Source organism: Coturnix japonica, chromosome 6 (assembly GCF_054131305.1).
Source record: "Coturnix japonica strain WE chromosome 6, WE-NBRP24, whole genome shotgun sequence".
Classification (NCBI taxonomy): domain Eukaryota; kingdom Metazoa; phylum Chordata; class Aves; order Galliformes; family Phasianidae; genus Coturnix; species Coturnix japonica.
The window spans coordinates 14,934,378-15,001,055 of NC_140668.1; the positions used below are offsets into that span (position 1 = coordinate 14,934,378).

At 43.8% G+C, this 66,678-nt stretch overlaps 4 protein-coding genes across 4 annotated transcripts; 1 reads left to right on the forward strand and 3 right to left on the reverse strand.

Moving 5' to 3' along the window:
* Positions 1-28,360: 28,360 nt before the first annotated feature.
* LOC146760342 (uncharacterized) lies at positions 28,361-36,238 on the reverse strand. Its single transcript, XM_085551534.1, has one exon. The coding sequence runs from the start codon at positions 35,592-35,594 to the stop codon at positions 33,762-33,764; it is 1,833 nt and encodes a 610-aa protein (XP_085407660.1). The 5' UTR covers positions 35,595-36,238; the 3' UTR covers positions 28,361-33,761.
* Positions 36,239-36,712: 474 nt separating this feature from the next.
* On the forward strand, positions 36,713-42,797 carry LOC146760343 (nuclear pore complex protein Nup153-like). Its single transcript, XM_085551416.1, has 6 exons — positions 36,713-36,767; positions 37,008-37,472; positions 38,999-39,367; positions 40,682-40,945; positions 41,498-41,657; positions 42,201-42,797. The coding sequence occupies exons 1-6, from the start codon at positions 36,713-36,715 to the stop codon at positions 42,283-42,285; spliced, it is 1,398 nt and encodes a 465-aa protein (XP_085407542.1). The 3' UTR covers positions 42,286-42,797.
* A 1,197-nt stretch (positions 42,798-43,994) lies between these two features.
* On the reverse strand, positions 43,995-47,155 carry LOC146760344 (uncharacterized). Its single transcript, XM_085551536.1, has 2 exons — positions 46,033-47,155; positions 43,995-44,673 (listed from the first exon to the last, which is right to left on the reverse strand). Exons 1-2 carry the CDS (start codon positions 46,873-46,875, stop codon positions 44,596-44,598), a joined length of 921 nt encoding a protein of 306 aa, XP_085407662.1. The 5' UTR covers positions 46,876-47,155; the 3' UTR covers positions 43,995-44,595.
* Positions 47,156-47,240: 85 nt separating this feature from the next.
* On the reverse strand, positions 47,241-50,344 carry LOC146760345 (uncharacterized). Its single transcript, XM_085551535.1, has one exon. The coding sequence runs from the start codon at positions 49,574-49,576 to the stop codon at positions 48,089-48,091; it is 1,488 nt and encodes a 495-aa protein (XP_085407661.1). The 5' UTR covers positions 49,577-50,344; the 3' UTR covers positions 47,241-48,088.
* Between the last annotated feature and the right edge of the window lie 16,334 nt (positions 50,345-66,678).

Sequence of the window (66,678 nt, forward strand, 5' to 3'; positions counted from 1 at the left end):
TGAGGCTTCTCTCTTTCAGCTAGCTTTGAAGGCTCAGGGGCAGCAATTCCTGGCTGAAGGTGAAAATTCTACTGCAAAAAGATGAACTGTCCCCTCGCTAGTGCTTGCTTGTATTTCTGTTCTATTTGGAGTATAATTTCATTTTGGGCCTTCTTCCTCCCGTGTCATATGAAAGTTCTATGCTTCTTTTTGGGTATTTTTTATTTAATTCCTGTCCAGAGGGGTATAAAATGCAAGATGAATTAAGCTCCTTGAAGATAGGAACATCTACCTCTTTTCATGTACCATTTTGGGTGAATGTATATAAAATGTCTAAGAAGATGTTTCATTGAGAAGTAATCTGAAACCTATGGACTGAGTGACAACAAGTTTGTTTTCTTTTGACATGAAGGACCACGTCAATTAATGTTTGAAATTTAAATGACCTTGTGAAGGAGAAAAATAAGTACTAGCACTGTCGAAGGACCTCATGGGACTGGTATCTAAACCTTTTTCTACTAAGCACGGTCCTTTTCAGTGGGGAAAAAAATATTAAGAATATTAAGGAGAATTAGAACTGGATTTTCTTTAAGGTCCTTTCCAACCTGAGCCATTCTATGACGCACTGCTTGCTCTCTTCTGAACTAGAAGAACTTTGCCCTTAAACTGATGCAAATGCAGTAGCTGACATAGAAGAACAAGAATGCTCTCTGAGAGTTTTTGTTATGAAATACGTCAAATTTGGGTACCTTACTAAAAATACATTGTGTTTTGATCTTATTGGCTGTTGGAGCGCTTGAATAGTTAAAGAAACATTGAAAACCAGGATATTTCTGTTGTGAGGTGACTGTCGTTTGAGTTTTCTTTCGTGATGAGCCTTCTTATTTTAAAGGAGCATGATCTTTGTACTTCTTGTTTATCACCTTAATTTTTTATGAATTCAGAATGCTTTAAGAGAACTTGCTATGTCTCTTTGTTTATCTTTTTGCTTTTGTCACTATTAGTTTTGAACACATGAATGTGTGATCAGCTTTAAGAAACTGTCCGGACACAGACCAGAAGAGGAAAAGCTGCCGCAAAGACATGCCATGGTTTTTAACCTCCCAGCAGTTAGCTTGCTCATTCTGACTATGCAATTTTTTAAAAGCCTGCATGAATCCTGGTGTAATCTGAGTCTGCCACACTGTGATTTATGACACCTTAATGCAGGAATTTAGATTTTTGCTTGTCTGCCATGAGGCACCAATTGTAGTAAAGAGTTAACGAGGGGACATGAGTAACTTGAGCACAGAATAATTTTGCTGCCATAGGTAGGATTTAAGCCTTACAAACCTGAACATTGTGTTATAAATATGGTAAACACTGCCTCTTGTGTATGCCATTTGACAAGGAAAAAGTAGGCAGTGTGTTTGGAACTTGCTCCCTATAAATGATAGGACACAGAGCATTCATGCATAATTTTCTGGGGTCTGCATGTGCAGGCTGGTACCAAGTTAATATGCCACATAGGTGCAAATACAAAACATGAAAAAACCACTCACAAGTTGTTCTTGAAGTTTCCATCAAATGCCCTTTGAGTTTATACTTTATTTCTAGGAGTCCCTTATATTTCTTTTTATTCAAGATGTTTGTCATGATGCATCGGATGCAGCACAGATGGGAAATGAGATTTTTATCTGGAAATGTGTATTATCTTTTACAGAAGCATAGAGTCCAGAACAACTCTGAAAAATGAGTTTATCTGTGCAGCTGCCTGGGAGAAGTCTTTCTTAGTTTCTATAGGTACCTTGTATGCTTAGTGGGAATGCATGACCAGCCACTCTTTCTCTGATCATGCAACCTAATATATTTAATTTCGTGGGTAAGGTTCAGAAAAAAGGTGGAAGGGATTTGTCAGGGAATACAGCCAGTACGTGTTTGAAATGTTTCTTTAAACTTGGCTCCTTTAACTATAAAGCTAGAAATTTAACTTGGCTTCCTGGGCAAACTTCAGTCGTCCTGATAAACATACACAAGGATGTTTGGATAACAAAAGAGAGAGCATTACCAAGGTGATGCTTAATTGAGCTAAATCCACATATAATCATTCCTATTATAGTGAAGTGCTGTTCCTCTTAGATGAAGTAAGCCACTTAGAAAATTCTGCAAATGTTTCATTGTGTTGCTGCTGCTTCTCTGACTTACACTAATGAGGATGAGGAAATGCTCTACTGAAATCCGTGGTGCTAAGCAACTGTTAAACATCATTTGACATGCCAATATTAAGACAGACTTATGTTTTCTTTGATTTTCTTTTAGTAAATTATTCATTATTATTATAAGTGATTGGGCAAAACTTCAAAAGGAAGAAAAAAGCAGCTAAGGATTGAAACAGGAGGAACTCACGTTGAACTGTTAATACGAAACGATCCCAGGAGGGCCAGACTCACCTCACTGCTGCTGATCTGCCTGGGACCTCACATGTTTGAATGGGGCTGTTAAGTTCATTTTCTGCAGTGTGTTTCTGAAACCTGACAGAAAGACCACAAGACCCTTTCAGGCCTGAGTTACAGGGACAGTGCTCTCATCTGCCACTGAATTAGGCACAAGGGAGGATCCCAATATGTTCTGACCCAAGCTACACCTGGTTGAAGTACTCTTAATGAAGTTCGTGTAGGGTGGGAATTTCAAGAGAGTACTGAGCAAGCAAGCAGAGAAGTGATGGTTATGTAGGGGCGTCTGCTGGCAGGGCTAAATTCCTGCCCATTTCCAGAGATGCATTGATAGGCAACTCTACCTCTTTGAGTCTTGTGAGATATTCTGGGAAATGTCTTTTTAATGGTAATAGCCACAAGTTATAAGGTGTGCCTTGAGACAGGATGGCTTTTATATATTCTTACCCACATTACAAATTGTGGTACGTACTTGTGGTATGAGCTGGTGTGTGTGTTAGTCTTGATAGAGTTTAGTCATTATTTCAGCGTCAGTGCTTTTTAATCATGCTTCCCCTGTCAAACATAGCAAATATTTCCATTCTTCACTCGGGTAGTTTTTTCTTTTTCCCTGTAGCCCTTCCAAACGAGACAAAGCAATAGCATTATTTTAGTTCATCTGTATGTTTGTGCATCTCTGCTCTTAGCAAAGAGCATGCTAAAATCGATGTCCATTGAGGAACTGTTGCTATTGCCCTTGCTGCCTGATACTCCACAGTAACTGTAAACTGAAGTCCACTGGAGAGTTTGGGGTTAGAAGAACGCTTAATATCAGAAGGGAACCCATATGGTAAATTGTCTTAAGACTAGTTGCTGGAGGATTTGTAGTTTCTAGCCAAAGCAAAGCAATAGTGGATATTTTGAAGAGAAAGAGCCCAAATTTCACTAAGATCAACAATGCTCAGGCTGGGATGTAGAGAGAGTAACTGTGGAGTTCTTCTGATTTGTTCCCTGACGTGTGTTCTAATCTGGGACAACTCATTTACTGAACCTCTAGCTTTGGGTTTTCCTGGCTGTAAAATGAAGATGTGAAGGTTCACAATGATTAAGATGAGAAATGTTATGCAAGTGCTGGAGGAGAAGGGAATGAGATGCTCCTTCTCAACACCAGTCCTTAGAGGAATGTCATTGTGGCATTGTCTGAAATATCTTCGTCTTCACTGTTTTACTCTTCTTGCACTTTCTCCTTTGGGTTAACCTTTTTATTAAGTCTCCAAACTGGCTCAAATTCTCTGTAGACTTAAAGTGAAATGCTAGTAGAGGGGTTTGGTTCTTTAATTCCATGGGGACTGAAACAGAGAGGAAGAGGCCTTAGGAGAGGGCCTAATCTGCAGTGTCAGAAAGGGCTAGAGAAGAAAGAGGAGTTCCAGAGAAAGCTGATGAATTGTGTATATGTGAGAACAGAATGTAAGATATATTTCATGGAACAGTTCTTGACAGAGGCGAGGTGGAAAAGCAGTCCATTGTGCACCTGATTACCTTGATGTATTCTGTGGCAGGCTGTTGTTGGATGGCTTTCTGGCTGGATGGCTTTCTGGATACTTGTCCTGGGGTGCTGCAATATAGCCATTCCTCTTCAGCCCCCAATCTCTTACTGTTATTTTAATATTTCTTTTAGATGTCTCTCATCTCCCATGAGTAACTAACCACAGGCTATCCTGAGCTCTTCTCTATCTGAGATTTAATATCTTTGATATTAGAGATTCTTTCCATTACAACTCTGTAGTGTTTTTTCTTTCTGTTTATTGACATACGTGCACTAAATAAAACAATGTTAAGCCCTGTTTTGTAAAAGTTCTTTGGAGCATTATTCCATATATTGGAATTTATAGTTCCCTATATAGATTGCCTTGAAACCTCAACAATAGATTTGAAGAACTTTCTGCACACAGTTTTACTATTAGTCTGGAAGCTATTTTATGTATATATTCTTTGTGCATGGGCTCCCTCTGGAGCTTTCTCTTATTAAAAAAAGAAAGAAAACCCTTTAAAACATATTTAGAGGGAGATTTTAATAAAAAGCATCAGAAGTGCTGCTATGTCATTGCAGGGTTCAGTAGAGCACTGTTTGATATCAGTGTTAGGTACATGAACAGAGTCTTACTGTATTATGCCATCTGAGGAGAGGGGCCCTTATAATTAACATCTAGTTGGTCTTGGAGAGAGCCTTGTGTGAAAACAATGCCTCACAGTGTAAGAGTAATTAATTACAGTACTCTGAAGATGCAAAGTGCCATGTAAATCCCAGACATTCATCATAGCGTTTAGACTCTAATGGCTAATAACAGATTTGATTTCGCTTTCAATGAATCATCATAATCAAAGAAAATTTTGCTTCTCTGAATATTTTCACTATTTTCCAGATGTGTTTTATTAGAGTGTGAGCACAGAGGGAGGAGAAACATTTTAATTTACTGAAATCAAACTCTGCCAGTATTGGTGCAGACACTTCCAGTGCTTTCCCCTTGGAAATTCTGGGAAATTTTTGGAAAGAATTTTATGTGTGAAACCTATTCGGTGATGCTGAAGCGTTTACCAGCATCTAGTGGCTGGCAACCCTGCCTGCAGTGGGGCGTTGGAAGTTGGTGATCCTTGATGTCCCTTCTAACACAAGGCATTTAATGATTCTGTGCTTTCATAGTTTTCCTTATCGAGGACAAAGTAAGCAGTAACATCTACATTGGTTTTCTCTGAAGGGAAGATAGTAAAAGTCGTATTTCCTTGAATTATGTTACTACTTTTTGAAGAGCTTATAGATAGTGTTATTCTGAGGAGCATTTTCTCTTTATTTTAATAAAATTGGATATAATTGTTCTGTGACCAGCTACATGTACTTTTTAAAAGATGCAGTCTGATTGACAACAGTAACAAAAAGACGTTATGTACTTGGATTTTTATCCTGTGATCTGCTTCCCAAGAGTCTTAAACTGAGCAGGGTTGTAGTTTGCTCATGTCTCAGTGCACTGTGACAGGTGCATCAGAAATTCTGTCACCCTTCTGGCCATTACTGTTTTTATCAGAGATTTTAGTACCTTATCAGATTTGAAGGAATTTCTACCGCATAGCGGCGCGACTGGGTTTCTGTTTCTTTTTTGAAGCTATTTCAGTGTTTTCTTGGTTTGTCTTCCTTGTGTTTAACATGAATGGAGTCTTGTACAATTAGCTTACAGACAGTGATGTGATAGAGATATTTCTTGCATGGTTGTAATGAATTTATGACTCTTCTTATAAAGGCATTCTGATAACAAACAATCTTTTTCCTGTGGAACACAGGGAAGGAGGCCAGGATGTTCAGCTTCAACAAAGATTCCCCAGTCATTGTTATATATATATTTTTTTACTCTATGGTGAACCAACTTTTATTTGCTAGTATTAGAAGCTCTTTTGCACTCCAACTTTTGGCAAGAATGACCCAGTGAGCACAAACACTGTTGCTGGGTACGTAGAATCTCTCAGTTTTGGCTGGTGCTCCAGACCCCTTCACATCTGGTCAATTTTTCTCTTGAAGTACATTGGTCTGATTAATTGTCTGGGGTGAGAATATCACAGGTGTCCATACTGTTCAGAGTTTCTTCTAAACGTGGAGGTCTACACAAAGTGCATGCTCCCTTACGCTGGTATTAATCATCCTTGCCTATGCATCTTATTTTTGCAGCATTCCTTCCTGTAATGGGAGGTTGTTAGTGGTTTTGCTGGTCTTGCTGCTTATTTTTATTTATTAGCCAATGCAGGACTAATAGTATATCGGTTTTAAAAAATAATAGAGCCATTATCTTTGAGACCACTATAAGTTGAGTTACTTCTTCCATTAATAATTCACATTTTTAGTCCATTTGCAAATTAAACATCACATTTTCATTTTTAACATCTACTGCTCTTTGGAAAAATTTAATTTCCTATCATTGTCTCATAATTAAGCTCACTGTGCATACTGTGTAACTTAAAGGACTCTAATAAGTAGGACATAGAACCAACTGTTTCAAATCTCTGCCCTTTAGAGTAGACACATTGAACATAAAAGTGGTTAAAAAAATGAAAAAGCAAGGGAAGCAGCAAAATCCAATGGGATTTTGTTGTTTCACTGAGCCATGTGCCTGGTACTGTGACTGTGGTCCTACTGAAAAAATGTTTCTTGACACTGTGGTAAAATGGGAGTTACCTTTCAGGCTGAAAACTTTTAATGAAGTTCTGTTGCAGTTTGGTTTGGCACACAGCACACGCAGGTGTTTTTGCTCCATTTTCTGTCTTCTGGATCCAGCCACTCTTTTCATGTAGCGAGAAACAACAGCAAGGGCTTCAGCCTGGCAGGGACTGCATGGGACTGATGCTTTGCAGATGGAAAGCAAAGTGCCTTACCCAGGCAAACACAGAGGCACGGCAAAAGTAGGACTGCAGGGAGGTGAAAGAACCAGCTATGGGTCCAACAACATTAGTAAGTTAATTTTCTGGACATCTGTTCAGATCCCATGAATTGTAAAAGGATACATTTTCCCCTGGTGATAGGACCCCACAGTTTGCTCCCTGAGATTTCCGCCTCTCTTTGCAGAGTGAATCTCAGGTGTTTTATGAGCAAATGAAAACCAAGATTTGCCTTGGTCCTGTGCTGTTAACAAGGCTGATTTTCCTCTGTCTGCTTGAGCTGCTGCTGATGCTGCACAAAGCCCAGCTGGTTTTGCAGGAATGGAAATGATATTCCATGAATGATATGAAAGGCATAGAAAGGCAAGAAAGAGGGAAAGTAATCGTGTGGGCTCAGCTGTTTACTATTTTCAGCGTACAGGAGACTTTTTCTGGTCTTCCTAAGTGAACCTGGTGAACTGAATGTATAATGTTAGCTCAGACCATGGTTCCTCAGTTTTCTGTGGTTTGCTAAGTAAGGACAGTGATTACAATTCTTCTTTTTCCTGTAGAAGATCACTGAAAACTAAATGAAAACCGTGCGCTTGTGCTGCACTTGCTGCTATGTCTTTTTCTTCCTCTCTCCCTCCTAACTACCTCCTGACCCAATTAACTGATGGAGAGGTAGAATAATAAAAAAGAATGAGTTCACATTAGTTTCTTGAGCAGAGGTGTCTCATTGAAGAAGATGGGTCTTGTGCGTGCTCCCACAAAGCAAAAATCCTTGGAAAATGCACACAGAGTGCAGAGCTGTGCTTTGGATCAAAACTTTGTAGAAACTAAGCTTCTTAGTTTTGGCTGCTGATGGCTCTGTTAGCTTGTCATTTTAAATGCATCAAGTTCCTCTTTGTGATGGCTGAATGAGTGTTATTCCATTCATTTGCTTTATGTGAGGACATTTTCCATACAGTTGATGCATGAATGGGTTTATGGTCCAATTTAAGATGAGTCTGGGGTTCTTCTGGAATGCTCTGCTCTACCTGTAAGGCTGGTGATTCATAAGGCAGGAGGGGTTTAACATCACAGACAAACACTGATTTATAAGAATATAAAGTGTTAAAACATTCTTTTTCCTCTTATAATTGTCAGTCCTAAGTCTCTTGTGGGGAAGACATATTTCACATTAAAAAAAAAGTAAATGCCACAGTTATACTGAAGACAAGAAGGATTCTTCCCCTCCCCACCCCAGTTTGATTAACCACAGCATTGTTTTTACTCTTGAACATTACTTGTTTCCTCTTCTATCTTGTACCAATAATATCCAGAGAGTGCTTGTACAAGCTTAGAGATTTTATTCCTTAATTTATACTCCAGGGGGTACATCTCCCAGAATCTTTCTAAGGAAAGGCCAGGGAAATGAAAATTGTTGGAGTTCTTATAGCCGCACCACTGAAGTATTTTAACCTTTTTATTGCTGTGTGGGTACATGCCTACAAATATTACCACTGACCTAAGTTTGTTCCGGGTTATAAAACTGCCTCCTGTTGATAAATGGGACTTGTCTTTCCAGAGACCAGGAGGCCAAGTATTTTAGGCCTCACATGATTATGATTTCCTCTTTTATTTCTGCTTATATGAGCTTAATCCAATACCCAGTTGAGGAGATAAGTCTTCCTGTTGACGCATGCAGCAATTGAAGGAAAAGATACAACAAAGCTGTTTGAAAGTTTCTGGTAGTTTATTTTTGTCAAAACAGAAGTGATTTGGTGGTTTCTTTACAGCTCTTCTCTCTGGCTGTAAATATGCCTGGAGAGGGAGCCTCAGTTCTAAACCAGGAAGAGCAGCCCTGAACCACTTACCCCATGCTGCTGATGAGTGTCTGAAGTGTACAGGACCCTTTTGTATTCTCTTTTTGCTACCACGTATAAGAAAGACCTTTTATTTTCATTCTTATACAAAGTGACATTAAGTTAGGTCTGCTTTCCCAACAATCCCACTGATGCATATCTTGGACTTTCTCCTTTGGGCTGCTTCTACAGCATGGTGTGATTGCAGTGGTACAGGGGTCATCCTAGGTGGCTGAACTTCCCTTCGTGCAGAGGGCCATCACTGAGCCCAGAGGAAACGTAACTTCCACAGGAGTCCTAGTCTGAAAGTGAGCAAGGACTTTAAAGTGGCCTTTAGGGGCGAATTTATGTCAGCCTCTGCACTCTAACTTGTGTTAAGCATGCCTTCTGTCATGGAAAAATCCAGGCTTGATTATTTTCATGGATGTATTTCTCAAGCGTATTTAACTCTATTCCTTTCCTCCTTCAGGACTCCAAATAATGTCTTGTGTAATTGCCATTGCGAGCAAATTTTTGGAAAGAATATTGCATTTGAGCTGTCAGCAATGCAATAATATAATAAGCAAATACAAGGTATGGAATAGGGTTGCATTCACAATATCTAAGTGCGTGTATACATAAATGTGAAAACTTGTATGCGTCATATATGTGGAGTGTACATAGGTATAAGTATCTATGTATGTACATGTAAGGAGATTCTTTTACTGCAAGTGGTATTGGTCAGCTGAAATCTGTGAAATAATAAAGTAATCCACATATTGCATGTTGAGAATGAAAGGGAGAAATGTGCATGAGAATACATTGAAAGATCATGTAGCTGTACAGTTAAAGTAAATGTCTCAAAGTTTCAAGAGAAAGTAGGAAAAATACTCTTTACAGCTGTGCACTTTGCAGTTGCTGATCTATGCAAACTGATAAGACTGATAAGCATTTTGGAAAACAGACCAATAGGAAGGGGAAGCTTGTAAAGTCACCTCCCCACACAAAGCAAACAAACAAAAGAAGATAATTCTAGGATGCAGAAATGGGAAGTAATTGCTTTGCTGAGTACCTGAGATACTGCCAAACTCTTCACCTGGTGTGGTTTACTCAGTTTTGGATATCACGCTAAAGAAAGATGTGAACAAACTATAGAGAGCTCACAGAAGAGAATAATCAAAGTGGGAAAGACACACCTGAATGAAGCAATTTCTCAGCATAGAGGGAAGGTGACAGGGTGGGATGTGGTAATGTTTTTCAAATATCCAAGGTGGCTATGTGAGGAAGGAAATAATCTATTTTCGGTATCCAGAGAGTTGTTTGCTAATATGAGTACCGTCATCAGATGCAGAATTGAACTAGGATTTCTTATTTATTTTGTGAATCAACATATGCATGGTCATGTATGCAGCCATTGCTGAATTTGATGGATTTTGTTGGCTCTGCACTACATGCATATGTTGCAGATATCAAAAAGAAAAGTGTATTTTACCAGAATCTATTTCCTTACATTTTCTTGGTGGCTTTTTCTTGTCTTGCTCCCACTCTTGATGCAAGTTCATAATAAAATTAGGCCAACTTGATTCGTTTTTACGCTTGTGGCCTTTTCTTTCTGTAAAGCTGAACTAGATCCACAAAGAGACATCACAGAATTTGGCATCTTTATCCCATCATGTGCTAGGCTGCCTAACTCTAGGTGCAGCATTTGGGAGCTGAGCAGAGGGGCAGGATCACCACCTTTCACTTGCTGGCAGCACTTGCCCTCATGTAGCCCAGGACACCATTCACCTTAGTGGCCAGGGCTCCCTGCTGGTTCTGCCTAGTGTCCAGCAGAACTCTGACTTACTGTCCAGATGGTTGGCACCATCTATGAAAGAGCCTGGTGATTTTTCTCCTCAGTTGCAGAAATTTGCTCTTCCCTTCACTGAGACCCACGGGGATCCTGCCTGAAATGTAACAGTGGCACAGCAGCAGGAAAAAGGGGAGAAAGCATTTGGGGTAGGGAGGCAATGACCACTATGCTGTTGGCAGCACCAACACGATTCTGCATCTCTGTTTCTGCTTGATTTCCATGGTGGAAGTGGACAGCAATGACAGGAGTCCATGGGAGCTGATTTGTGTCCCAGCTGCCACACAGCCCCAGTCTTGCCAGCTCCACCACTGTTGTATTGCTGCTGCTGGTGGGGTGGAGTCTTCCTTGGTGATGGCAGATCCTAGTAGTTACTGGCCTTCCTGTGGGAGGCTCACTGGGTCCCCCCCAGATGGGCTGATGCCACAGGGCCCTGCCGTAGGCTCTGCCAGTTCCTCACCAGATGATGCATGATCCACAATGAAGGTGGAATAGATGCAGCTCTTCTGCCATGGTTGGCACCTCATCCCTGTTGAAGCTGGTTGGGCTGCTGAACTGGGCAGAAAGTATATTACAGGTGTGCTTGCTACGGTGTTTCACTTCATTGAATAATACGAGATTAATTCTCATTTTTCCTGTGTTCCCTTGAACAGCCACAGGAGCCTCGTGCTATTTGGAGTTTTTTTAAAAGCAAATTGAGGTATCACATATGAAGCTGTTCTCCATTTTAAAAAAATCGGGGGATTCAAGTAAAAAAAGATCATGATGTAACTTAAATGTTTCAAAAATCAAGGGTATCACTCAAGGCTATGTGCTGCTATTGGATTGGAGTTTGATTCTTTAGTGTTCCATGTGTTTTCCTTCCTCTGATGAGTTCCTGCATTACTCACAGTGGGATGGTTTGGGATGGGGTCTGATTTTGTGATGTCATCACGCAGTGTCATCACATGCAATCATAATCGGTCCATCTTCTGCTTATTAGGGTCTTTGTCTCTTTTATTAGTAATATCAGGAGTGCTGATTTACGGTCCTAAATTTCAAAGATGAAATTTAACACCCTCTATCTATAAGGACAGAAATATGGAGAAAGCAGCATGGGCAGCATGGGTAGGAACAGCAACGCCAGCAGTCTTGTCAAAAACACAGAGACTTTTTGTTCTAAGTTTTAAGGGATGTTTATTAGGTATTATAAGCAGCAGGCCGAGAGGCAGATGTTGGGCTCCCGGCCCGCCGGAGCCGTGCTGTGACGGCATTGCGGTGCCGGCCTAGTGCCGCCGCCGGGGCCGCCTCTTGCAGGGCGGCGCAGAGTCCTGGGGGCTGCTGCGGGCCTTCCTCTTCGGGGGGCGCCGGGGCCCCCCAGACGAGCGGTCGCTGCCCTGGGAAGAGGGACCCGCTGTGGCCGCCTGCCCTGGCTCCGTGCTGGGCCCTGCGGTGCTGGTGGAGCGGCCTGGGCCCGAGGCAGGAGGCTCCTGATGGGAGGTGCTGGTGATGGTGCTGGCTGCAGGACTGTCCTCCCTCCCTCCAGCAGCACGGGTGTCCTGGTGGTCCAGCTGGTGGCGGATGGTGGGGCCGTACAGGGCTGCAGCGATGCCGATGAGCCTTCTGACGAAGGGCACCACGTCACCACTGGTGGTCATCTGCAGCGCCTGCACCAAGGCCTCCTGGTCCAGCCCGTGCTGGCACAGGAAGTTCACGGTGGTGCACTGTGCCACGTAGACTTCCCACCAGTCGTCGCTGGACACCTCATGGATCTCTCCCTGCAGCCATCGGAGCAGGGGTCCGAGGTCTTCCGGATGTTGCTGGAAGAAGGCAGCCCAGACCTCGGCTGGGAAGTTGTGCTCAGCTGGGATGAGCACCGGCTCTGCAGGCCCCTGCTCGTCCTGCAGGCCGTCACCTGAGTGCGCTGCGGGCTGCGGGACAGCACACTCCAGGTAATCCTCGTCCGACCTCACCGAGTATCGGATGGTGGCGACTTTGTGCCCGCATATGGCACAACTCGGCTTCTTCTGTGCCCACCAGACGGCACAGCCGTAGCACAGCTGGTGCTGGCAGGGGGTCACGTAAGCCACATCCTCCCGTACTTGCCCACAGATGGGGCAGGTCCAGTCGGATGTCGCATCCATGGCCTGGGCTGTTCGGTGGGCTGGGGAGAGCTGAGGTCGGGAAGCTGCTCCCCTCACAGGTGCTGCAGCAGGCAGAAAGACGGTGTCACCAACTGCAAAAGACAGAGAGAGGCCACGGTCACTCACTGTCCCAGTCTCTCATCAGCAAACCCTCCCGGTCCCTGTTCCCCTCCTGCCACTGCGGAGGCCATGTCCCCACGGGCATAGGCCGGCCTGGGGAGGGGCCCTCAAGAAGCACCCCCAGCTTCTGGCGTCAGGCATTGCCACGCTGCCCACCTGCGCTGCTGCACGCTCCTCTCCTAGATGTCCCAGACGCCTGCAACCAGCAGGGTCGGGGTACAGCTCAAGAGGCTCTGGGACGGCGGCTGAGTGCTGCGCAAGCAACACCCAGATCACGTTCCAGCTCCAAAACTCGCCCTGTCCACACTCCAGTCCTCGCACACTCGCTCGGTTGGAGGCCAGGCACGAACTGCTGGGCTGGGCTGCTGCGCCCGCATTGGAGCAGTGTGGGCCAAGCAGTCACAATCCATCGCACGGAGATGTCACAGACCAGGGCTTGGCCGTGTTGCTGGGCCTCGCCTTCACTGGGGGACATCACCACCCGTCCCACAGCGACGCCGTCATCCACTGCTTGCTCATCACTATGCGCCAGCCTCACGTGCTGCACGTTTTATTATTCAATAAAATTTCCTGCTTCCCTCTGTCTCTTGAAGTTGGTGATCTTGGAGATCTTTTTCGGCCTTCATGAATCTATGATTTTGTGTTACCCAAGATCACTCTGATTTAGATGCTGAGGGAAACCTTTGTTAATGAATTTTCACTGCCAGTGTATGGAATCTGTTTTAAGATTTTTATATCAAGTAGTTTGAAGAAGGTAAAATAAGAAACAATTTTCTATCCAAGTATTTAGTTGGACATATGCTGCTGGTGTAAAGGAAAGTTACATGGTTTTTTATTATGGAAGATTAAAAATATTTTTTTTTTCTGTTTTTTAGTAAAGTGATGTTTTTATTAGTAAGTATATAAATTTTATTCCTGTACATAACACTGTGCTTTAGCCATTTTCATAAGCCATCTTGGAGTAGATTTATCTTAGAGTAAAAAAGTTACTTCTTACATCCAGTGTCTTGTTTTTCTGTTTTGGAAGAGATACAAAACAGAAGTCAAATGCACATACATCAAGTTATTAGCACTCAGTGGAGAAAATGTAGTGCATTACCAACAACAGTTCAGCTCTAGCTGATCTCCAGACAAAGGTACTTTATGATTCTTACACCTTCACTTGTATGGAGAGCATATCTACTGTCACAGAATATCGCCCAATTGAATGCTGTACTGGCACTATGTAGAAAATGGCACCCACATAAGTGAATGGATGTTTTGTTACTGCTTTCAAAGTGCTACTGAGTATCAGACTTGCCTTGTGACTTGCATAAGGACTGTCCTATTTGAGTTGTGGCTGAATTGATGCTGTCTCCCAGCAAGTGGTTTTGAGGCTTCTCTCTTTCAGCTAGCTTTGAAGGCTCAGGGGCAGCAATTCCTGGCTGAAGGTGAAAATTCTACTGCAAAAAGATGAACTGTCCCCTCGCTAGTGCTTGCTTGTATTTCTGTTCTATTTGGAGTATAATTTCATTTTGGGCCTTCTTCCTCCCGTGTCATATGAAAGTTCTATGCTTCTTTTTGGGTATTTTTTATTTAATTCCTGTCCAGAGGGGTATAAAATGCAAGATGAATTAAGCTCCTTGAAGATAGGAACATCTACCTCTTTTCATGTACCATTTTGGGTGAATGTATATAAAATGTCTAAGAAGATGTTTCATTGAGAAGTAATCTGAAACCTATGGACTGAGTGACAACAAGTTTGTTTTCTTTTGACATGAAGGACCACGTCAATTAATGTTTGAAATTTAAATGACCTTGTGAAGGAGAAAAATAAGTACTAGCACTGTCGAAGGACCTCATGGGACTGGTATCTAAACCTTTTTCTACTAAGCACGGTCCTTTTCAGTGGGGAAAAAAATATTAAGAATATTAAGGAGAATTAGAACTGGATTTTCTTTAAGGTCCTTTCCAACCTGAGCCATTCTATGACGCACTGCTTGCTCTCTTCTGAACTAGAAGAACTTTGCCCTTAAACTGATGCAAATGCAGTAGCTGACATAGAAGAACAAGAATGCTCTCTGAGAGTTTTTGTTATGAAATACGTCAAATTTGGGTACCTTACTAAAAATACATTGTGTTTTGATCTTATTGGCTGTTGGAGCGCTTGAATAGTTAAAGAAACATTGAAAACCAGGATATTTCTGTTGTGAGGTGACTGTCGTTTGAGTTTTCTTTCGTGATGAGCCTTCTTATTTTAAAGGAGCATGATCTTTGTACTTCTTGTTTATCACCTTAATTTTTTATGAATTCAGAATGCTTTAAGAGAACTTGCTATGTCTCTTTGTTTATCTTTTTGCTTTTGTCACTATTAGTTTTGAACACATGAATGTGTGATCAGCTTTAAGAAACTGTCCGGACACAGACCAGAAGAGGAAAAGCTGCCGCAAAGACATGCCATGGTTTTTAACCTCCCAGCAGTTAGCTTGCTCATTCTGACTATGCAATTTTTTAAAAGCCTGCATGAATCCTGGTGTAATCTGAGTCTGCCACACTGTGATTTATGACACCTTAATGCAGGAATTTAGATTTTTGCTTGTCTGCCATGAGGCACCAATTGTAGTAAAGAGTTAACGAGGGGACATGAGTAACTTGAGCACAGAATAATTTTGCTGCCATAGGTAGGATTTAAGCCTTACAAACCTGAACATTGTGTTATAAATATGGTAAACACTGCCTCTTGTGTATGCCATTTGACAAGGAAAAAGTAGGCAGTGTGTTTGGAACTTGCTCCCTATAAATGATAGGACACAGAGCATTCATGCATAATTTTCTGGGGTCTGCATGTGCAGGCTGGTACCAAGTTAATATGCCACATAGGTGCAAATACAAAACATGAAAAAACCACTCACAAGTTGTTCTTGAAGTTTCCATCAAATGCCCTTTGAGTTTATACTTTATTTCTAGGAGTCCCTTATATTTCTTTTTATTCAAGATGTTTGTCATGATGCATCGGATGCAGCACAGATGGGAAATGAGATTTTTATCTGGAAATGTGTATTATCTTTTACAGAAGCATAGAGTCCAGAACAACTCTGAAAAATGAGTTTATCTGTGCAGCTGCCTGGGAGAAGTCTTTCTTAGTTTCTATAGGTACCTTGTATGCTTAGTGGGAATGCATGACCAGCCACTCTTTCTCTGATCATGCAACCTAATATATTTAATTTCGTGGGTAAGGTTCAGAAAAAAGGTGGAAGGGATTTGTCAGGGAATACAGCCAGTACGTGTTTGAAATGTTTCTTTAAACTTGGCTCCTTTAACTATAAAGCTAGAAATTTAACTTGGCTTCCTGGGCAAACTTCAGTCGTCCTGATAAACATACACAAGGATGTTTGGATAACAAAAGAGAGAGCATTACCAAGGTGATGCTTAATTGAGCTAAATCCACATATAATCATTCCTATTATAGTGAAGTGCTGTTCCTCTTAGATGAAGTAAGCCACTTAGAAAATTCTGCAAATGTTTCATTGTGTTGCTGCTGCTTCTCTGACTTACACTAATGAGGATGAGGAAATGCTCTACTGAAATCCGTGGTGCTAAGCAACTGTTAAACATCATTTGACATGCCAATATTAAGACAGACTTATGTTTTCGTTGATTTTCTTTTAGTAAATTATTCATTATTATTATAAGTGATTGGGCAAAACTTCAAAAGGAAGAAAAAAGCAGCTAAGGATTGAAACAGGAGGAACTCACGTTGAACTGTTAATACCCACAAGGAAAGTGTTTTGGAACAACAGTAACAAAAAAGGCATAGCCTTTGTCCCAAATCATTTTTCCTCTTGAGTCACTTATCTAAGGACTGTTTGACAGATTCTGGCTCCATTTAATAACAGTTTTATGCACTCTGCACTCTCATTTTCTGTGGCATAAGGAGAACCTGTTGCTATTCAGGTGCCTATTTGGCTAACATAGATAAGTTCACGGGAAATTGGTAGCAACCAGTACATCTGGGAAGAGAGAGATCAACTCAGTATGTTCATTCCGATGCTTTAACTTCTCTTGCTTTTTAAAATTAATTTAATTTATCAGAAGTTGGTAAAAGATTGAAGTAAGGGGAGGAAATGGCATAGGCTGTGGTTATTTCACGCTTGTATTTTGAGGTTGTTTTCTGGGCATGATCTGCATTTCTTGGTCTTGCTTCACTCTATGTAGTGGATGGAGATGGAGGGCTTAGCTCTGGTGTAAAGCCAGCTGTTTCTGCTAGGAATCATGATATTCATTCACAGGTTTTTCCTTCAGGTGATTTTTACTGAAATTAAATGGTCTGGGAGTTACTTGAGTAGCTTATGATGCTTTTCTACAAGCATAAGTGAAGTATTCCTGGTCTTTTAGAGCACAGCTTTTCTTTAAATTAAACCATTTTCTGTGTGCTTTTATATAACCATTTCTTTATCCTTCTTAAAAAAAAATAAAAATAAAAAAAGCAAGTTTATACAGGAGGGAATACAGGAAAGTAGAGAATGATATTTGGCATGTTTTCTGAAAAGGGTAGATTGGGTTCTTGGCATCTGTTTGTTCCATATTTCTGAATATTGGGTTGGCCACAGTTTTTCGCAGTCTTCTTTCTGAAAGCTTTGGTCAGCTTGAATTCTAGAACAGCTGGATCTTCTGTGAAAAGTAGGCGTCAAGAAGACTCTGAGGGTCCTGGATTAGCAATTTCTTTCCCCCAGGCTTTCAGTCGATTGTGGCTGACAGTGCTGTACTTAATACATTTTCTTTCCAGTTGTTTCTGACAAATGTAAAGAAATCAATTCTGATATTGCTTTAGAGGAGCACCTTGTTCTCTGGTTTCTTGCTGAAAGCTCACTAAGATCTTATTATTCAGAACTCAGCAATTCCTTAGAGGAATAACTGCTGTAATTTGGACTGGGAATTTAGGTAATGGAACAGTATTTATGTGAGTCCACTTACAGTGGAAAAGAAGGAGAAGAAAAATGTGAATAAAGGAAGGAGAAATATGTCAAGTATTAGTTCAGAAAAAATTAGCATTCAGTAGTTTTGTTCATATTTTATATTAGAATGGCAGATTGTTTAAAATTTAGTCCTAAAGTCCCACAGTAGTGCTAGTAGTTAGATAGACCTCATTTTATCTTTAGGATAGCAAGAAGAATTCCCTTTTTTTTTTTTTTTTTCTTTCCTCCAAAATATGAATTTAATATTGTGACTTGTTAGATATGAATCCGTTTTGCTTTCCTAAGGGCTTGTGCATCGCTGGAGATATTAAAGATGGAATAGCCTTATTCAGTCATCAACAAGGCCGTTACAGGTTTTATTCTCTGGACTATGGTTTCTAGTATTGTGCTCTCCTGGTTTGATATGCTCTCAACAATAAGGCTGCCTTATCTTTTCTCAGGAGGATGTTCTACTGCCTAATACGAATCACTATCAAGAAATACTTAAGATATCAAGTGTACTGTTTCTAAGAGATCTGATGCAGCAGTGTATGAAATTGCTCTGTATGGAACTCGTGCTGATCCATCGACACAGGGAAGCTCAGTCTGAGCTTCATGCTTCTGGAGTTCACAGGAAGGTTCTCATCAGAGGAAAAGGTTTCTTATTTTGCTGCATATATTCCACCTAAAATTAATTTTGAACAAAACTAATGATAATTCATCCACATTGGTGAAATATGAGGTCTGCTTCAAAAATAATGCTTCCTACTTTGTTGGCCTACAACATTAGAGGCAGATGGTGGTGGTACGGCAGTAGAGAATGAAAATTCCCACCAATATTCCATTGCATTTTGTTGCTGTGTGACAGATAGAAGCAGAAGGGCAGACTAACAAAGTGGTTTCTGGCATGGAAGTGCAGATGAAGCAAAAGTGTGTCATCCAGTGGTTTGGACAGGTTATGGAGGCTCTTAATTCTCCCTTATAGATGAGTTCCTTTACTTCATGTGTCTTACTTGTCTTAAAACTCTGTCCATTTTATTAACATAAAGCAAAATTTGCTATCTACTAACTAGAACTGAAGGCAGTTCAGCATGCGAAGTCACTCTGAAGCCAAAGAAGCATGGATTTTTACCTCCCCGATTGCTAAGCAGCAGATGTAATAAAGCTGAAATATTTGTATCACTTATACTGGAAGTATGCTCAGTTATGTCACTATTTTCAGCTCATCTCTGAAGTCAGTTATGTCTATGCCTGCAGAATACCAGGAAAGCTTGTTATGAGTATTATCTACTTCATTACCTACTTCATCCAAACCAACTAAACTAGTGAAGAAATTTCTCCTCTGTAGCACCTCCCCATGACATGCCTGTAATCTTCATAGATGTTTGCAGAATTTTTGCCATCTCACGTGGTTGGACGTTTGCTGAGGTGCCTTACTGCTGGCTTAAAGAGGAAAGCAACTGAGAGAAGGACCTTTGTGACAGCAAGAGCAGAGTAACTGGTAAAGCCCATTTAGAAATCTGCAGCTTTTCTTGGCCAAGGGCTCCCCAGGGAGCTCTCTGGAAGTAGTTCTGTCCATCTGCTGAAAGTAAGGATACGTGCTGCTGCTTAGCTTTGCGCCCAAGCCTTCTTGGTAAGCTAGTGCCAAGGTTTTATCAGTGTTCAGTTGTTACTGCATCACCTGCTGAATAGACTGCAAAATGTGACTGCATGAGCAGTGGGAAGAGCAAGGGGCATTTTATGTATGTGCACTAATGTGAAGGCAATATTAACTGCAGAACCTCCAATTTGCTTTGGTCAGAAGCTGCTAAGTTTGCTTTTTGTTGTGAGGAGCAAGATTGAAAAATAAGTAAATCAAGAAGTTTTCTACTGCTTTCATCAGTATGAGTGTGAATTTAGGCCACAGAATAAAACAGAGATTCTGAATTAATACTAGGGAGTACAGCATCTGAACCTTTACCTGAACAGGCTTTTCTACTGTACCAGCTCTAAATTTCCGTTGTTCCTAACACCAACCATACATGTAAATCTTTTGAGATGTGTCTCTTTTGAGAAAATGTATCGAGAGGTGACCTTCAGTGTGCTGCTCATTGTCACCTTCTAACCAAAGCCACTATGCTCAACTTAGTAGGCAGCTCTGCTCAAAGTGCTTGACTTATGTTTGAGATGCTCTGCACTGCTCCTTCCAATGTGTGAGATATTCTCAATAGCATTTAGACTGTCAGGAATTGACAGATGCATCTGTTTTGGCTGTTCCATGTTCATAGTCTCAGTCTGCACCAGCTGTTTTCTCCCAGTCCCATTCAGGCAAGAGGGCAGACTGAGTGCCACGTATATCCTTTCTTTGTGTGTTTGTGAGAATAAGTTGTCTACTCCTTCATAAAATGCGTCTGTGATGACAATCTCATATAAATGAGGGCAACCTCTTGAGACACTATCTCTTTTTACAACCATTGTTTCTCTTTATTGAGATACACAGAACTATTTTCATGAAATAGGATAGTTTCTAAGGCTTCTAATTGTATTATTTTTTGTTTTTCTCTGTCTGTTGCTTTATAAATCAGCAAATCTCTAATGTGTTTGACACTGGGTTTCAACAGCATAGGCAGGCATTCTGGTTTTCAATTTTCTGTTGAACACAGTGTCGGAGGGTGACAACCCACACTTAAATGGTATTGTTCCTTAATTAAATAGTACGGAATATGGATAGGAAACTGATTCCAAGGTCTTTCAAATAAGCAATTTATTTTGATACTGTTTTCCAATACCTATTTAAATGAAGGATAATGGTGACTAGTGGTTGCTTGTCTCCAGGTGCTCTTTAAATTCATCTCCATTAAACTCTGGTCCACTTTCAGACATACCTCTGGGCAGGTAGAACATGCAAGAAAAATGCATTTGATATAAGCAGTTGTTAATTCAATTGTGCTATCTTCTAGTGAGACTGTTTCAGAGAAATGCAAGTAGAAATCTAAGGGAAGTTTGTTTTAATACACGGAATGAAAATGGATTGGGAGTATGCCACTCCAGCCGTGCTCTATCATCTAAATTACTTTTGGTGACCTAATCCTTGCCAATAGCTGTTGATAGTAACCATAAATGCAAACTGACACGTGAAACCTGTTTTGTTCAACTTCAGGCAAAGGCTGCTGAATTTGCCTGTTCATCAAATTGTTATGCGCCTCATATGTTTTAAAGTACTTCTATTTTCTCTCTTCGATGGTGTGTGATGCCACAGTAAGTAGTTACTAGTTAATGCTGTTTAATTTCCACCCCTATGAAGGGAGACAGGTCATTTTTACACTTTCTGTATATGAGCATGTGGACGTTCAACCTTTGAACTAAACCTTCAGTTTAGTGTTACAAAAGCAACACTAATCCCCATTGCTGGGACATCCATCAAGAAGTCCATTTGTTTAACTGTTCCACACCATAGACATGAATCCTTTGGTTTCTATGTCTATTTTTGCCACAGCATCCTCGTGTTGTCCTCTGTGCTGCCTTGACTTTTTTTCTTTGGTAGCAGACTGCTTGATAGACTTCATCACAGCATATTTGAACTGAAGAGGTCAATTGCGTAGCCTGAGCTGAACTCTGTTCCTAGCATCAGTTGTCTTGAGTGGTGTAGCTCTGCAATCCATCTTTAGTTTAAAGCATCTGTCGTGGTTTTCAACTCCTTCTCCATAACTGAAGAACCAAGTTATAACATTCAGAACAGGGCAATACAGTGAAGCACTGACATGTTTTGGTAGTTTAAAGAAGCTCCAAGTTTATTGTAGTAAAACAGGGACAGGCAGTTTGCATTTGCTTCTGCAACTCTAATCTCATCAGAGTTAAGACAGCCAAGATAAACCTAAGGCAACTTCACACTTAACATATCTTTTTAATGCAGTCATGCTTAACGGTGCTGCTGCTGTATATTCCTAGGGTAACTATGGCCTGTTTCTCAGTGTGTGCTGAAGTGTTTCTGTTTTTAATATAAGGATCTGACTTGAAGAGGAGAAAAACATCCCTTTTCCAAGTTTTTCATGCTGAGAACTACAATTAAAAGTAATTGCTTCTATTTCCAAAGTAAAACATGACTTTTAAAAGCTGTAATATTCAGCAGTACCAGGAGGACGCTTATGTCATGTTGAGACAGTTTCGATATTTCACTTTATAGGTGCTCCCATCTGCCTCTCTTAAAGCAGTTCTTCCTGAGAGATGAATGAAGCAGGTTTCTCAAAAAGGCAATATAAAGGGAAGAGGAACACAAAATACCAGAAATAGAAAAATGAAATAAATATAAATGCCGCATCAATCTGAAGGCATTTATGCAAATTGCCTCATAAATATAAACAGTGTAGACTGCTGTGATAAGTAGAGGCATTTTAGGGCTGAGATGTTTTGTATACAACTCCGATGCTAATTGTAAACGAAAAAGATTATATTGATAAATGAACCTTGTCTTACTTCTTTTCTTCTTCTTCTTCTTCTTCTTCTTCTTCTTCTTCTTCTTCTTCTTTTTCTTCTTCTTCTTCTTCTTCTCCTTTTTTTTTTTTTTTCCCCTCATAAAATAGAGGTACAAATTGCATGTGTTAAATTTGTTTTACCTATAAGCCATTATAAATAAGAGAATCAAGAGAATGTCTGAACTTTGAGAGGAAACAGAACAACATAAAATGGGTTTAGAAACCTATCTTGATTGGGCAATGAATTGTGCTGAAACAGCTCAACATAGAAGGACATGATCAGAATATCCCAAATTTGGAAATTTAAGTTTTATGCCTGGGAAGGAGAATAGACTGAATTAAAACAAAATACAAGTTCAGATGACATTGGAAGGGGAGATATGGCTTTCTGCAGAGTTTGCGCCTGCCTGGGAAAATCTGCTGTGATCTGACACATCCAGAACAACTGGACAAGTATTGGTTTTGCTGGCTTCCTTAATGTGTTGTTCCCTGGAGTGCACACTGTGGACAGAGTAAAAGCCAGATGCTTGCCAAATACAACAGAAAGGAATTACAGAATTAGAACCCTTAGCAGCCTCTTAAAACGCTATGAAACTTGTGAGATTTACACATGGCATCACTGCTTTCCGGCTTAATGAATTGGCCAAGTCCATTTTCCACTGCCCTTTGGACCTCCTCTGTAGGTCATCTCCCTGCAGAGACAGGCCAGCCTTTTAGGAGACCCAAGCTTTCAAATAGAAAAGGTTTTTAAAGGCCATGCTCCTGTATCCATAGATGTAGGAAGTACTTTTAGCAGTAAGGATGGGGTAGGTTGGAGCATGTGTAGGAAGGCTGGGAAACCTGATGCCCTGACATCCTGCTCTCCATACATTTCCTGCAGGATTTGGGGCAAATTACTTTGCCTCTTTGCCTGGCAGTTACACAGTTGTGAAATGGGGACAGCTGTCCTCCTCTATTTCTCAGAGGACTTGTGAAAATAAAGGCATTAAAGATTGTGAAGCCATCTGTTGCTATGGTGATGAGGCTCATTTAGGCACTGAAGCACCAAGATTAGAAACTAATATGTTTCCTGCACAACTTATTTAGAAATATGGATAGGCGGCACTGACGTGTCGGGTCTGGCTCTGCCTCCAGTAACAGGGTTACTGATTTTCATTGGGAACAGAATCTGTAGATTGTAGCAGGCACTCTTTGCTAAGCCTTGGTATGTTAAATGCCTCAAATTGGGTCAGTTGCATAATGCCTCATGGTTGCTTGTTACACCAGGTAAAAACAACGTGCAGGATTTTAACACCTATTATGATGGCTAGATGCTTTTGCATTTCTTGTTAGGCATTCGGAGCTCAGGTGAACGCAGTGGGAATGTGAAAATTTTGCTGGGGAGGTACTGGAGGAAAGAGCAGAGAAAGGGTATAGGGAAATGGATTTTCTTACTTCAGCCCTGCCATAAAGAGCATGCTATGAATGAGTCAGAGGCTGGGGAGAAGGATCAGTGGGATACCTGTGATACTGCTGTTGGTGGGGAAGGATGATGAAACTTACTTCCATTGTTGCTTTGCCCTGCAAGTGTAAGTTTGATATCTTGAGGCTGACAGATTTTGCAAATCTTACCTGCCTGTCTTTTCCCAATGCTCTGCATCAGTACAGCTAGTGCCGTTTAGCTGTATTGAATAATTCAGGTTGGAAGGGACCTTTGGGTCCTCTGGTCCAATGCCTTGCTCAAAGGAGGGTACGCTTCAAAGCTAAACCAGGTTACTGGAATTCTTGTCTAATCAAGTTTTAAAAATCTCCAAGGATGAGTATTCCATACCCTTTATGGGCCCCAGTTTCAGTTCTGATCCACATTTTTCACTATTATTTAACTAGAATTTTCTTTGATGCTGCTTATCCCTGATGGGTCTTTATTGGACTCTGAGGAAAAACTGCAGTACCTTGAAGCCACGAGACTGTGCTTACAGGACATTTGCTTATTAGCAAATGCTGCATGACCAGAAATCTTCCTGCTTGCAAGGCCTGAGCTTCACCCCACGTGGGACAGCCCTCTGCCACACTGCTGCTCATTCTCAGCCTGAGTCCTTCCTGCATTATGCTGCTGTGCACCATCTGTGTTTGCCCTTGGAAATAAAAAGACTGGAAAACAAAAACCTACTTATGATGAGGAGCTTTAATAAGCACTTGATACAAATAGAGAAAGCATCTGGGGTCGGCTGTAAGATGTTTGCTTTTAAATGGCCTATCAAAGTATGAGATGCTTTCTCTAAATCTGATCTTGAGAGAAATCTGAGTTCTATATCCCATTTCCAGATGGCATAACTTAATATCATGGTGAATTATTTGGCACACTTTAAACAAATTCTTCTTCTCTCTGCACCTGAGACAGAAGCATCATCAAATTATGTCTGGAAAGTTTGGTGAATTATTGTTTCTTATACTTAAAAACATAATACAGCTTTTCAGACTTTTCTGGGACCTGGTTAGTATTCTCTCTTTTTAAACCTAACATGACTTTTCTCCTATGTGTTTGTGTTTGGGAGTTATTCTAGCACACCATTCTCAACCATCTGTTTTTGTTCAGTGTTTTGAATCTTCTTCCAGCTTCCCTATAGCTCAGAAGTCTCCAATGCAGAGGGAGAATAGGCTCCAGTAAAACACTAGAGTGGTTAAGTGGTTCCAGCATGACCAGCGTGAGTTTGCTCTGTTTTTAAACAATGTGAATATGAACTAAATGAAAATGCTCTGAAGGAGAAGGACAAGGCAGGAAAACTTCTTATTTTCTGTATCTTGCTGAGACATTGTAGTCAGAAGTAACAGGAAAATTGATCATTTTCTCACATCCAGGTGATGGCGCACATGGCCTCTATTAGCTGACAACAAATTTAGATTATGTTTATGTTGTAGCCAGCTTTGTCAGTGATTTTCTTTTGAAGTAGTAAATAATATTAATTGTGTAGAACAGAAGCATAAATACTCTTCTTTACCACTCTCTGCTGTTTAGAACATTATTTTGAGAAGGATTTGTATTTCCTACAGTTTTTAATATTAATTTGTTAAGTCATTCATGGCGTGTTCAAGTGATTAAGACTCAAGGTCTGCTTTCCTGTACCTCTAGGTCATTGCAATGAATTTCAGTTTTTATTTGCTTCTGTTGCCTGAAGTACAAGCCAACAATCACATGTAAATGCACTTCAGAAATTCCACCGGTGTTCCATGAACACTGGCTTATAAATTGAGTTGAGACAGAATAGGATGCAGCTGAAACATAAAAGTAAAAGGTTGCAGAACTGTATTCCTGCAGCTGGGACCATGCCTTGGGGGGCATTTATCAGTTCAGACAGCCTCCTGATTAGGACTCAAAGAAACACAGGAAAGCACAGTGAGGGTGGATGTAGGAATAGGGCATTGCAGAACATACAAGCCAAAATCAAACATCTGAGGAGTCAAAAAGTCAGATATGGAGTGGCCGAAAAACAATTGGAAGTCAGTCAAAGGATCCCAAAGCCATCACAACCAAAGCAAAATGTGGTCAGAAACAGGGATAAGGCAGGAATGAGTGGTGCTGACCCTTAGAGCAATCTCAGGATGAGGTGTAAGAGCCCCACGTAGCACAGTGGTGCTGTCCCCATGTCCTCCATGCCTGCCTGGGTGCTGCCACCATGCCTTAGGCTGACTGTGAACACTCTCCAACACCTCTGCAAGCTGTCCTGCTCAGTTGCATTTGCAAATTCTTAAACACTTTCTCCTTGGCAATGCCTCTGCAAGGAAACAAGTGACACTTAGGTCTCTTTCCTTTCACTGTCGGCCTTGTTCTTTGGCTTGTCAGGGTTATTATCATTAAGGGGTTGCAAAGCTCTCTTCAGCCTGTTAGCAATTAGCAGACTGTGGCCTGGGATTTCTGAGACAGAAGATGTGGCCTTGCAAAAGCAGTTACAGCTGAGAGTGGTGTCTTTGCTGTGCTCTCTTAATGCGTAATTGACTGCTCCAGGGCAGAGAGGGAATGAGCAGACAGAAGTATCGGGGAAAAGTGTATCGTTCTGCTTTTTCTTGATCTGATCCAAGCACTTGGTTGAATCTACAGTGAGCAAGGCATGCTTGTAATTGGCCTGACTTTTCTTTGCTGGGTTTTGTTATTCCCCGAACTATTTGGAGCTCTCCAAAGTTTTGGTGTTAAGTCTAAAGGAAGGATTTCTGTATGTTATACTCAAAATGGAGTAAAAGGTCTTCAGGGCCAAAAGCCTTTGGACCTTTGTGGTGCTACCATACTGGAAACCCAAATTAAACACTCTATCACCACTGCAAGCTTTGTCTCTGCCTTAGAAACTGGACTAGTATTTTGTGGACTAACCTTTGTGTCTGTGAAAGCAGACTTGCACTGTGGTTCAGACCTGGTAGAAGCGAAGTTCTGCTGATCTGGAAGAAATGGCTCTTTGTTCCTATTTTCTTCCACTGTTTGGATAGAGAATGTTTTATGAAAAATGACTGTGTTCCAGGTAGCTTTGTTGCAGCTGATAGCTATAGCACTGCCATGTAGCTGTATCATCTCAGTGACTGCAATAAAAGATTCAGTGGGCTTGATTCTGCTCTCCATCTGATGTGTTTATGCCAGCAGGCTTCTGTGGCTGTATTATTGTTTGTTTCTAACAGTGTCAGAACAAGAACAGAGCTTCTGGGGACAAATATAGGTAAATGGAATATTTCTTTGGAATTCAACTCATTCGTTGCTCTCCCTCACCTGTCTAAGAGCAGACTACCCTGACAAGGCTCTGAACCAACTTCCCATATTGGTCCTGTTCCAAGAAGGTCATCTGAAAAGTTGTACCACTTGGCAGCGATTTAAAAACAAATAATCAAACCTACTTGTCTCATTTCTTCAGAAGAGAGAGAAAGGGCACCAGTCTTAAAGAGAAATTTTTGAGCTGTGAATTCCAAGGAGACAGTGGCATCAACTACGGCCATGACAAAGTTGGAGGAGAATGCAGATTTAAGAATTACTCTATCCTTACTGAATAGTTGTTAGCTAAGGGTGGAGGAGAGTGGATTTTACATGGTCCCTTGGTTAGTGAGCTTGAGTGCATTATATACTGCTATTATGCATTAAATGCACCATGTACTAGACAAGATGTCTCAGTAGAGTTGAGGTCTCTAAAGTCAGATATAGTAGTGGCTGTCTTCAGCTCTGTCTTTAGTGTGAACATCTTTGCCAAAGGAGGGAACTTGTTTTAATTGACTTTTTTTTCTCTGCCAACATTTTGCTTTGGTAAAATAAGTGAAAAATCCTATTAGACAGGGGAAGGAAAAAAGAGAGGGACTTTTTGTCCCTCAGTGTGTTCTGAATATTTGAAGGATGTGATGTTTAGAAATCAGTGAAAGCTAGATAGGATTTAAATATTAAGGGGCAGGAATTTGCCTTCAGGTAAAGGATGATATTTGCATGACTCATGTTGTTAGGTGAACATTCCTGTGTATTGGTGACCTTTTACCTTGGTAGCAATGGGAAATATGTTAAGTAGGGGGCCCAGTTCTTCATCATGTTCCACCATAGGAAATGATTAGAGGGAACTCAAAAATAGTGTGTAGCATAACAAGATGCTGAACTAAATATTTTCACTGCTCAACTAAATCTCCCATTGCTTTTAATAACACACTATTTATTTTTTTTTCTTTCTTTCTTTTTCCCATGAATACCATACAAGAAGAGGAAATCTTGTAACAACTGCTATGGAAGCCATGAATTTCACTGCAATTTCATTTCTATAGTTTAAATTATATGAAAGAATATGCTGATTTATCTGCTTAACCACGTCTCTCCTCTGCCTGGTATTACAATTTTCAAGGTATCCAAAGAGTAGGAATGTTTTGGTGGAGGTTTGTATGGTTTCTATAATGCAGCGATACTTGAAACAAGTGTCAAGTATGTAAACAAAGTTTATTGAATTTATTCTTTGCTGTTTAAGTCTTGTACGGGCCAGGAGTCCAAAAGAGAATTAGAAAATGGTGTTCTGCATGTCTGCTAATGATGACTTAGGATTGCTGATACTTACTGAACTTGTAGTGAAAGGTTTTTTTTCCTGTTTTAAGGGGAAAAGATCTATTTTATCAAACTGTAGCCACAAATATTCAAGATTATTTTTCTGATTGGATGTTATCTGAGCTGCCTATGACTGTATCTTTAGTGTCAGTCTTTATGTTGGTCTTTTAGCTGATGCAATATAAAGAAATCATAAACAATGGAGTATGTTGTTGGAAGTAACCGCGGGAGACAAGTCTCATGCTATCATGGTCAACAAGCCTCGTTTATTAGGTGTTACAGCATCTCATTTATACAATCAGTAATAAGTTCATGCATATTGCAAAAGTTAAGCTCAGGATTGGTGAATTAGACATTACTTCATCTGACCTTTGTGGTTAGTCTTATAGATACTTTTTCTTTGCAGCTTTGTCTACACCTTGCTACACATCTTGCTTTTCCCTTAGGCCGTCCTTGCTTCTAGATACATATTTCATCTTTAGCTACATACCCTGTCTTTTCACATACTGATTTCCCCACAGCTGCTTAGCTCGTGACCGTCCCTAGGATAAACCGTCTTTGTCTTTAATCACATTCATTCTTTTACAATTTAACTAGAGGAATCTCTTCATGTCCTTTCTCATGAAGCCATTCTGCATAAACACTCTCCACATTTCCCCCGTTTTCTTTTTGGACGACCAAGGATACATTGTATTTTGAGTCAACCATTCTCATTAGTGCATTTTGCAAGCATTTAAAGAGGCAAGGAACTATTAATATGATAGCTATCAGTACCAGACCGATTGTAATCAAATGCTGTAGTAGAGAAGTAAGCCAGGGGCCTAAACCTAAACTTCTAAGCCAGTCATCAAGACCAAAACCAGATTGCACCTGCAAACGGTTAGTTAATGCGTGCAGCGTTTGTATCTGTTTATGTATAGACACGGAGTGGTCTGATAAGTTCATACAACACATGCCTTCGAACTCCTCACATCCGTGCCCCTGTGCTAGTAATAGAAAATCAATTGCTGCTCTATTCTGGAGTGTAGCATGCCTTACTGAATCCACATCCATCAGTAGTTGAGATAATGCCTCTGAGGTGGCATTCGTTTGTTTTGCTAGCCAGCAGCCTAAACCATTTAGCATGGCTAATGCTTTAGCAGCGGCAACATTAGCTGACAAAATAGAGGCAAATATTCTTCCTGTTGTAGACCAAAATTGTACCTTATCCTTACAGTCTGGGGTAAAGGCATGAGTCACCCTTTTCACTCTAGAATGCTGTCTGTGAATTTGGAGGATCATAGAAGTATTTGGAGTAAGCAGTGTTAAACGACCTAATGTGCATGGTCCTCCTATTATCTTAGAGGGGACTCCTGCCCAAGCCCGATCCCCACATATCAGAAACACTCCATAGGGCAATGTTATAGGGTTGTTAGATGAAACAGATATACTGGTGCTTGTATAGTTACACCATGCTGATTGATTTCTATATACAAGCAGGCTAGAATTTACACTTCTTGGTTTGATTTTTGATCTGTCAGGCCCAATTCGATAACTGCCGGTCCAATTAAAATATATGCACCAATCGGCTTTTACTGATCCCAAAATTTCTAATTCTTGTGGTTCTAGAGGGGCTACAGGAAAGTGTGGTATATATGCATCCCAATGGTCTGCGTAGCCCTTTGTACCTTTTGATTGGCAAGGCAGAACACCTTCTGGACATGGAGGAGTGTCCAAAGGTATGCCTACCAAGCAGGTAGAAAAAGGATTGCCAGGAGATGATAATGCTAAACATATGGCATCTTGACCCGTCTTGTTGGCTAACGTAACCCAGACGTTTTCCTTAGGCTGCGGAGGGGCCCAAAATGCACCACAGCATTGCAGCCAGACCAGAACTCCTAGGGCTGTTAGGCCCCAAGAGCTCTGACTGTACCGCCGCATTGATAGCTTATGATGCGAGACCTCCTAGCAGCTCGAGCTCTCTGAGCGAATCTCTTAAGCACCCAGCAAAGACGGGTCACTGATAAAATATCCTCCGGTTCTGAATCTAGCGGTTGGTCTTCTGCACACCAGGTTTTATCACACTCTCTGCACCACAGATAGTGTTGGTTAATGTAAAAGACTGATTGGTGGTACCAACCCAATTTTCCACAACCACCACAAAGAAGCAACGCTTGAGCCTGATGCTCACGCACACCACATCCCCAACACCTGTAATATCTATTAGATGGAATCAGTCCTCGTATGTTAACCAACGCATGTATCAGTTCCATATATGGACCATAGAAATTTTGAGTCACTGTTGACTGAACATGCCGAATGAAGGTCTGGAGTGGCTCCTCAATCAGCTGGAGACACTCTTCCAACTTTTCTGCAGTCACCGATCTGTAGTCAGTCATCCAGGTTCACTGTGCTCTCCGGGATGCGATGGCGTCACCGGCTTGGTCCAACGAGCAGGAATCCACTCAGAACCTGTAGGGGTTGAAACACAAAGGTAGCCTCGCCCTAAATAAAGCACTCTTGCAGGGCCTTTCCATTCCCCAGTTTTCAAGCATCTATACCTAACCCACATTTCTTCTTCAAGATGCTTCTCTGATTCTGGGCTCTGTAACTTATGTTTTTCGGCTGCAGGACAATCTGAGGATCCTATTATGCATAAATGATTCAATACAAACAGTGCCTTAGCAAGCCTTTCCTGCATGTCCTGAATTTCTGAGAATTTCTTGAGATAAGTTTTCAAGGTGCTATTTGCTCGTTCAACTATTGCCTGCCCTTGTGGATTGTGTGGAATGCCAGTAATATGTTTAACACCCCATTGTTGTAGAAAACGTTGAACCTTTTGACCTATGTAGGCAGGACCATTATCTGTTTTTAACTGTTTGCATACTCCCATGACTGCAAAACATGCTGTGAGGTGTCGGGTTACATGGATGCCCCTTTCCCCAGCCTGAGCTGTTGCCCAGATAAAATTGCTGTAGGTGTCAATGGTGACATGCACATATTTTAACCTTCCCAGACTGGGTTCATGGGTAACATCCATTTGCCATATTTCATTGACTGATAAACCTCTAGGATTAACTCCAATTCCCAGACCCATTCCATTGTTGTGATTTGCACAGACTGGGCAGCTTCTGACAATGGCAGAAGCATCTGTTTGAGAGATCTGAAATTGCCTCTGCAGTCCTCTGGCATTCTGATGGAAGGTAGCATGAGCTTCCCTTGCCAGAGTAAATTGTGACATTGGTACTGCAACTGATACCAGCCGATCTGCCCTCTGATTGCCTTCTCCTAAACCCGTGCTTAATTTATGACTCCTGATATGGATAATGGAGTAAGGCTCTGTTCTGTTCCTGAGGGCTCGCTTGAGTTGTAAAAATAACTCATATAATCGCTTGTTCTGAACCTCCTTAACAATTGCATCCTCAATTCTTGAGGCCACCCCTACTACATAGAGAGAATCTGAAACCACATTCAAAGGCTCAGTGATATTAGAAACAGCCCACACTACAGCAAGAAGTTCTAGTGTTTGTAAACTGTCTTCAGGGACTGCCTCCAGTGTGTGTTGCTGCCAAATTCCCTTCTTTTGCCAAACAATAGCTGCTTTGCGTGTCTTTTTCCCAGCGTCAGTGTAAACAGTTACAGCTTCCGAGATGGGTTTGTCCCTTCGCAAAGGCACGCCAATCCAGCTCCATTCACCGATCCATTGCAATGCTCGTGGAACAAGTGGACCTGTTTCTATTTTAGCTCCCAAGGCTAAAAGCGCTTCAGCTAGATCTGGCGAATTCAGCAAATACCAGTCTAGCGTTGCTTTTTCCATGGGAAGATAAACTGTCTGTGGTTCCAGACCGCTAATTTCCAATATACGCATGCGGCCTTTTTTGACCACTGCTGCCAGATTTTCAATTTTTGTGGTTATTGTTTTCCGTTTTTGAAGAGGTGGCGAAATCCACTCCAGGACCCTTTCCCCCGTTTTCTTTTTATGCTGAGTAACTGCACCAAGGAGATGCATATCGCTGCTCCAAATGGTAAGAGTCAATGGTACTGTAGGGTCCATGCGGGAAACGAACCCTTTGGTAATACAGTCTGAAATTTTTTGTAGCACCTCCTTTTGTTCTGGTATAAGAGTCACTGGGGTGCAAGGGTCCGTGCCTTTCAGCAGGGGCAGCAGTTTTTCTAGCAGCACATTTGGGAGACCTACTATTGGTTTTAGCCATTGTAAGTCTCCAAGGAGTTTTTGTGCATCATTAAGGGTAGAAATGTCTGTAGCAATGGTTAATTTTTGCGGTTTCACCTGCTTATTGGTGATTTGCCATCCCAGATATTTCCAGGGCGTGGATTTCTGTACCTTTTCAGGAGCTATAACTAAAGAGGAGGTTGCCAGCACTGCTTTGATATGTTCAATCTGAGAGTCTGTGAATGGATCCTTTTGAGCCAGAAGAATATCATCCATATAGTGATAAATAATAGTGTCCGGCATTTCTCGGCGTAACGGTTGCAGTGCTGCGTCGACATACAGCTGGCAAATGGTTGGGGAGTTACGCATTCCTTGTGGTAACACTGTCCATTCAAATCGCTTGTCGGGTTCTCCCCTATTTATCGCTGGCAGAGTAAAAGCAAAACGTTTTGTATCCTGGGGGTGTAAGGCAATTGTAAAGAAACAGTCTTTCAGGTCGATGATGAGGATGGGCCAATTCTCGGGAATCATAGAAGGGTTGGGTAATCCGGGTTGTAGCGCCCCCATGGGCTCCATCTGGTCGTTGACAGCCCTTAGGTCGTGCAATAGACGATATTTTCCAGATTTCTTTTTGATTACGAATATCGGAGTATTCCAAGGGCTAGTAGACAGTTTCAAATGCCCCTGGGCAAACTGCTCCTGCACAAGTTGATGTGCTTGCTGAAGACTTTCCCTTTTTAGTGGCCACTGCTTAACCATGACTGGAGTTTCTGTAGTCCATGTAAGTGGTAGTGGGAAAGTCCAAGCAATGGCCATTATACTAAAGGGTGTTCATTGGTAAGAACAAGACCCAGTTGAGCCAGCACGTCCCTGCCGATAAGGCAGGATACCGTAGGTGGAAGTAGTGTAAGTGAAAAAATTGCTGTGGCTCTCCTGCCATCTATTTCCACTGTGAGCATGGGGGTTCGGCTTGCCAGTGTCATTCCTCCGACCCCTGACACTGTGGTAGTTGAAGATTGAAGCGGCCAGTCAGACGGCCACTCCCCTGGGGTGATAATTGATGTATCCGCTCCTGTATCCAAAAGTCCTGTCAGAGTAATACTCTGATCACGGTAGTGCAAAGTGCACGATTTTTTCGGGCGCGTTGATAAATCAAGAGTAAGCAAAGTTAATTTCCCAGTTGAGCCAAATGCTCCCTGTTTTCTTGGCTCTTGTTTAAGGGGAGTCAGTCCTTTTGCTAACTGCGGCAGCGGCACTAATTGAGCTAGACGCTGCCCTTTAAGTATTTTTACAGGCGGGTAAGGGGTGTGTACCATGATCATAATTTCCCCTTGATAGTCCGCATCTATTACTCCAGGTAAAACAAACAGTCCCATCATGCTGACAGACGATCTACCCAATAACAGTCCTCCTACTGCTTGTTCATTAATCATGACAGGGCCAAATAGTCCAGTAGGAATCCGATAGGGCTGATTAGTCAAAATAGTAACATTTACTGAGGCTGCCAAGTCCAAGCCGAGGCTCCCGCTGGTGGCAGGTTGGGGTTGTTGCTGTTGGGGGTTGCCGATACTGCAGCTGCTACTTGTGTCCGAGCGCGGCTGCTGCTCGCGCTGCTTTTCGAGTTTCCCGACCTGCAGGCAGCAGCGTTGTGAGTGTTGGATCGACATTTGCTGCACCAAATCCCAGTGGCTTGGCAATCGCGACGAAAATGTCCAGTTTTTCCACAACGGAAACATTTCATACGGAGGCTGTTCTGCGAGCGTGGGTTTGTAGCGACTGCAGCTTGGAGGGGTGCAAGGGCTGCTAGAACCTGAGTATGTGAGGATTTTGATTGCTCCTGAAATGCTTTTGCCTGCTCCTGCAACCCCTCACTAATTTTCTGCAAAGCACTCACTAAGAATGCCTGGGTTCCAGTTGGAACCGAAGCAGCCTTTTCTAACAACTCAGGGATCGACCAATCTCCGGGCAATGTATTGACCAGGGATCGGGTTGAGGAATTACCATTTTGAAGCACACATTGTTTAATCAAAGCCCCTTGCATATATTCCGGAACACTAGCCTTCTTAATGGCATCCACAACTTTATCTATGAAATTACCTAGCGGCTCCTCACGTCCCTGTTTTATTCCCATGTAAATGGGCGTTCCTCCCGGAGCTTTTATACTATCCATAGCTTTCCTGGCTAAATTCATAGTTTCTCGCAAAACTTCAGGGTCAGAAATCGCCTGAGCCTCTATTCGAGTCCATGCCCCAAGACCCAACAATTGTTCCATTGTTACACCTGCTAAGGGGTCTCCTGGTCCTCTCTGAACTGCTGCAGACGCCACAGCTAACTGATGCCAATGAGCATTAAACAATATTAACTGATGAGGAGTATAAATCAATTTCGTGATACTTCTAATATCTGCTGGGAGAAGGATATGTGCACTAAAAAGATAATCTAGCATTTGCCTGGCCGGTTCACTAGTCACTCCATATGACCCTACAGTAGCTCGCAACTGTGATAACATCTTCCAGTCTAGAGATTGAATCTCAGCCTGAACTCCTCCCTGCGGCAAGGGAGCATAAACAACAGGAAATGCAAGATTCTCAGTCGCTGCCTGTACTAATTCATTATCACCATCCTCTATTCCGCGCCTTGCCAGCATAGACCACAACTTGCGTCTTTCCCTTGCAACAGTCCCCACAAAATCAGACCCAGCTCCAGAGATCGGACCCGACCCGCGCAGAACTGACAGCTCCGGAGCTACCGAAAGCTCAGAGCAGCCGGACGGCTGCGGCTGCGGCACAGACGGTGCCGAGACAGGGAGCGGCGCCGAGTCGGCTCCGGACGGCGGAGCTCCGGACAGCGAAGAGGGGGGGCTAGAGGAGACCTCTGCGGGCTCCGTTGCTAGGTCAGCCTGCACTTCGCGAGGGGGTGCAGAGGGCACTGCGGCTGCAGACGGCAGAGTAACGGAAGAAAAAACAGGGGGGTTTGGAACGCTAGTGCCCCATGGCAGCCCATAATCTTGATTCTGTTTTTGCGCAGCTTGAGCTTCCTGAGCTGCCCTTTTTTCCGCCTGACTCATCAACAACTCATTATGCACTGCTTTCCACAACTTACTTATCTTTTTTGCCGACTTATCATCATCTAAAACTAACTCCCACAACTTATCCCCATACCGCCGCCACTCCTCTAATGTATGCACTAAGTGGGGGTTTGCAAAAAAGCCATATGAGACCGCGTGGCTCAATAAAGCAGGGAGATCCTTTTCTAAGTCTATACCCTTAAACTGTCTCCGCCTAAGAAAAGCGGAAAATAAATCATATGCTGCTTGCCTGTCCATTTTTACTCACGTCGGTACCGTTGCAGCCCTCCAGGCTTCGGCAGCACGTGTCGGTCGAGCCCACCTGTGTGGTCACTCGAGACGCGGAGCTCCAATTTTAGCTCTTTCGTCGTCCGTCGGGCTGTGAAATCCGGACCCGAACCCAACGCAGTTCTTCACCCGTGGCACCCTTTTTTCCTTATCACGTCGGGGTCACCATTTGTTGGAAGTAACCGCGGGAGACAAGTCTCATGCTATCATGGTCAACAAGCCTCGTTTATTAGGTGTTACAGCATCTCATTTATACAATCAGTAATAAGTTCATGCATATTGCAAAAGTTAAGCTCAGGATTGGTGAATTAGACATTACTTCATCTGACCTTTGTGGTTAGTCTTATAGATACTTTTTCTTTGCAGCTTTGTCTACACCTTGCTACACATCTTGCTTTTCCCTTAGGCCGTCCTTGCTTCTAGATACATATTTCATCTTTAGCTACATACCCTGTCTTTTCACATACTGATTTCCCCACAGCTGCTTAGCTCGTGACCGTCCCTAGGATAAACCGTCTTTGTCTTTAATCACATTCATTCTTTTACAATTTAACTAGAGGAATCTCTTCATGTCCTTTCTCATGAAGCCATTCTGCATAAACACTCTCCACAGTATGTTTATGTAATTCAAATAAAATAGTGATGCAGATAAAAATAGCTAAGTTCCATTAACTTTTCAGACCATAATAGTGAAACACTTGTAAGTCGTAGGATACGCTTGAATGTCTGTAGTACCAATTTATCCCTCTGCTTAGTCATTCATTTCTATTTAGATCTTGGTGCTTCTGTGCAGCCTGTGATTAGATTGGCAGTTCTCATTTAAACCCTAACTCATTCAGTCTTGGTTATCAAATAGCTTAAAAGGCAAGAACAAACGCTGTTGTTTTTAAGATGTACTGATATATGATTTGCATCCTTACATGTGGTATAGGCTGGATTTACCAGAGTAAATGTTCTTTCATCTGTAGTTTTCTTTGTAGGTATTTTGTGTTTTGTTGTGTGGGTTCAGTACACAATACTTTAAATGTTATATTTGTTCCAAATTCGCTGTTGTAGCGAATCAGAGCGGAGCAGGATGAGAAAGTAGCATGTTTTGTAAAAGAGAAAAATTTTACTTTACAACTCTAGGAAGTGGAGGAACCGGTACTCCCAAAAATATCCCTACCCATCAGTACTGCATCTCTGGCACCATTCAACTTTAGTTTTCTGACTAGCAGTACTGTCTCATCGTCACCAAGCACTGTTTCAACATCAGTGATGAACAAGGTGAATCTATGTTGTATGCTATAAATGCTTTCCTGTATGAGTCTGTATCTGCTCTTTTGCAAGTTAACTTCTGTGGTGCTCATGAAATTAACTGGTGTTAGTTCATACTGAGTTGAGTAAGTCAGAGTTGTATTGCAGTTTGGAGAGAAAAATGCAGTTTTTTGATTGTCAGTCTTAGACTTGCAAATGTCTGGTTTGGTTTTGGAACTGTGGCAGAAAATGAAGTTGCATCAGCTTCTTTTGCATTTAAGAAATCAGATGAGAAAAAGGACGAAACTCCTGCATCAAAGAGAGGCTTCTCTTTTGGTAACGTGGAGTCGGCTCCTGCCTCGCAGTTTGTTTTGGGAAGGACAGAAGAGAAACAGGATTCTGTCAGTTCTGCTCCTCCGTTACTGTTTGGGAAGAAAGTTGAGAATGAAGAGTCAAAGGCACAACCTGTCTTTTCCGTTGGGCAGCCTGAATGTACCAAAGAAGAAAGCACAGCAAAACCTATGTTCAACTTCAGCTTTGTTAAACCATCGGAGAAAGAAACTGAGCAGGCAAAGCCAACTTTTTCATTTGGGGCCCAAGCCAATACTTCAGGTAAGCAGAATATCTTTTGTCTTCAGTTGTCTAAGTCCCTCAGATGGTACCTCTGAAGTCATAAGTTACAGAATCTGTAGGAGTTGCTGGGTTCATGTACTGGAGCTTTAGAAAAAGCTTAATTACTCTGTGCAGTGTGATTTGTGTTCCAGTTGTTGACGTATAGACAATTAGTAGAATTCCTGTTTTGATTTCAGTGAGTTTTAAGACTAGGTTTAGACAAAAAATATATACATATTGTCACACATTAAAGAACCTGTATTGCATCCCACATGAGCATGGATGGTTTGTATGGTTTCTGTGCTAGCAGCATAGTTGGTGGTACAGTCTTTAGCGTGGTGACAGAGGCCTCATGCGATGGTTTTCATAGTGAAAGGGGATGTGAGGAGGTGTCTCATTCATGTGTTCTTGCAGCTGTGCTGCTGCAATTTACTGCCATGAAGGTGTGGAAATTGCTTAATAGGTACTACACAGTTTTGTGCATCTTTAACCTTCTGAAAGAGCGGGCTGAAAGATTTTAGTAACAATTGCCATGTGGAAGAATTCTGATTCTGATTTCATGACTTATCAGCCATGGTTTGCAGAACAGCGTTCATTACTCACTTCTACTAACTTTGGAAGTTATAAGGGAAGGAACAGAGAGAATAAAAGCAACGCATGGGGTTATGGTTCTTATGATTGAGTTGAAGTTCTGGAGTTTGATTTAACCATGGAAATTTGATGAAACACCTTGTGTAAAAATGAGATTTTAACGAGCCTTCTTCAGCACAGTAGAGAGTCCCTTAAAAGTGGCATAGATGAAAAGGGTCCGTAACTTCTGGAAAAACAGCAGTGGGAAATCAAGAACAGGGTCAGGTGTAATAATGAGAGAGCAGAAGCTTAGGGAAAGCTGAAGAACTGCATACTTTAAAAGATAACTTTAAATGTAAAATTGCACTCAGTACTTTGTGACAGTTCTGTAACAGGGGGCTGTTCTCCGTGGCTCCCAAAAGCAGGTCTTGAAAGTACTGAATTACAGTGAGCTTAAGCCAAAAGAGTGAGGCTGCAGGATGATGGGCTTAGCCAGCTTTAGGGCTGTAGGCACAGGGCTGTAATTTCAGGAGAGGCTACAAAAGCAGCTGTACCACTGTGGGGTTTTTTTTTTTTGCTGTGTTATTTAGCAAACTACAGAAGTGTTGCAGGTAATGCATGTTGTTCTTCTCAGAGCATCTGAAGAATAGTTTTGTTTGAAAAGCTGAGATGTACTGGTTCATTCTGGTTCCAGTTGTTATAGCCAGTGCTTGGTGTCCGTAACTACTAAAGCCTAGAACTGTGGTGGTGTCATCATTCTTCACAATTCTCCCATTCCTTTAATTGCACATGGCAGCGTTCAGTGTATTAAACCTGGATTTTATGTAATCCACAGTAGCTGGATAATAGTTGAGACATCGTCCAGCATTTCTCCTTGTACAGTGGCTGGAACAGGGTCTCTCTGTTGCGCTTGGTTTGCCGTCTTGCAGTGTTTTATGTTCTGTTCTCCCTCTCAGATCAAGGAGCAGCAAAGCCATCCTTCAGCTTCTTGAGCTCTAGTTCCTCCAGCGCAGCCGTACCTGCCACTTCAGCCAACAGCAGCAGCCTGTTTGGCAGCGTCACTTCTTCCTCCAACCCTGCACCAGTTCCCACTCCCTTTGTGTTTGGGCAAGCCAGCAACACTGTGAGCAGCACCGCTTTTGGCAATTCTGCAGAATCTACAGCATCTCAGTCATTTGGCTTCTCTCAAGAAAACAAACCCACCACCACATCTTCCACCACTGGTGCAGCAGTTAATCCATTTGTCTTTGGTTCAGGAGCCAACAGTAGCAATGCAGCAAGTTCTGGCTTTACCTTTGGAGCCACGGCCACATCGAGTTCAACAGGTACATTTAAGCAGGTGCTTTTGTTTTTGCTCTTAGATCACAAAAGTGGAGCAGGGAAAGAGTGTTTCCTGGAGAACAGGTAGGGAAAATGCATGGAAATTGAGAAAAGTAGTGAATATTTACATCCAACAATATATAAACAGTGCTAATGCTTGGGGCTCAGGTCAAGTTTTGAGGCAGTCTGGGAAATACAGTTTAGGGATCAACTGGCTGTGGTGATATTTTGTGCATTGGATAATCCTTTACTGGCTTTCATTTGCATAGGAACTTGTCATTGTGAGAATGAATTTCCCTCTTCTCAGTATCAATCCAGTGCTGAAGTTTAAAAGTTAGTTTTAACTTGAATTTTTCTCTCCCATACCTAAAACTCTTCGAGCGTTGTAAATAACATCAAGATTTGTACTATCCACCCTTCACAAGTGTATATTACAAACACAGTATTGATATATGCAGCTGCTGCTTTGTAAAGCGTGACTTCTAATGAGCACGATAGCCAGTCCTTCATTTTCTTGGTCTTCATAATCTTCAAATCTTCATAAAAGTACTGGAATGCCTTTTAGTCCGTCTTAACTTCTGTTTTCCTTCCTGGAAAAACAATCAGCCATTCCAAGTTACATTGCAGCAGTTGGTATTTTTATGTTGCGTGACGTCTGCTTAAATTGCATTTAGATTAATAGCGCTATTTAGAAGGTCTCTTTTTGCTCAGCAGAAGTGTGTATGTTTGAAGTCACAGCTCAGTCCTGTATTTTTTTCTCATTATTTCTGCTTGCCATGCAGAACCAAAGCAGCTAATTGAATGAGCTTGTTTGCTATTATATGGAGAGACAGAATTATTCTGGTAGCTCAGTTAGGTCCCTGCAAGCCTGATGTGGTCTCCAGAAATTGATAATTGTAAACATTTGGATGAGGAAGGGGAGCAGTTGCTTATGAGAGGAAAGATTGGCGTTCTCCTCATTCTAATAGATCAGGAGCTGTGTTTTGAACGCTTAAAATAATACAAATAAGTGAGTGAGTGTTCTTTACCCGTGGTATAAATAAGTCTTAGTAATACAAATCAGCTTGTGCTCTTTGTGGGAGCCTGCTTCTAGAGCATGAATGGCTAACAGTAATTTGAGTCTAGACAACCCGTGTTTGAGGTGTGCGTTGTCTGACTCCTTTAAGTATGCTGTTTTTCATGTAACTTACAAGAAAAGGTAGGATTCCTATCATGAATGAGGTGCTGTTTGTTGTTTTACCTACTTGGCTTCAAACATAAAGCTCTGTAACAAACAAAACAACTCAGCACATACTGAAATTTCTCTTCTTTTCCTTTAGGGTCATCCTCTACATTTGTCTTTGGGTCTGGGTCTTCAGCGCCTGCTGCTGGACCAGCATTTGGTGCCAGTCAGCTACCAGCATTTGGCCAGAGCCAGGGCCCTGGCCAGCCAAATGCTCCCAGCTTTGGATCTTTGTCGACATCACTGTTTTCATCTGGCTCTCAGCCTGCGCCTCCTGCCTTCGGCTCTGTGACAAGCAGTACTGTGTTTGGACAGCAATTGAGCCAACAGCCAGGTTTTGGCTCTGGCGCCTCCAATGCTGGTGAGTGTTGACCATCCTTTTCGTTTCAGGTCTCAAAGAGAGCTTGGTTAGTCAGTGAGTTGGTTTCCATGAAGTGCAGCTGAAGTTTAGTGAATGAAATTACTTCTGCCTTTTGTACATACTCTACTGTAAGAATTGCCCTCCATAGAGGGAGTAGACACAGGGTTAAGTATTTTGCATCTGATTCCTTACTGCCGGAGAGGTACACTACCTTCACCAATAGGTTGTACATTGTTGTATATTGTGGTGCATGCAGCCATAGACTAATGGCAGTACAGGTAGCAGCAGACAGTTCCTTAGCAATTTGCCAGCAGTCTAAAAATCTCTTTATGATGCTCTACTGAAACAAATGACGTTGTCTAGGTGTTGTTCCTGTTGTAACTTAGCATTTCTGGTAAACCTCCCTCCCACCCCAAGCTGTGCCGCCTTGAGCAAGGTCTAAGCAATGTATGTTAGAGGTGGTGGGAGGAAGGAGGGGAGGACTTTCCTGGAAAGAACAAACTCAAATTTCAACTTTCTTATTCCCTTCTCCTTCTACCCCGTCTTTCTCAGGTCCCGTATTCCAGTTTGGGAGTAGTACTTCTAATTTCAACTTCACGAGTAACCCAGAAGTATTTACTTTTGGTGCAAATCCTCCTGCACCGGCAGCATCGGTACTACCTTCCGGCTCTTCAGGATTTTCATTCAGCCAACCTGCAACGTTTACAGTGGGGTAAGAGACCAAATCAGATTTTCACTTGAGCTTTTGGTACTATCTGTGGAGCGCAGGCAGCCTCTACTGATGTTAAATTGCGAGGTGCTCAGATGTACTTCGGAATTTATGTCTAAGGACAGCATCTCTCCTCGCTCTGTTAGTGTGACTGGCTAAGTAGGCAACGATGGCTTTATAGCAGCACAGCTCTCAGAAATATCATGCAGCCATGAGAAGTGTTCTTGAAAAATAAGATCTGAATTGAGCTGTTACGCTGCTGCTTACCTGCTGAATGAGAGAGATTTCATTGCTTTTGGTTTCTGGAACTCTCTTCCCATTCATCATACGTTGTCTGTTGCCAGCTGCTGAGCAGTGAGCAGCCAGATGATAAAACAGTTGTTCTGGAATATCTGCTCAGTGCTGCTACTGAACTGTCAGCTAACAGTAGGGAACGTCAGCTGGGTTTAGACCGTCGTGAGACAGGTTAGTTTTACCCTACTGATGATGTGTCGTTGCGCTAACTCTGCGTTGTCCTAACTCTGTGCTACCGGTTTCTATTCATAGGACTAATGGAAAAAATATTTTCTCTGCCTCCGGATCTTCAGTTCCCGGTCAGAAGATAAAGACTGCAATTAGACGTAAAAAGTAATCGGCAGATTGGTAAAGCAACTTTCAAAGCAGCTGCTGCCCTGCATTGTTCAGTTGTTGGGATCGTACCTCGTGCTGGGTTAGCTGAAGTCAGATCTGCCTAAAGTGTTGCAGAAAGGAACCAGGTCGAGACTCGAACTCGTGGGTACTCCAGGGTTGATTTTATTAACAAGCTCAGTGCTCAGGTGAAACATGCATACAGAGCTTGGGTCACTCCTAGTGAATGACCCTTAAGCTTTACAAACGTCCTATATTTATATGATTAGGTAAACATTACATCATTTATGTTATTCATTTCTCGTGATTAATCAATACATCTTCAGTCCTTCTTTCTCGTGTTTCATCCTAGGCCCAGGCTTCATGCTTCACGTGTTACTCTTCTTTTGAACTTGTCCAGAAATTCATTATCTTCTTTTATCCGAGCCATCCGGGCTAGACCAGTCCATTCCATCTGTCTTATGGTTAAACTATACATTTTAACTGATTAACTACTAAATAGCAATGTCAGCACTATTATTGTCTACCTCTGCTGTTTCATAACTTCACAATACTCTAACACCCCTACATGGGTCATGGTGCAGGGCTATACAGGGGATACTTGAGTAGCATATTGGTTGAGAAATTTACCATTTTTCCTAACAGTCCCCCCTTTTCTAATAGCTACTTTCCCAAGTATTCTACTGATATCCACCAAAAACTATCTTAGGTGGCGGTGGTGCCTTTACAGTTAAAGCAGACCCCATTCGCATACAGCATTGTATTAGTACATAAACAATAACAATCAGAACAATCACAACAATTATAATCAAGATAATTTTCTTAGCAATAGCAGAAAGATTTGGCAACCAGGATGTCAGCCAATGCCATGTTTCAGAAAAACCCCATCGAGTATCATCCTTCTGTATTTCTTGCATTGTCTTACTTACTTCCCATATTTTCCCAACATCAGTTAATAATTCTCCAGTTTGATCAACATACATACAGCAACTAGCATTCAATACAGTACACACTCCCCCTTGCGAAGCTAAAAGCATATCTAGTGCCATTCTATTTTGCAAAACTACTTTAGATAAGTTTGTAAGCTCGCCTTGTATAGTTAATAAGCCATAAGCCGTTGCATTAGCTAACTTCTCCACCTCCCCTGACACATTCAGTATTGCTTTTTCCAATTCACTAACACCTAAACCAGGTATAAACCAACGCACAAATGCATGGAATCCTGTTGGTCGTTCAATTAAAGGATTTAAAATAGTTCTTTTAGTACGTCCATAGAAAGACCTATGCCATAACGTTCCATTTATTTCTCTGGGAATGATCTCCATATCGGGTACAACTAGGCCTAAAGTGCATCTTCCTCGCCACTTTTTGGGTAAAATTTTGTACGCATGTTCTCCACACAGCCAATAGGCTCCTGGGAGACTCAAAATCAATTGATTTCTGTTTTTAATAGCAGTGAGATTATCACATCGTAAAGTCCAATTTCCCAAATAGGTTCCAGTAGAATCACGATTTTCAACACAATGAATGTAAGTATTGTTCTCCAATCGTGTATGAGCCAATGATAAAGCATGAGTGGTAAAATTACTTCTTAATATTGTTGTATTCCAAATATGACCAATAGTAGTATTAACATGAATAGGGATACCAATCAAATTTACTCCATGTGCTACTGATCTAGGTAAGGCTGAACAAATCCAACAATCACTGACATTTAGATTCTGGGCAAACGATTGCATTATTGATACATGAGAATTATCTGTCCAATAACGATAGTGGCCTAATTCATAAGAGACATGTGGCTGTAAAGACCTTCGGTGTCTCATCTGCTGAGTATGGCTACTTGTGTCATGCCAGGACATAGGTCCCCATTTTACCTCTTGCCAATGTGTATGAACTAATTTAAACCCGTCCCGAGGGTACGCAATGGAGAATTTATGACAGCACGAATTGTTGAAGCCGGGGAGCATACCCACACACCAGATTCCAGTACCACTGCTTGGTTCTCTAAAATTAATATTATGGTTAACCCATACCGCTCGGAGCCGAGGAGGAGGTACTCTGGGGTATGAAGGATAAGAAAATCGTGCTCTAATGCAAAAACTAAAATTAGCTCGAGTACTACCGGGGATATACCATCGAAATGTGCCAAAAGGGGTTCGGACATTGTTGAGTTGTAATAAGTCAGTATTTCTTTCTCCTTCTATGATGAATTCACGCTGAGTCGTAGAAACCTCTTTCGTTTTCAAAGTTACCTGATGTCCAGTCAAAATGTCCCGATAGGAGAATTCATACTGGTACCGATGTCCTGAAGCTATGCAGACGAGGAAGAAAAGGATGCAGAGACCTTTTTCACATGAGTATGATGGATCCATGCCTCTTTACCCTTGACCTTGATAGCATAAAGAGAAGTTAACAACACACAATAGGGCCCTTCCCATTTGGGCTCCATTTTATGTTTCCGTTTAAACACTTTCACCATTACCATATCTCCTGGAATAATATCATGTACTTTAACATCTCTTGGTAATCCTTGATAACAATAAGCATATTGCTGAATTCTCTTAAAAGAATCTTGTAAATACAACAAATATTGAGTAATATTCTCTTCCCCTTCCAAAAGTGCAGTTTTTGCTGAGACATATGTTCCTGGTACTGCCACTACTCTCCCAAATAAAACCTCAGCTGGACTAATTTTTAAAGGCTCCCTAGGGGATGTTCTCAAATCCCATAAGACTAAAGGTAATGCATCTGGCCATTTGAGTCCTGTTTGTGACATTACTTTGCCTAATCTATCTTTAATAGTCCTATTCATTCTCTCTACCTTTCCGGATGACTGTGGATGATACGGTGTATGTGCCGCCATAGTAATTCCCAGTGTCTTTGACAATTCGGCCATCATTGAGGAAACAAAATGTGTTCCCCTGTCTGAGTCTATTTCTTCTGGGACTCCGTACCTTGGAATTAAGTCTCGTAACAGAATTTTAATCACAGTTTTTGTATCATTCTTTCGTGTAGGAAATGCTTCCACCCAGCCAGACAAATGATCCACAATAACTAACATATATTTAAATCCCAATACTGGTGGCATTTCAGCAAAGTCAATTTGAAGTTTCTGAAAAGGATATTCAGCTGGAGGTCTCTTCCCTTCTTCCATCCTGGGTCTGGTTATCCCGTACTTTTGACATATTTCACATCCTGCAGCAATTCGTCTAGCTGCTGCATATACTCCCGGTGCTATCCACAAACGATCAATCTGATTTGCAATATTTCCTGGACCGCCATGGCTTCTATCATGATACCACCTTACTAAAGTTAGCAAATATTTATGTGGTAACATAGGTTTATCACCAATCATCCAAATCCCATCCTTTTGAACAGCTCCCATACGCATCCACACCTCCAGTTCCTCTTTATTCATTTCTGTATAAAGTGTCTTAGGGTCCGATAGCAGTGGTATAGTTTGTACAGTCATAATAGGAACACTATAATTAGGGTGCACAGCAGCTGCTCTAGCTGCCGCATCTGCAAGTTGGTTTCCTTTTGCTAACGCATGTTTTTTAGAGCTGTGTGCAGGTATGTAAACTACAGCAATCTCTCGTGGTTCTTGTATAGCCAGTAATAGGTCATTTATTAGCTCACCGTGAGCTATTGTTCTCCCTGCAGAGGTCAGAAAGCCTCGCTCTCTCCAGAGCATGCCGATAGCATGGCAAATTCCAAAAGCATACTTTGAGTCCGTGTATATATTTACCTTCTTGCCGCGTGCTAATCGTGCCGCTCTACAGAGCGCAATAAGTTCTGCTCCTTGTGCTCCCAACCCGCTTGGGAGAGATTCTGCTAGTAGAACAGTTGTCTCAGTTGTCACAGCAAATCCGGTGTATCGCTTTCCTGCAATGTAATAACTAGAACCGTCAGTAAACAAGTTTAACTCAGGCTCTGTTAATGGCTCATCCTTTAAGTCTTCCCTCGGTCGTGAGACTGAGTGAATCACCTGCACACAATCGTGTTTATTTTGTTCTCCAGTTGAATCAGGGAGTAAGGTGGCTGGATTCAAAGGTTTTGATCGCTCTAAGGTGATATTATCAGCTAGGAGCAAAATGACTTCGTAGCGGTGAGCGCGCTGTGGAGAAAGGGATTTTTCTGCATACCTTTTAAGCAAGATTTCTACTTCATGCGGAACCTTTACAACCAGGGGATGTCCCAAGACAATGGTCCGGACTTTCTCGGTGAGTTCTGCCGCTGCAGCCACAGCTCGAATGCAATAGGGAGTTCCCCTCACAACAGGATCTAATGACTGTGAGTAATAGGCGACAGGCCGCTCGTAAGGTCCAAATTTTTGAACTAAAACTCCTTTTGCAATTCCTCTTGATTCGGTAACATATAAGGTAAACGGCTTACCATAGTCGGGCAGTCCCAAAGCCGGTGCGGATACCAGCGCCTGTTTAATAGCCTGGAAAGCTTGCTGCATTTCATCAGTCCATGGTATCGGTTCGATGGCCTGGTCCTTAGTAGCTTCTTGTAAAGGTTTAACAATTTCACTATACCCTATAATCCATGGTCGGCAAAATCCAGCCTGTCCTAAAAATGCCCTCATCTGTTTCTTTGTGATTGGCCTAGGTACTGCTTGTACAGCATTAATTCGTTCTGGATCAATTTTCCTTACCCCTGAAGCTAATACATACCCTAAATACTTTACCTCAGGCTTACAAAACTGCAATTTGGAAAGGGAGACTTTATGTCCTTTTTCATACAATTTATTACATAAATACTTTGTGTCTTCTATGCAAGCTTCTTTTGTTGCACTAGCAATAAGTAAATCATCAACATATTGAACCAACACCGATTTTTGAGGTAAAATAACATCCTTTAAATCATTTTTCAAAATCTGTGAGAACAAAGTTGGTGAACTCGTAAACCCCTGAGGTAACCGAGTCCACGTTAACTGTTTCCCTTCCCATGTGAAAGCAAAGATCTCTTGGCTTTCCTCAGCAATAGGTATACTAAAGAAAGCTCCCGTCAGATCCATTACAGTATACCACCTGGACCATTCTGGTATTTCAGTTAATATTAGTGAAGGGTCAGGAACTACAGGGTGCAGGGCTTCAACATGTTCATTAATTGCTCTTAAATCTTGTACAAAACGATATTCAGGGTTCCCGTCCTCATCCTTTCTATTTTTAGAAACAGGCAGAATAGGAGTATTATATGGACTAATAATGGGTCTCAATATCCCTTCATCAATAAAATACTGAATTTGTTTCTTTAAACTAGGTAATGCTTCTGTCGCAATCGGGTACTGTTTAATTGAGGGCGGTGGTCCAGCTTTTGTCTTGATTACCACTGGTTTTGCAGATTTCAAAAATCCTATATCCTTACTACTATGACTCCACAAACCGGAGGGTATGTCTTTTAAGTCATCTGGAATTTCAATTTTCTGTTTCTGTTCTCTTTCTACAGCTAGTACATTCCCCAAAAAGTAAAGTTTCATCCCTTTTGAATTCAAATCTAATTTAGTGCCTAGTTCTCGGAGGACATCTCTTCCTAATAGGGATATTGGAGAAGTGGGTGAAATAACAAACTGTGCCCATGTCATCCGTCCTGACAAGGTTACAGGCAGTGGTTTACTCAAGTATTTCTCTTCTACCCCTAAAACTCCCTTGATAGTAACAGTTTCTAGTGATTTTTCAGGCAAATCAAAATTTAACAAACTTAAAGTTGCTCCTGTATCTACTAAGAATGTAACTTCTAGCCCATCTACTTCTGCGATTACATGACCTTCTGGACTCAGAGTAACAGCCATCCTCCTGTTATTGCGAGTGAGTTCGTCGCAAGCCTCCCACTCCTGAATCTATATGAGGCCCAGATGCGTCTGTCACCGGATAACCCTGGGGGGTTAGAAAAGGTCGAGGTCTGAGGGGGCATTCTCGCTGCATATGTCCAAAATCTCCACACCAATAACATACAATTTCTCCACCAATCTGGGGTGGAAATCCTCGTCTCCTTCCCCGATTTCCTCTACCTCTGCCTCTAGCATTTTGCCACCTATTCTGTTGAGCTGACTGAGTAATCGCAGCTGCCAAAAAAGCCATATCTTCTCGTTTTTCCTGCCTCTCACGTTTCCTCTCGGTCTCTCTCTCTCGTTCCTGTTGCTTTCGCTCCTCATCCTTCTCTTTTTGCATTTTCTCCTGTCTCTCCTGATCTCGCCCATTGTATACAAACGTAGCAACAGATAATATTTTTTGCAACCCCTCTGCCTGCCATCCCGGCATATGTTTCTTAAAATACTTATTAATATCGGGTGCAGCCTGATTTACAAACACACTAATTGCAAGCGGCTCTTGAAAAGTCTGCTCTGTCATACCCCCATACTTAAGTAAAACAGAACGAAGTCTATGCCAATAATCACTGGGATGTTCATCCAACCATTGCTGACATTCCTGTACTTTGGACCAATTAGTAACCCGCTCGACACACTGGCGTACAGCCTCTAGCAAACCCTGTGTAGCCGTTCTCCAAGCCTGAAGCTCATCCTGTCTAACAATATTCCATTTCGGATCAGCTATGGGCCATACAGGTCTTCCTGGATTAGTATTTGATAACTCTCTATCCTTAGCCATGATCTTCTCTCTCTCTTCTACAGTAAATAATTCCTGTAACAGAGTCTGTATGTCCTCCCAATTAGGTTTATAATCTCTGAAAATACTAGACAACATCTTAGCACATTTTTCCGCATCCTCCCATAAACGCGGCATTTTCTCTTGCCATAGCATCAAATCTCCCGGTTTCCAAGGCTGATGTACTGCTGCTGCTAATAGAGGTGGTACATCAGGGCCGGTATCAGGACCAACCCTCGGATTAGAATGAAATTCAATAGTCATCGGATACTGCCCCACTTCTTTATTATTTCCATCTTTTTCCCGATCAGAATTATACCCACCCTGATGTAATTCATCAAAATATGCTAATAATTCAGTTTTGCTAGTAGCCTTCCCCAACTTAATTTGATTTCTTTTATCAGCCCAATTTATCCACACATATAAATAATCCATTTGATAAGGATTTCTATCTTGGAGTATTCGCCGCATGGTAGCAAGACGTTTATCATCAAACGTCCCCTCAGGTGGCCATACTTCGTCGGGACCAGCCCCACGAACCCGGGTTAAGAATGGCCAGTCATCCTGACACAGAGTGATCACTCGCTTCTTTTTTAACCCCACAACACCTTCAATCTTACTCCAGTTACACAAAATTTCCTCTAAGGGTGAACCCTTAATTATAGACGGCGATCCCCCCATAACTATTCTCCAAATAGAAATCCAAGGTCCAGTGAGAATTGCAGCCACTCTGTAATGAGGAAAATAAACCTCAGAAAAATAGAACCCCAAACCCCCCAAAAATAAGAAGCCTCGGGGACTCGAACCCCAAAAATAGGACTCGAACCCTTAAAAGAGTGGATGCACTTCCCCCTGGATATAATAAAAAATTTAGGCACTTACCCCAATCAACGCCTAGAGTCCCATCTGGGGTGCCAAACTGTTGCAGAAAGGAACCAGGTCGAGACTCGAACTCGTGGGTACTCCAGGGTTGATTTTATTAACAAGCTCAGTGCTCAGGTGAAACATGCATACAGAGCTTGGGTCACTCCTAGTGAATGACCCTTAAGCTTTACAAACGTCCTATATTTATATGATTAGGTAAACATTACATCATTTATGTTATTCATTTCTCGTGATTAATCAATACATCTTCAGTCCTTCTTTCTCGTGTTTCATCCTAGGCCCAGGCTTCATGCTTCACGTGTTACTCTTCTTTTGAACTTGTCCAGAAATTCATTATCTTCTTTCATCCGAGCCATCCGGGCTAGACCAGTCCATTCCATCTGTCTTATGGTTAAACTATACATTTTAACTGATTAACTACTAAATAGCAATGTCAGCACTATTATTGTCTACCTCTGCTGTTTCATAACTTCACAATACTCTAACACCCCTACATGGGTCATGGTTCAGGGCTATACAGGGGATACTTGAGTAGCATATTGGTTGAGAAATTTACCATTTTTCCTAACATAAAGAAATATAAAACTTTGCTGCCCTTTCCTTCTCTCTCTGGTGTAGTTCATTTTGTAACAAGTAGAGTTGGCAACAGCGCCGTTCTCAAGCAAAACTATTTTAGAATCCAGCAAGTTACTTCTTTCACTGACTTGGCATGGTTCGGCTATAGAGATGAATATAGCCCGCACAGTGAATGGCTTGTACAATACCTCTTCATCTGCACCACTATGTGAGCTCATCCTGTGCAGCAGGAGAAGAACAGCTGGAAGCTGGAGGTGCTGCAGGCCCAGCTGGAGGGCGAGCGGCTCCACTGCCAGGAGCTGCAGCGCCGCTGGGCTGCCGAGAGATGTGAACTGCAGAAGGCGGCAGAGCGGGAGCGGCAGCTGCTGACCGACCAACTGCGCTGTGCCTGGGAGAAGCAGCAGGCCCAGGAAGAGCAGCAGCTGAAGGAGTGGGAGCAGCGGCAGCGGGTGACGGGGACCCGGCAGCTGCTGCTCTGGAAGGAGGCCGAGCTGCGCGCGACAAAGGAGCTGCTGCAGCGTGATTGCGATGCAGCCCTGCGCCAGGCTCGGGAGCTGCAGCAGCAGCTGGCCAAGGTGCTGAGGAACCCCCCCAGCAGCGAGGCGGCCCATGCCCAGCTGCAGGACGTCCTCAGCAAGCTGCGCTGGGAGACGAATGGTGAGCAGCCCGCCTGCATCCGCCACCTCCAGCATCAGCTGGAGCTGGAGAGGAGGCTCTTCACCTATTACATCGTGGGGAGCTGGGCAGACGTGCTCCGTAACGCAATGTCCTGCTCCCAAGAAAAGGAGGGAGCTCTGCACTGCCACCGTGCAGAGCAGGGCTCCAGTCGACTTGCCGTGAAGGATGCTCACGTCCAGGTAAGATGACACACTGAGAGAGTGGGGATTGTTCAGCCTGGGGAGGGGAGGCTCTGGAGAAACCACAGAGCGGCCCTCCAGTGCCTGAAGGAGAACTGGGGAAAGCTGGAGATGTACTGGTTGTAAGGGAGGGTAGTGATACAACAAAGGACAATGCCCTGAAAGTAGAAGAGGGGAGATCTGGATGAGATATAAGAAGACAGGACACCATGAGGGGGCAGAGGCGCTGGCACAGGCTGCCCAGAGAGGCTGTGGTTGCCACACGCCTGGCAATGCCCCAGCCCAGGCTGGACGCACCTTTGGGCAACCTGACCTAGTGGAAGTTGTCCCTGCCCTTGGCATGGGCTTGGAACGGGAGAGTCTTGAAGGCCCCTTCCTACACAAACCATTCTGTTATTCTATGATTTTCTGGTTCTAGGTGCCAGAGACAGCCAAGGAAGACCTGGGGATCCCGGGCAGCCGGCCCTCTCCCCGCCGGGGCCCGGCACAGCCCCCCACCTGCCCTGCGCAGCGGGAGGAAAAGAGGCAGGAGCTGAAGGCACTGCAGGCCCAGCTGGAGGGCGAGCGGCTCCGCTCCCAGGAGCTGCAGCGCCGCTGCGCTGCTGAGAGACGTGAGCGGCAGGAGGCGGCAGAGCGGGAGCGGCAGCTGCTGGCCGACAAACTGCGCTCCAAGTGGGAGCGGGTGCGGGTGTCAAAGCTGCAGCGCCTGCGGGAGCAGAACCTGAGGCAGTGGCAAACAGAGATCTGCCAACTGCTGCAGGAGAAGGAGGCCCAGCTGCACCAGATGCAGGAGCTGCTGCAGAAGCGGCGCAACGACACCATCCGCCAGGCATGGCAACTGTAGCGGCAGCTGGCGGAGGCGCTGCTGAGGAGCGACAGCAGCAGAGCAGACCACAGAATGCAGCAGGAAGTCCAGCGGCAGCTCTGCTGGAAGTCCCATGCAGAGCAGGCCGTGGAGAGCAAGCGCCTCCAGTGTGAGCTGCAGGAGCAGAGAAGACGCTTCCTGCAGTACATCCTGGAGCACGTGGAGGGGCAGCCACGCGTCTTCTTCAACAGGGCCAGGGCCTGCCATCGGGCTGTAGCAGAGGTGGGTGTTCAGGCTACAGAACAACAAGAGGCCTGCCCACCTGAGCGCAGGGAGCAGCAGGAGCAGAACACCCATCTGCTGAGTAAGCTGAAGGAGCTGCAGAGACGGTGCAGCCTCCTTGAAGAGAAGAGCAGAAGCTCTCAGCAGATATGGGAGGAGGTGGAGTGGCTCAAGGACAAGATGCGTACGCTCTGCCTCCGTACCCAGCAGCTGCTGGAAATAGTCTGGCAGCTCAAGGAGGCCTCTTCCGCATCCAAAGACACCACAGAGAAGGCAGAGGAGGTCAACCAGCTGCAGGGACAGCATGTGGAAAAGGAGGCTGCAGAGCAACAAGAGGCCTGCCCACCTGAGCACAGAGAGCAGCAGGAGCAGAACACCCACCTGCTGAGGAAGCTAAAGGAGCTGCATAGACAGTGCAGCCTCCTTGGAGAGAAGTGCTGCCTGCTGAGGAGCAGAAGCTCTCAGCAGATGTGGGAGGAGGTCGAGCGGCTCAAGGACAAGATGCGTACGCTCTGCCTCCGTACCCAGCAGCTGCTGGAAATAGTCCAGCACCTCAAGGAGGCCTCTTCCACATCCAAAGAGGCCACAGAGAAGGCAGAGGACATCAACCAGCTGCAGGGACAGCATCTGGAAAAGGAGAATGAGACGGCCAAGGAAGACCCGGGGTTCCCAGGCAGCACAAGCAGCAAGCTGCTGGAGCAGTGCAGCTACCTCCAACAAGCCCTGAGCAACCTGGAGAGTCACTGCCAGGCCCTGAAGGCCCAGAACCACCTGCTGAGAGACCTCCAGCAGGCTGACATCAAGCTTGGAGTGCTCAGCAAGAGTCTGGAGGAAAAATGCACACAGCTCCAGGAGATGGGGAAAAAGCTGAGGCCACACAGAAATCCCAAACAGGAATGCCCCAATCCCCAGGAAAAGCCGGGGGAGTCAAAAGAGTGGCCAGTGGCAGTCTGCATCTACATTTTCGCAGACCATCACCACCAAAACGAAGATTCTTAGCTCGTCACAGCTACAAAATCCTTATGAGGGCCCTAATGAGGACCCAGAAAACGAGCTTCCACTGACACCTGGACAATACGTTTACATCTGTGGAGACATGGATGAGGATGGCTGGTTTCTGGGAGAGCTGACGGACGGCACAAGAGGACTGGTCCCTTCCAATCTGGTGGAAGAAGTTTCAGACGATGACCTGGATATCACCGTGCCTCCAGGGCTTCGTGATCTCCTGCTGGATACCGATGATGAAGAGAGACCAGGCAGCAGGAGCAGGGGCAGAAAGCGATGGTCACCATCCAGAAATCTGTGTCCGTGTGTTGGCTCAGCCTGGGGGACGCCGAGATTCCTCTCCATAAGACAGCAACATCCCATCAAGATTCCACCTTTCTGGATGAAGGCTACCTCATGCTCCACTTGACGTTCAAGTGGAGTGTGGTCCATCAGCAGGAAGGCCTTAAAAATTCATCCCTTGTAAGACTGAGAATTTATTACACTGGACTGGAATAAAACAACAAAAAACAACAAAAACGCCAAAACAACTTTAAAAAATTTGTATATTGTATATTATTTATATATATTATATATTATAATATATGATTATATAATATATATATTATAATATACATAATATACATTATATACATAATATATATAATATAATAAACACAATAATAAATTATATAATATATATTATATATATTATAATATTAAAAAAATTCTAATAAAAATAACCAAACCCAAAAAGTGTGTCCAGTCTTCTTGTTTTTAGACAGTCTGCTTTTGTAAACGTACAAGGAAAGGTAGAGGCTGAGGAAAGCCTCCAAAGTCTTTCTCAAGCGCTCTACCTACAAGTATTAGAATCAAGAGAGAAAGGAATCATCACTGCTTGCCTCTGTTCTTTGGGACACCTGAAGTACCTTGGAAGGCCACACTTCCTGAGCCCTACAGACAGTCTGTCCCAAAGCAGCTGTTTGATCATTTCCATTGGGTGACAATGCATAGTGCTTGCATCGTCTGCAGGCACAGACTCAGATGCAAATCCACATCCTTAACTGTAGGTCCGTACATCCTTTATATACATGCTCTAGCTCCTACTTGAAATTTTCTGTCTGTCCCTATATGTCAGCAGGGCAATTAGCAAGTCTCCTTCACGTCTAGACACCAACTGCCCATACAAGTGCGTGTGATAATGCACGCGGCTGCCGCCAGCACTCTGTGTAAAGAGAAACTGTCAGAGAGCTGCACATCAGGGAGGGGTTCCTTGGTCTCAGCCTCTGCTTGCTTTTCTGGCTGGCTGTGAGGGACGCTCACAACCAGGTGAGACAGTGGAGATCTCTGGGAGATAGGACAGTTACATTCCTTGGAGCCAGATGTGAGTTCTTCATTCTTGAGAGTTGAATTCTCTTCTGGTGACACAGCCGGTGAGACACAGACAGAGGGACGCCAGTGGACTGTTTGTTCTTGCCCACTTGTGTGTATGCACATGGCTGTGAGCAAGGCTGTGCACATCTTCATGCACAAATGAGCGTGCACGGAGCCGTGGACAGTGCTGGGGTTGCACACATGTGAGTGTGCATGGGTGAGTCCATTAGTGCACGCATGTGGGAGGGTGTGCAAGGATGAGGTGGTACGTGTGTGTGTGTGTGTGCAAGGATGGGGTGGTACGTGTGTGTGTGTGTGTGTGTATGTGTGCAGGGATGGGGTGGTACGTGTGTGTGTGTGTGTGTGTGTGCAGGGATGGGGTGGTACATGTGTGTGTGTGTGTGTGTGAGTGCAGGGATGGGGTGGTATGTGTGTGTGTGTGTGTGTGTGCAGGGATGGGGTGGTACGTGTGTGTGTGTGTGTGTGTGTGTGTGTGTGTGTGCAGGGATGGGGTGGTACGTGTGTGTGTGTGTGTGTGTGTGTGTGTGTGTGCAGGGATGGGGTGGTACGTGTGTGTGTGTGTGTGTGTGTGTGTGTGCAGGGATGGGGTGGTACGTGTGTGTGTATGTGTGTGTGTGTGCAGGGATGGGGTGGTACGTGTGTGTGTGTGTGTGTGTGTGTGCAAGGAAGGGGTGGTACATGTGTGTGTGTGTGTGTGTGCAGGGATGGGGTGGTACGTGTGTGTGTGTGTGTGTGTGAGTGCAGGGAGAGAGTGGTATGTGTGTGTGTGTGTGTGTGTGTGTGTGAGTGCAGGGAGAGGGTGGTATGTGTGTGTGTGTGTGTGTGTGTGTGCGCGCAGGGATGGGTTGATACGTGTGTGTGTGTGTGTGTGTGCAGGGATGGGGTGATACATGTGTGTGTGTGTGTGTGCAGGGATGGGGTGGAATGTGTGTGTGTGTGTGTGCAAGGATGGGGTGGTACGTGTGTGTGTGTGAGTGCAGGGATGGGGTGGTACGTGTGTATGTGTGTGTGTGTGTGTGTGTGCAAGGATGGGGTGGTATGTGTGTGTGTGTGTGTGTGTGCAAGGATGGGGTGGTATGTGTGTGTGTGTGTGTGTGTATGTGTGCAGGGATGGGGTGGTACGTGTGTGTGTGTGTGTGTGTGTGCAGGGATGGGGTGGTACATGTGTGTGTGTGTGTGTGTGAGTGCAGGGATGGGGTGGTATGTGTGTGTGTGTGTGTGTGCAGGGATGGGGTGGTACGTGTGTGTGTGTGTGTGTGTGTGTGTGTGCAGGGATGGGGTGCTACGTGTGTGTGTATGTGTGTGTGTGTGCAGGGATGGGGTGGTACGTGTGTGTGTGTGTGTGTGTGTGCAAGGAAGGGGTGGTACTTGTGTGTGTGTGTGTGTGCAGGGATGGGGTGGTACGTGTGTGTGTGTGTGTGTGTGTGTGTGTGTGCAGGGATGGGGTGGAACGTGTGTGTGTGTGTGTGTGTGTGCAGGGATGGGGTGGTACGTGTGTGTGTGTGTGTGTGTGTGTGTGCAGGGATGGGGTGGTATGTGTGTGTGTGTGTGTGTGTGCAGGGATGTGGTGGTCCGTGTGTGTGTGTGTGTGTGTGTGTGCAAGGATGTGGTGGTACGTGTGTGTGTGTGTGTGTGTGTGTGTGCAGGGATGGGGTGGAACGTGTGTGTGTGTGTGTGTGAGTGCAGGGATGGGGTGGTATGTGTGTGTGTGTGTGTGTGTGTGTGTGTGTGTGTGTGCAGGGATGGGGTGGTACATGTGTGTGTGTGTGTGTGAGTGCAGGGATGGGGTGGTATGTGTGTGTGTGTGTGTGTGTGTGTGTGTGTGTGTGTGCAGGGATGGGGTGGAACGTGTGTGTGTGTGTGTGTGTGTGTGTGAGTGCAGGGATGGGGTGGAACGTGTGTGTGTGTGTGTGTGTGTGTGTGTGTGCAGGGATGAGGTGGTATGTGTGTGTGTGTGTGTGTGCAGGGATGGGGTGGAACGTGTGTGTGTGTGTGTGTGTGTGTGTGTGCAGGGATGGGGTGGAACGTGTGTGTGTGTGTGTGTGTGTGTGTGTGTGTGCAGGGATGGGGTGGTACGTGTGTGTGTGTGTGTGTGTGTGTGTGCAGGGATGGGGTGGTGGCCATTTGCACGAGCACAGAGGTGTGCAAAGCGGTGGGCGATTGCTCCGTTGAAGCAAGAAGCAAGCGTGACAGTGCTCCAGTTGTAAGGAAGTGCATTGCTGGAACAGGGCAGAGCTGAGCCTGCAACTGCAGCCTCCTTTGCACAGCCCAGCTCTCAGAGGGTGAGACAGTTGTGCTTCCTGAGCAGCTCAGGGACGTTGTGGACAGAAGCAGCCGAGTCCAAAGTTCCTGGTGTGAAGTGCTCCGAACATCGGGCTCTCTGGGCGAGCTCCCGGCTGACAGCACTGCTCCCCTCTGCCCTCGCCCGGGCCTGCTGGGAGCTGCAGGGCCTGCTGGGAGCTGCAGGCCCCGCAGGAACTACCACTCCCAGGATGCTGTGCGGCAGCACCGGGCGCCGCCATGACAGTGCTGTGTGCAGTGCTGTGCAGGGCTGGGCCTGTGGGCTCAGGGCACCGGGTGCTCCTTCCCTGAGCCTGCCAGGAGGTAAGGCACCGTGAGGGTGGTTTGGGGGAGACCAAAAGACGTAGAGAGGACGTAGGTGGGACATGGAGGTGAGATAGATGGGGCATGAACTGGATCTAGAGAGAGGGGTGAGAAGGCAAGGTGGATATCCGACAGGTGGGGACAGGGGCCTGTACAGGTCAAGGGCCAAGTCCAGCTCTGCAAGCACAGCAACATGTCGGGGACGCCGGGCTGCGGCTGGGGATGGAGCAGAGCAAGATGGAGAAAGGGGGGAACATTCAGGGAGCGAAGAAATCTCCAAGTGGGGCTTTCTCCATAGCTCAGCCTGCAGCGCAGCCACACGACCTAGGCAGGCCTCAGACTGGGATCCTGCTGCTGGGTGCTGCAGGGTGCAGCCTGGCTCAGTCCTCTCTGCACCTGGGGACTGATGGCTGTGTCTGGGATGGCAGTGAGCCTCCTCCACTCCAGGCTGAGCCACTCAGCTCTCCCAGAATTCCCGTCCATCCCCCTTTCTCATCCCTCCATTCCCACGCAGAACTGACTGAGGAGGGGAGGGATGGGTCCAATGGTGGTGGCAGATCTGGGACACTGCCCTTTCTGCTGCCCTTTCACATTGCCCTGAAGGTGGGCCCGGGGGCCTGGGGAGGTGGGCTTTGTAACTGAAGGAGCGGCTGCAGGCAGGCAGAAATATAGCAAAGACATTTAATAATTGAACATAGCAAACAGTCAAGAAATGACAGTATTCCCAACCGTTTCCCACCCTAACAATCCTTTCTGATCCCACCCCCTCAAACTCCCACCCCCAATCGACTTCCCTCCCTCTGCCAAAAACCTCCCAGCCCCCTGTTGTAATCCAAGAAGAATGGCAGCAGCCATGGATCAAGAGAAGGACTTGACAGAGCAGCAGCTGTGGAGCAGGATAAAGAGCAAACCGTGTTGGTGGTGGATGCGTCAGGCAGTGCCAGCAGGGCGTCCCCTGCTTCAAAATGTACCTTTCCTCTCTCACCCACCACACATTCTCTCCTGCATTCAGGGTCTGAGGGATTTCTTCCAGTTGTACTCCATATCCGCGTGGCCAGTGTGTGATACAGAGCCCAAGTGGAACACCTGCTTGGAAAATGAAATCAACTCTCCCATTCAGTTCTATGAGCGTGCGCCTTCCTCTCAAGTGATGCGTGGTCATATTTGAAAAATCCAAATTAGTTGGATATAAGAGAGGTAATAGCATCATAACCGAGCATTACTAATACATTCAATGATTATTCCCGCAGATTCCAGCACCATTGGTAACATCAGACCCCATTGGATTCACATCCAATCTATTAACATAGTAGAAGCACAAGATAACCTGGATAATGCCTAATAACTCTGGTTCCTGAGACAGTAGTTGGCAAACCTGAAGGCAAAAGGTCAGCGTGCTAGGAGAAACAGCAGTATGGTTAAATATGGCTGCGTCCCTCGACTGCCCGAAAAGCCATGCTTTTATAGCAGACAGACGAGGGCATTTAAAAACCACAGACACCAATTGGAGGAAAGCTACCGCAATAACAACCCCTGGTCAAAGACCCCCCTTGAAAGCCGCGAGCTACTCATTCTTTTCCTAGAGGTGTCCTTGGTTCTCATGCTGTTTCTCCCTCCACAGCTGCTGCTCTGTGAAGCCCTTCTCTTGATGCATGGCTGCTGCTCTGTAAAATACTTCTGGTATTACAACGGCCCCCCAGATTCCCACCCCAATAATTCCTTCCTCCAAATTGCAACACTGAATTTCAGAGTGTAACATTATCAGAGTACAATTTCTCCCCCAGAATTGCCACCCCACCAAGTTCCCTCCTCATCTCCCTTTCTGCTCTTCTCGTCTGCGCGTCTTCCTTACTTTCACCCAGTCCTTTCTCGTCTGGTGATGGATATCTTCAGGCTGGAGGAGCTCTTGTCTTGCTGCAGCCACCCCAGCATCCCTTGCCAGCTGTGCTGTGCCCAAACTCATCCTCGCTGATCCATGCCAGCTGATCATCAATGTCTGCGATGTCCTCCGGGCTGCCTGCGCTTGTTGTCACTGCTGGAACAGCAGTCTGGAAAAGGCAATCTGGAAAAGTAAGTTCTTTGTACTTGAAAACTTCTCAGTTCCTTCTGATCTCGATATACAAAGTAGTTCCAAGTCCCTGTAGCTTTTGTGTTTTCTTTTGCAGAAGGATTCTGTGATTCTGTGTGATTCTGTGATCTTTGAGATCCTTTTCAACCCAGGCCATTCTATGACTGTACAGTTCCATACTGGAACAAATATAAAATGCTAACTATGTAAAACATGGAGTCAAAACTGTGTGATTTGTCCACACCAGGAGGTGATTAGAAAACAATTTGTAAGCTACAAAGCTGCTTGCTGGAAAGGAAAAGAAAATACAACTACAAGAATAAGGGAACAGAAGAATAACATTTCTTCCTGAAAATAGGAAAAATAATGGACCTGACATGAAATTTGGGTGAAGCTGCCTGATTTTATGAAGCTATTCACATTATTTTCTTGGTGCTGTGTTTCCCAAATGAGTGGTTTCTGGCTCTGCTGCAGCACCAGTCTGCATGTGAACATCAATTCTATTCACCATCTGGGAAGATTAGGACTTCTCCCACCAGCACCACTGAATTACAGTTACTCAGTGGTTAAACAAAGGAATCCTTAAAGAAGGGTTTACAGCTGTCGTGTTATCTGAAGTGCTTGGGGCATTCTGATGCTATTAAGCTCTATGTATTAACAAGTTCAAAAAGAAAAGGTAGGCATCTGATTGTTGTGACAGTTTCTAAGTTATTTGGAAAGCTGTACCACCCAACCACTCCTTCTATTTGATGGAGGTGACAAAGCTCAGTTTAATTTCTGACTGCTGTTTAAATTCTGAAGCTCGAGCTGGTTCCTGGAGCAGAAAAAGCTCGGAAGCTGTCCCTCCTACAAGCAGGCACCTCTGAGCAAAATATGACATCTCAATTTCTGATGGTAAGGTCAGGAGATCTGATTCCAGCGTCTAGCTTTTGGCTTCATGCTATGTTAGTGGGACCTTTGGCATCTAGCACTGACCAACAGCAACTGACAGGCTGGTAACAGTGCACCCCAAAGCAGTTATGTGTCTCTTTATGTTATGAGGGAAAATTGTATCACATTGAGATTTCCTATTTTTACTCTTTGCAGATCTAACTAGCTGCTGGAAGAATCCTGTACGCCATGTTCACACCATTTTCAATCAGCTGGATGAGTCTGTTGTTGGCATTTTAATACCATTGACCAGGCAGGCAATATGTATGGAGTATTTGGCTCTCTCTACAGTCATGAATATTTGAGTATCTTCAACATGTGGCTCATTGCTTCCATTTCAGGCTGCCCAGAGAAGCTGTGGGTGCCTGTCCTTGGTGTTGAAGGCGAGGTTGGATGGGTGATGGGCAGCCTGAGCTGGTTAGTGGGCAGCCAGCCCATGGCAGGGTGTTTAGAACTGAATGATCTTGAAGGTTTCTTCCAACCCAAGCTCTCCCGTGATCTTATGATTCTGTGATTTCATTCAGGTTTATTAAGATGAGATGAGTTCTCCTAAATGCGCTGTTCTCCATATGATTATAATTGGAGTCTAGATGGGTGACTGAAACCAGACACCAAACTTTCTGATGGCCAAAATGAAATGAAATCAATCCTTGACTGTGTCAGTAGTCTGTAACTAGAGCTTATCAGGTAATTCCCAGCCTCCTGCCTGTATCAGTGGCTGCACACAGTGAAAAAGTCTGATGGGATTTTAACCTCTAAAATGTTCCAAAGCAACCAGAGGGTCAATATATTCACTATGCAAATACCTGCAGGAATAAGCTTGTCATGTATGTCCTCAGGTACCACAGTAGTTAATGGTGGGACTCAGTAGGTCATGCTGAAAGTTGAGTCTGCTGATCTTGAAGGTCTTTTCCAGCCTACATGACCTTATGCTAATATTTCTGTATTTATTTCTGTTCAGCTCCCAGAAAACCTCCCACCCAGCCCCAACTGACCCCGTGGTGAAAAATAAAACAGAAACCTCAGTGACGCTGGCATGGTCCCCTCCGAAGATGCACTGCCCCATTCCAATCAATGGCTACGTCGTGGAATGCAAGAAACTAACTGGCTTCACCTGGGTGAGGTGCCACGAGTCTCATGTCCCCGTCCCAGAGTTCACGGTGAGCAATCTGTCTGAAGAGGCTGATGATCAGTTCCGAGTGTCTGCAGTCAATGCGCATGGACAGAGCCCGTCTCTGGAATTCCCAGGGAGCGTGCACCTTGGTAAGCACAAAAACCCCAATGGAAATGGGTCAGTGTGTGCTGAGCAGCTGTGTTGGTTCCCTAAAGATGTTTCCTTTGACTTTAAGGATAGCAGTTCATTAACACACCAAAGGCTTTCCTTTATCCCTAATTCTCCTATCTCATATCAACCTCCAGCTACCACTAAAGTGATACAAGTTCTATTTCTGTGACAGAGACATGAATATCCTTATCTTTTGATATCTCACATGTGCAAGAGGCAGAACTTTCTGTAACAGATCTTAAGCACAGAAGTGCTTCTTCCAGCACTCATGCAAAGGGAGAAGTAGAAATGTCCCTATGATTTAATCTTCCATCTCTAAATGAGATACCAGACTTGCATCTAAAGAGCATTAAGACATCCATGTTGTTCTTCCTCAGGACAAGTCCTGGTTGTGAAATCCCCCCTAACAACTGCTGTACCTGGAGGGGATGCCATGTTTACTATTGACCTTACAACAACGTGTTGCGGCACTTGGTACCTCAGTGGTAAAGTCTTACAGGAAAGCGAGACCTGGATCATCAAGGGAACCCAAACTACTCACAGACTAATCATAAAGAACGTCACCAAGAACGATGATGGAGCAGAAGTGAAATTTGTTGCCAAAAATGTTGATGTCAGCAGCAAGATGAGAGTGAGAGGTATTTGCTTTGATCCTTCTCCTTTCCTCTTACAGTCAAGGCATAGTTGCTGTGATCTGATGATTAGAACTGGGGCTGCAGGCATTCACGGACTGTACCAAATACCTGAAATTGCATCCCATGGACTGACGTGAGTCCTGGTAATGACCTAAACATGATAGCACAGAGTAGGGTAAGCCAATCTACCCAGCTGCTTGGTACCTGAACCAGATTGCTTCATGCCAGCTGATGAATGTCTGCAGTTCACAGCTATTGGCCAGTGCATTCAGTCACCATGTTTACCATTGCATCACCATAGAGCAGTACTTTCAGCTCCAGGTTCAGACAGCCTTTCTGATTGCACTGGAATAGTTTAGAAGTAGGGGAGCAATCATTCCAATAATATCTCTATCAATCAGCTTTGCATGACAAAATAGAACAAATAAACATTTATTATGGGAGGACCTGTTTGTCATTGGGTGGAAACCTCTGCAGAAGCATGTTTAGAGCATTATTAATCAGTAGAAGGAGATGTTTGGTTGATTTTTACTTAGTAAATCCGGCAAGAAGACTAAAAGAAATATCTTGAATTGCTCAGCACTGACACAATGATGAGTGCAGGAACAGAAGGTGATACTTTTTCAGAGATCTTGCAGCAAACATTGACCACGTTAGCCTGATATCAATTGAAATAACGAGGCCTTTGCTCCTGACAGGTGCTGCAGTGAGATTTACCAAGAAGAGTAAAGATGTAGAAAAGATCTGCTCTTGGCTGCGTGAGGAAGCCAAACTGCAGGCTGAGCTTTCAGACACAGGTGCTACTGTGGAGTGGATGAAGGATGGGAAGGAGCTCAAGGCCAGTGAAAAATAGGAACTGCACATTGTGGGGAAGAGACACACCCTGAAAATTCACAGCGTCTCCATGGATGATGCTGCAAGTTATCAGTGCATGTGTGAGGGGGATAAAATGCTCTATCAGCTTTCAGTGAAAGGTATGTGACAGTCTGGGCTGTCCTCTTCCTGCCCAGGGCCAGCAGACTGCATTCACCTGACTCCCCAACAGTCCAGCTGTTGTCAGACAGCATCTGGGGTGTTTTCAGTGGCTGTTTTGACTTGAACTGGCCAATCTGCTTTGTAGAGCCATTTGATTTCTGTGTTCTGTCCTGTGATTCGTCCCTAAGATATAGAGGAAATCAAGGGAAAGATAGGAAAAAGAGCATCCCAGTCTTCCTGTTCTTCTCCCAGGGTGGCCACGAGAGATGATGTAAACAGCTCTTTTTGTAGCAGTGATCCAAAATGTAGAAGAGACCTGTGAAGAGTCACAGGGATGTTTACTTAGCTGTCATTCCATGGTGGGCTTTTTCTTGCACAGATGTAGAGAGAACTTTCCCACGCAGGTCTCTGTTTTGCTGCAGGGTGTAGGTCTGATCTCTGAGATCCACACGCTGGGCCTTGATTGCAATAAATGAGAGCCCTTTGTTTGCTCCAGTGGAAGACTTTCCATTTCTGCAGTACCCTCTGCAGATGACACAAATGCAAATGCACCTTCTTCCCAGCAACAATTGCCTTTTTTTTTTTTTACACTGAGTATGCATGAGGCTCTTCATCATATTCTGCTGGCTTTTCACCCTTGTTGGTCCATGGAGAAACAACAAAGCCCTAGAGTAGTGTATGCACTTTGGCATTGGAGAGCTTACTTAATTGCTTCTTCTCAAAGAACGAACTGCAGAGAGGCATGGAGACAGCTCCCAACAGAATTGAATAATGGGACTAAATTGATGGAGAGCAGAACTTCCTGCCAAGGCTTGTCAGCTAGTCTTAATTTTGCTTTTCTTCTCTCTCTTTGTCATGTTAGCATAATATTTCATACTGGCAGGTCTGCCCCCAGAATTAATTGAATTAGCTGATGGACGTTTCCATGTGCTTTGCACTGTAATGTGACTATCAAATGAGTAATCAATGCTGTTATTTTAAAACCTGTGTTGGCAAGCTGTAATACAAACAACTGCTGTTGGTAGCTTGGTTACTGCAGAATCAGCTTTCGTGTATCTCATAGATAGGGAAGAGACCCTTAAGGGTCAGCTAGTTGGACTCCCCCCGCAATGAACAGGGGCACCGCAGCTCCATCAGGTGCTCTGAGCCCTGTCCAGCCTGACTTTGAACATCCTCAGGCTCACCAATCTTATACCCATGCCACACACTCGCAGTATTTCACCATTCAGCATCGCCACTTGTATCTTCTCTTGCTGTAAACCAGAGCTAGCTGGTAAATCATCTGCTGTGCGGGTCAGCTGTGTCTCTCCCATGGGCATCACGTGGCTGCTGGGAGGCTCTGAAGAGCTGCAGCCAGAGGTGTGTCACCCGCTGGGCCTCGTGCCCAAAGGAGCCCACAGGAAAGTGTTGTTGCAGTTTGTCATGCACTGCACTGCCATGAGACTTGACGTGCCAGACATCCTCTGACACGTGACCTCCTGCATCCAGCCAGGACATCTGAGACGTCTCCTTCAGCCTGACGTGGCTGCAGTTTCACACTGGTTTTACTAAGGAAGGAGAAGGCACGTGGATGAAACTCTTTTCCTGCTCTTCCTGGCATTAGCTCATAGTACAAGGAAAGCAGTGTCAGGTCAAGCCTGGAGGAGTAATGCTTGTCACTGACATGTTCCTGTTCAGGGTGGAGCTGGAGGGTAAAATAACACAAGAAATTGTCATTGAAATTCAATATCTGTGAAATTCTGCTGGCTGCATTCACAGAACCTGGCGTTAAGATCTGTTTTCTGGTTTCTATCTTGAGCCTCTTTTCCATAACCCAGTTTTCATTTATGAACTGAAGCGCTACTGAAAGCCTTTCGCTGTGTATGCTCATGCTGCAGTACAGCGCTTGTGACCTCTAACAGCACATTCACATTCCTCTGATCACAGGATCCTTAAGGTTGATTAAGACCCTCTAGTCCGACTGCTCACCCATCACCACCATGATGCTCACCATCAGCTAGCTAAAAACTCAGCAGAGATGATAGATCAAGCACAACACTGGATTTGGGATGGCTAGAGATTCCTAAGATGTTGAAGGATTGCTTGCAGGTGGTATTGGCTCAGGTGTTCACCCTGCATCCCACCTCCTGTTCTGTTTGGTTGAGAATCATGCATTCTGCAATTTCACTTTGTAATTCAAAGACCCTGGCTTTATCTGTTGAAAAACTGATCTAAAACAAGCCAAGAAGACTCCGTTGGAACTGGTTGATGCAGAACAAAGGCATCCCCAAAGGACAAGTTGCACTGTTTGATGTACATTATTGGATGAGAGCTAAGCTAAGATTTTAAAAGTTCTGGGGCTGTCTCTGAGCATCAAATACAGAGGAAGCCTGCATGATTCCCTGAGAATGGATACCTCCTACTTTGGTGTTGGGTTAAGGGAACACTAGCAGTAACTCCTATCACAAAATGTCACATGGCTCAGACAAAAAAGCCATCAAGAGGGCTTAATTAGGAGCAACAAATGGTCACAAGATGGTTTAGGGCAGGGAAGTAATCTATCTATGTGATATTGGTTGGTGCTATTAGTTCTTCACAGCTTGACTCTAGAGGGACTGTTGTTCTTTGGTCATCTAGTTTTAAAAGAATACATGGCTCCTGTCTATTACAATTTTTAACGAATTATTTGTTCACTGATGCCATAAATGTGCCTGGCATAGCAATTGGCCTTGTTATATTCAGTGACTGAAAGCGACAGTTGTTGCTCTAAGAAATGCAATACTAAGCTAGGTCTGCCTGTAGCTGACAGCCATCAGCTTGCTCCTCAGGCAGGTTCTGTCTGGATGGAATGAAGGGCATGAAATACTGATGTGCTCATCAAACGCTGCTTGTTAGCTTAGAGACAAAGTGTTGAATAGGTTTGTTCATGTATTGCAAACACGTTACTTAGCTGCCTTCATTTTAGCTTCAGAAGAACATGTGCAGAATACAGAATTGATTAAAAGAAATAAGAACTGTCTGCATAGAACTTACTCTTTCCTTACACAGGAGAATCAAGCAGATGTTTGTATGTGAGTACCTCCAGAGGTGAAACTCAATCACCCAAATGTAATGAGCAGAGACATTACAATCAGTTCTACCTGTATCTTCATGCTGTGCCGAATAAGCCTGAGTCAGGATGTAAACCACTTTCTCTTTTTTTCTTCAGATGAAGCCATTAATCTTGTCAGCAAGTCCAAAACGACTCCAGAAATATCAGTCAGTCCTTCTGAAGACCTGGAGCTGGTGTGTGAGGTGTCAGCTGCAAGCGGAGCTGTCGTATGGAAGAAAGATCAAACAGAGGTGAAGCAGGACCAGAGGACAACCATCATTTCCCAGGGGACGCACCTCAAGCTCATGGTCAAATATGTGACCCTGAAAGACCAAGGGAGCTACAGCTGTGAAACAAAAGATGACAAAGCAACATTCCAAGTGAAAGTCAGAGGTGAGAAAATGCTTGGAATCCCAGAGATAAAGGAACGCT

What these genes read in the sequence shown, in the direction of transcription:
- LOC146760342 (XM_085551534.1), bottom strand. Translation starts at nt 35,594, where the DNA reads ATGGACAGGCAAGCAGCATATGATTTATTTTCCGCTTTTCTTAGGCGG.
- LOC146760343 (XM_085551416.1), top strand. Translation starts at nt 36,713, where the DNA reads ATGTTTTGTAAAAGAGAAAAATTTTACTTTACAACTCTAGGAAGTGGA. An exon ending in GGCCACATCGAGTTCAACAG is followed by an intron (nt 39,368 to 40,681) that starts GTACATTTAAGC and finishes CTTTTCCTTTAG; the next exon opens with GGTCATCCTCTACATTTGTC. An exon ending in CTCTGGCGCCTCCAATGCTG is followed by an intron (nt 40,946 to 41,497) that starts GTGAGTGTTGAC and finishes CGTCTTTCTCAG; the next exon opens with GTCCCGTATTCCAGTTTGGG.
- LOC146760344 (XM_085551536.1), bottom strand. Translation starts at nt 46,875, where the DNA reads ATGAGGGCATTTTTAGGACAGGCTGGATTTTGCCGACCATGGATTATA. An exon ending in GATTAGCACGCGGCAAGAAG is followed by an intron (nt 44,674 to 46,032) that starts GTAAATATATAC and finishes TATGCTATCAAG; the next exon opens with GTCAAGGGTAAAGAGGCATG.
- LOC146760345 (XM_085551535.1), bottom strand. Translation starts at nt 49,576, where the DNA reads ATGGGGGGATCGCCGTCTATAATTAAGGGTTCACCCTTAGAGGAAATT.